This window comes from Triticum dicoccoides, chromosome 1A (genome assembly GCF_002162155.2).
Source record: "Triticum dicoccoides isolate Atlit2015 ecotype Zavitan chromosome 1A, WEW_v2.0, whole genome shotgun sequence".
Classification (NCBI taxonomy): Eukaryota; Viridiplantae; Streptophyta; class Magnoliopsida; order Poales; family Poaceae; genus Triticum; species Triticum dicoccoides.
In genome coordinates, this window is record NC_041380.1 from 25,597,624 (window position 1) to 25,651,839 (window position 54,216).

The window sequence follows — 54,216 nt, forward strand, 5'->3', positions numbered from 1 at the left end:
CGCCCCGCCGCTCGCCCGCCGCCGCTGCTCGTGCCTTCCCACGCCCCGCCGCTGCGCCTCCACCATCGCCCCGTCACCGGCCACCTCCTCCGTCGCCGGCCGCCGCTCGTCGTCGTCTCCGGCGAGATCCGGCCGGATCGGGACCAGATCCACCAAGCCGTCCAACCAAACGCCGGCCCCATCCGCGGATCCTTCCGTCCCGGAATCTCCTCGCCCCGTTGACTTTCGCGAGGTGAAAATTCGTCTAAGTCCACATATTTGCTACATTATGTGTGCCCCTTCATCATGCCATAACTTCGTGCTCGTAGCTCTGTTTTGTGTGTATGATATGTCAAAATGTTCATCATGTGATGCTCTACGTGCTAGTGTCATTTTCATGCATGTTACTGTCCATATTGATGCCCTAATCTTCATTGCAAAAGTGCTAAATGATGTTATCTGCTGGAGACTATCATAACTTGTTGTTTTGTCTTTTTCATAGCATTTTGTGTGTTCATCTTTTGAGCATCATGTCTACATGTTTTAGGAGCATCTTCATGCCATCTTTACTGTGGTGAAATCCTTGTATTTTTATGTGCCCTGTGGTGACTAGAACAAGTAGAAGGATCGATATGGTTGACTAGAGGGGGGGTGAATAGGCAACTAACAATTTTTAGCTTTTCTTTAACAATTTAATATGCAACTAGGTGAGCAACCTATATGATGCAACAAGGATAGGAACACAAGCAAGAAAGAGATATAACACAAATAAGCTTGCACAAATAAAGGCACGAGATAACCAAGAGTGGAGCCGGTGGAGACGAGGATGTGTTACCGAAGTTCCTTCCCTTTGAGGGGAAGTACGTCTCCGTTGGAGCGGTGTGGAGGCACAATGCTCCCCAAGAAGCCACTAGGGCCACCGTATTCTCCTCACGCCCTCACACAATGCGAGATGCCGTGATTCCACTATTGGTGCCCTTGGAGGCGGCGACCGAACCTTTACAAACAAGGTTAGGGCAATCTCCACAACTCAATTGGAGGCTCCCAATGACACCACGAAGCTTCACCACAATGGACTATGGCTCCGCGGTGACCTCAACCGTCTAGGATGCTCAAACACCCAAGAGTAACAAGATCCGCAAGTGATTAGTGGGGGGAATCAAATTTCTCTTGGTGGAAGTGTGGATCGAGGTCTTCTCAACCACTCCCGAGCAAATCAACAAGTTTGATTGGCTAGGGAGTGAGATCGGACGAAAATGGAGCTTAGGGTTGGAAGAGATAAGTCAACGGGGAAGAAGGGGACCCCTTTTATAGTGAGGGACAAAGATCCAACCGTTATCCACCTACCAGCCCACGGCCAGCGGTACTACCACACCAGGCCAGCGGTACTACCGTGGGCCCACGTGGTACTTCCGCTTGCTGCCAAGCGGTACTACCGCAAGGTCACGCGGTACAACCATGTAGGCCCGCGGTACTACCGCTGCACCAGCAACAGCTAGGGCAGACCTGTAGCACAAGTGCTAAGGGCGGTACTACCGCTCCCCCTTGCGGTACTACTGCAAGGCAGGAACCCCCTAGCCTGGGAAGAGTGTGGATAAGGAAACATCCGTGCCTACTTCCGCTCAAAGATGGAAGAAGCAAAAACCCGATACAGTACTACCGCAGAGGGGTGGTACTACCGCCTGACAGCTACGCACGGTACTACGATGGAAGGAAAGCGGTGCTACCGTGGTAGGCGCGGATGTAAAAAATTACATCCGCCCCTACTACCGCGGGGGAGCGGTACTAGCCTGGTGTGCCACGGTAGTGCAGCTTCAGGGGAGCGGTACTACCGTGGGAACCTGCGGTACTACTACGCTGCAGCACGGTACTACCGCGCCGCAGCACGGTACTACCACTGGTGCCTACGGTACTACCGCTCACCTGGGAGCAGTACTACCGCGAGCCAACACAGCAGCCAGAAACAAGGTGACGAGATAACAACGGAGGAAGCTCCAAGGTGCAAGGGAAAGGAGGGGACTAGGAAGAAACGCGTATGTGGTGATTCCACCCAACCTTTCCGACACGGACCCCCTCTTAATAGTACGGCTTTCCTATGACCCAAATCCACCAAAAAGAAACGTAGAAAAGATGCCGTCTTCAACAGTCTTCGAGGGGCACCCAACCTTATGCCTAGCGATGAAACGTCTGGGATACTCAAGGCACACGATTAGTCCGCAAACGCATTGTCATCAATCAACAAAACACCTTAGGGATAAATATGCCCTTACAATCTCCCCCTTTTTGGTGGATTGATGACAATACGGGATTTGCACAAGGAAAATAATATTAAGCAAACGCAAACCCCTCCTCTCTAGAATATAGACGGGCCCCCCTAGATGTGTGCCAACTAGATGGGTGCTTTGGACTGCACGTCACACATACTAGGACCAAATCTCCCCCTATATTATAGAGAAAAGGCACATCTTGCAATAGAAAGGCTAACACTAGACAAGATAGCACAAACATAAGTTAACTAAGATATACTAGAGTGCATATGTCTTACACCATATGTAGGATAAGTCTCGAAGGCACAAACCAAACAAAGGCAAACGAGGTTCAAACGACAAAGCAAACACACCAAGCACGACACAACGCAAATCCCTACACTCTCTCCCCCTTTGGCATCGAGACGCCAAAAAGGCAGAGAGGACACCTACACACACGGGGTGGCTCAGGCAGAGAAGTCATCCCACTGCTCCTCGTGCTCCTCGTCAGACTCAGCGGCAGGGATGGACTCCTCGATGTCCTCCTCAGAACTAGTCCACTTGTACCCCTGCTTCGCCATCCATGCAGCCTCTGGTGTGATGACATCCTCAAAACCGCCAGAGACATCCTCTCCAAAGAGCCTCATGACCCTCTTGTCGCGGCGGCGACTCTCCTTGTCTGCCACATGAGTCCTGTACTGTCCCTTTGCCTGCATGCAGAAGAGAGTCTTCATCTTGTCCTTTAACTTCTTCGCCCACGACGGCTCAGAGGAAGGTGTGGTAGACCTAGTAGCACGGTCCTCAGCAACATTCTCCGCACCAGCCTCCTCCTCACCAACAGCCCTCCTAGCAGTAGAAGCCTCAGCACGGGGAGTAGTGTTGGCCCAGTTGGGCTTAACGCAGAGACTGATGGACTCATGCCGAATCCAGTCTGGAGCAAGGAACTCATCACCAGGGTACATCTTCTCCCAAGTTGTGGACAGCAGCAGAAGTAGGTACGGTCCATAGATAGGTACCTTGCGGGTGAACACCGCAAACCGAAGCTCACACCACATAATGTGTGAGACATCAAGTGGCTGAGTCTGAGACGAACGTGCCTCCGCACACAGGAGCAACATGTCCACTAGATAGGAATGAACCTTGTCCTTGTCGTCAATGCGTGGGAACAGAGTGTTGCGGAAGATGCGATGCATGATATCCAGAAAGGAATTCAGTACCCAAGTCGACTTGCCATTGGGGAGCACCTTCTCAACAAGGAATGGCCGAAGCATGTTCTTGTTAGCAGACTCAGAGTTGGCGTGGGGGCGAACACCAACGGGTGTGTGAAGCCCGTCATCAGGAATGTGAAGCAGATCCATGAACTCCTTCCATGTAGCAGACAGCTGACGACCGTTGGTCATCCAGGTCATCCTCCGCTCATCCCCGGGGTGAAAGTAAACGGAGGCAAAGAACTGACAAATAAGCTCAGGGTCATAGTCAAGGTGAAAGGAGATCACAGGCTCAATAGCAAACTGATCCACCAAGTCCAGAGCTTCTCCAAAATAGTCACAAAACTTGTCCTTCCTCATGTGATTCATGTCTATCCACTTGACATCCACGAAGGTATTCTGCTTGTTCTTGATCACATCCAAATAAATGAGAGCCTGCTGCTTGGTCCAAAACAACTCAGTGCCTCTGAGGACAGCACGGGGATTCACATAGGGGTTGATCTTCCGGCGTTCGACATACTCATTGAGGGAAATCTCGTCCATGCCCTTAGCAGGTTCTTTTTGCTTGCTGGCAGTGGTCTTGACATTGCGCTTGGGGGCATTGGAGCCCTCTGGTGCTTCATCTTGGGGATCGTGCAGACGCTTGGAGCCAGTGTCACGACTGGGATTGGAACGGCAAGAGCCACCACCTGAGACACAAAGCGCAAAACACACACGACAAGCAAGAAGGATCAATGCAAAGACCACAACAAAGCAAAAGAAACATGTAGAAAGCACACAAGAGAATTGCCATGAGAGAGATTTGACCCCTACGGTAGAACTGCCAAGTGCTGCGGTACTAAGATTGTAGTACCGCTCCTAGTCGCCATAGTACCGTGTAAGGTCATGATAGTACCGGGTCTGGGAGCGGTAGTAGGATCTTAGTGCCACAGCTGGCGCGGTAGTACCGCACCTGATGGGCGGTAGTACCGCACGTGAGACACGGTAGTACCGCACCGCGTCATCTCCGAACAAGTTCAAATCTGAGAAAGCCCGCGAAACCACGGCGGTACTACGGTTGGACAAATCTATCACAGGACAACATATCAAGTATGATTCCTCCGCAACACGACTCTCCTACAACCTACTCTTGCATAGATTTGCCCTAAAATCTCAAGAACAACATGCATCTCCCAAAAAACCTAGAAGCTAGAGAACAATCAAGAAAGAGAGGGATTTGGGGAAAAACCTTGTTCCATGGCAATAGGAAGTGGTGGGGAACGATCCCACCGGTCGGAATCCGAGGAGAGTGGCCAGAGAAGGAGATCCAGCAAGGACCTCCGGCACCGTTCTTAAGCGAGAGAGAGAGAGAGAGAGAGAGAGAGAGACGTGGGGAGAGAGACAAGTGAATGGGTATGGGGAGTTGGAACTCCCCTGCCCGAGTCATAACCCCCACGCCCACTCGACGGCACGGTAGTACCGTGCATCATCGCGGTAGTACCGCTCGGCGGAAGTACCGCACCTGAGTGGTAGTACCGCTCTCCGGCGCGGTAGTACCGCACCCTCTCAACGCGGTAGTACCGCGGCAAGCCACGGTAGTACCATGGGCTCAAAAAGTTGCGAGTTTCAAGCACACGAAAAAATGGTCTTTGCATGAGAACTTCGAGGCAACACGACACCACAAGACCACGCGACACACGAAGGCAGAAAGGCAAACGACCACACGAAACAACCACGAGACACCACCTCTCCAAAGAGAGGGCAGTGGCCGGAGCCACCTATGTTTGAGTCAATTGGTCTGGCACCGCGAAGAATTATCCTTGGGCCCATGACCAAAACTCGTCTTTGAAGCACAAGTACCATCAAACATGGCTAATGTGAAAGACTTGATCAATTTATGCATAATGGGGGGAAGGAGAGTTCATTGAGAGAACAACACTCCCCCTATGTCCATGCCTACATCTAAACAAGACAACAATTTGAGTATGGTGGAGTGTGCAAGGGTTCAAGTGTAACGCCCCGAGACCGATGTGCCAGGTGTCCTCCAGTTATTCAATGTTGTTGCATTGTCATTGCTTGCATGTCATGCTTTTCATATCATGTCATCATGTGCATTTCATTTGCATACATGTTCGTCTCATGCATCCGAGCATTTTTCCTGTTGTCCGTTTTGCATTCCGGCGCTCCTATGTCACCCGGTGTCCCTTTCTACCTCTTTTTGTGTGTGGGTGTTAAACGTTTTCGGATTGGACCGAGACTTGCCATGCGGCCTTGGTTTACTACCGGTAGACCGCCTGTCAAGTTTCGTGCCATTTGGACTTCGTTCGATACTCCAACGGTTAACCGAGGGACCGAAAAGGCCTCGTGTGTGTTGCAGCCCAACACCCCTCCAAAGTGGCCCAAAACCCACCTAAACCTCCTCCATCATCTAGAGCGTTCAATCACGATCGTGTGGCCAAAAACCGCACCTCATTTGGAGCTTCCTAGCTCCCTCTACCTCTATAAATAGACCCATTCATTTTCGTTTTTGGATCTTTTTCCCCGAAACCCTAACTTCGTCCTCCTCGCGCCGCCAGACGAAATCCCCACCGCGCCCGGACATGTCCAGTCGCTGCCGCCGGCGATGAATCCGGCTGCGCCACGTCATCTCGCCGCCCTCTCTCTCCTCCCGCACCGCACCCGGCCCGCCGGGGCCCGTGGCCGGCCCTCCCCGTCGCAGATCTGGGCCGCGCCCCGCGCGCCCGGCTCCCTCGTCTTCCTCCGCCTCAGCGTCGCCCCACTCTCCTCGCTGCCTCGCCGGGGCAGCTCGCCACCGACCAGCGCGCCTCGCCGCCCGAAGCACTCCGGCAGCCCGCGCCGATGCCGCTCCAGCTTCCGCATCAACACCGCCGCCTCCTCGTCGCCCCCTCGTCGCCGCGCGCCGCCCTCCTCCATCTCCGGCCGCCGGAGCAAGTCCGGCGACCTCGGCCCCCATCCCCGACAGGAACTCCGGTGACTCCGGCGAGCATCCTCGGGAGGCGCGCCAGCTACAGTGCCTGGATCCATATCTGAGATCCGGTTGACCTTTTGACCTAATACCCGTAATTTTTAGCATTTTCCGCATGTCATAACTTTGCACCCATTGCTCCGATTCTTGCGTGTAGCATATCAAAATGTTCGTCTCGATGAGTACATCATTTCGTATCATTGCATCATTTTCATTTGGGCTCATCTTGATGTCCGAAATGCTGTTGGAAGAGGGCTATGTGATGAATATGTCAGATCTGTTTCAGCAAATGCCCTTTTGTCATTTTTGCCATGTTTAATTGTGCATGATATGATCCTGAGCTCTACATGTGTTTTGTAGAATGTCATGCCATCTTTACAGGGGTGTATGCCATGTATTTTTGTGATCTTTATGGTGACTAGCACAAGCATGCAAAGTATCTTACTCAATGATGCTGATTTCAGGGACTTAGAATTTCACTAAGTCCTTGTCCTGTTATTGTTTTTATGCCATATGTTCATGTTGTTTCCTAGTGATCCGTGCCTCTTTTGAGGATGATCAGTAAGGATGTTTTGTTAATATTGTGGTGCTCTATCCATCCATGTCTTTTTTTGCATTTATGGAGCACCCTAGCTTGAGTCAATCGAGCTCTACTTTTGCTATAAAATGTTCCTAGCAGATTGTTAACATGTTTAGCAATTTTGCCGAGCTTGTTGTTGTTGATCCGTGCATGCTATGCTGTTGTTCTTGCCATGTCTAACTTATATGCCATGTCTATTTGATGGGTGTATGCTTTTTTTGTCATGCAATGCCTCGTAGTGAGTGCATCGAGGTCGTAAACATGCCTACTCGTTATCTATTTTGCCATGCTCCAGTTTTTCACTAAGTCTGAATCTATTTATGTTTTTGCTATGTTCACATGCTTGCAATTGTATTTTATGATCCCTTTTGGCTCATGGAAGTAAGGGACTTTTATTATATGCTTAGAGTACCTTCATGACATGCCTTGCTTTGCCATGATATGATCCTGTAGCATGTAGTTTTCATGCTCTAAAGATTGCTTCCTGATAATAAATTCCTGACTTGTGGTTAATTTCACTAAGTCTGAAACCTGTTATCTTTTGCACTTTTGCCATGCTTGTTTGAACCTATTATTGAGTGAATTAGCCGTAGCTCAGTGTTCATCTTTTGTCAAGCATCATGAGTGGATCCCTGCCATGTATTTTGTTGTTATGTTTGAGTGCTGTAGCATATTTATCTTGATGCATTTAGTTGGTCACTTGCTGATTAACGCAGACCGGTGCCATATTTGTTTTGCTTGTCATTTCCAAACCGTGCATCCAATTCCGGTGATCTTTATATCGATTTCAACCGAAATCAACTCACCTTTCCAGTGGCACTCTTGGTTTTCCAAGTTCAGGCCAGGTTCGATTATTCCTTTCCAAATCATGCATATGCACCGCATAACGCATCCTGCATGTCATGCCATGTTCATGTGTTGGTTGTTTACTATGTTGTGTGCTTCTTTCCGGTGTTGCTTCTTCGGGTTGGTTCCGTTAACGTCGCGTTTGTGAGGACCCGTTCGACTACGTCCGTTTGTCTTCTTCATGGACTCGTTCTTCTTCCTTGCGGGATTTCAGGCAAGATGATCATACCCTCAAAATCACTTCTATCTTTGCTTGCTAGCTGCTCGCACTTTTGCTATGCCTATGCTGCGATACCTACCACTTGCTTATCATGCCTCTCATATTGTTAAGCCAAGCATCTAACCCACCTTGTCCTAGCAAACCGTTGTTTGGCTATGTTACCGCTTTGCTTAGCCCCTCTTATAGCGTTGTTAGTTGCAGGTGAAGATTGGAGTTTGTTCCTTGTTGGAACATGGATATTTGTTGGCATATCACAATATCTCTTATTTAATTAATGCATCTATATACTTGGTAAAGGGTGGAAGGCTCGGCCTTATGCCTGGTGTTTTGTTCCACTCTTGCCGCCCTAGTTTCCGTCATATCGGTGTTATGTTCCCAGATTTTGTGTTCCCTACACCGTTGGGTTATAATGGGAACCCCTTGACAATTCACTTTGAATAAAACTCCTCCAACAAAGCCCAACCTTGGTTTTACCATTCGCCACCTAGCCTTTTCTTTTCCCTTGGGAGTCGCGCTCCCGAGGGTCATCATTATTTTAACCCCCCCGGCCCAGTGCTCCTCTGAGTGTTGGTCCAACCTGTCAGCCGCCGGTGGCCACCGGGGGCAACTCTGGGCTGGCCTACCAGAAGTTTGGACAATCCGGTGTGCCCTGAGAACGAGATATGTGCAGTTCCTATCGAAATTTGTCGGCACATTCGGGTGGCTTTGCTGGACTTGTTTTACCATTGTCGAGGATGTCTTGTAACCGGGATGCCGAGTCTAATCGAATTGTCTTGGGAGAAGGAATATCCTTCGTTGATCGTGAGAGCTTGTGATGGGCTAAGTTGGGACACCCCTGCAGGGATTGAACTTTCGAAAGTCGTGCCCGCGATTATGGGCAAATGGGAATTTGTTAACGTCCGGTTGTAGAAAACCTGAAGTTGATCTTTATGAAAATGCACCAACCGCGTGTGTAACCGTGATGGTCTCTTCTCGGCGGAGTCCGGGAAGTGAACACGGTGTTGGAGTAATGCTTGACATAGGTTGTTCTAGGATCACTTCTTGATCATAGATTCTCAACCGTGCTTTGCCTTCTCTTCTCGCTCTCATTTGCGTAAGGTAGCCACCATATATGCTAGTCGCTTGCTGCAGCTCCACCTCATACCTTTTACCCTACCTTTAAGCTTAAATAGTCTTGATCGCGAGGGTGTGAGATTGCTGAGTCCCCGCGACTCACAGATACTTCCAAAACCAGTTTGCAGGTGCCGATGATACCGTGCAGATGACGCAACCAAGCTCAAGGAGGAGCTCTGTGAAGATCTTGTCCTTTGTGTTGTTTCGTTCTAGTTGATAAGTAGTGGAGCCCAATTGGGGTCGATCGGGGATATGTGTAGCATTTGGGGTAGTCTTCTTTTATTTTGGTTCCGTAGTCGGACCTTGATTGTGTCTGGATGATGTAATGCTTTATTCATGTATTGTGTGAAGTGGCGATTGTAAGCCAACTATGTATCTCTTTCCCTTATGTATTACATGGGTTGTGTGAAGATTACCTCTCTTGCAACATTGCTTACAATGTGGTTATGCCTCTAAGCCGTGCTTCGACACGTGGGAGATATAGCCGCATCGTGGGCGTTACAAGTTGTTATCAGAGCCTTCCCCGACTCAGGAGCCCCCTGCTTGATCAAATCGCTGGCGTTGTTGAGTCTAGAAAAATGTTTTGAGTCTTTTAGGATTATATATATCGGAGAGTAGAAATTCTTTTTACTCCTCAGTCCCTTCGTCGCTCTGGTGAGGCATCCTGACGTAGAGTTTTGACTCTTCTCTTCTTAAATTTCACTAAAAAAAATTTAGGATCACGCGGGTATCTTGGAATCGTTCCGATGGTTTTGTGACGAGAACATTGTTCTTGGTGCCTCCTGACATTTAGGGGTTGTGGCAGTGTCCCGGGGAGTTGAGCTCCGAGGTGTTGTCGTCACAATTTTATCGTTGCAGTTCTGGAATACCTGAGTTCGCCGACATTGAAAATCTCTTTTATGCAGTTGTTGGTGAGATAACCTCGACGCCACCCAGTACTGGGGTGGGAGTTCGGGAGTATTGCCATAACTCGTATAACGAATGCTTTTCGAAGGTTGAGGTAAACGATTTCCGAAGGTTTCTTGGTTATGTGCTGAAGGATGGATACAGCTGGATGTAGGATTTGCTAGTTTTGGGTGAGATATTATGCTTCCCATATATCCCCAACACCTGATTGCATAACTGGAAAATTTTGGGAGTTTATAAGTGGGAATTCAAGTAGCTCTTAGGATATCTTTCCGACAAATGTATGATATGAAATTGGGGTTCGACGTCTAGTGGTCTGCCTATCCACGGTTGGTTTTATAGTGGTCTCGTTGTGTCTTAAAGAGTCCTTGGCTATGCCGACTCAGGGACACTTCGTATGTCATGTGCACTGCCTTGTACATGATGGTGCTGTACGATCGAGCCCGTGTAGGCCCCACCACGAAAACTTCGAACAAAATCTCTATCATATGTTTGTTCCGACTTGTTCTGCAAGCCAATCCTTTGTTTTGTTTTGAGTTGTGGTATTCGAGTTGCTTCAAAGTCAAGTGTTGATTCCATACCTTTCCGAACCAGTGTTCTCATACTCCGATGTGAATACCAATCCTTCTTGATCATCGAGACTGTCATGTCAATCCTTTTCAACCGGTGTGTCTCTCTTCAAGTGGATCCGATCACTTCAACATTCGCAAGATCAATTATCAGTTCTTCTCAACGGTGTTTGTTTCATCCATATCCAAGTTGCCTTTGTTTTTCCTGCCCACCCACCCCTTTTTCTTCAAGGACTCGGATTTCCTTATCAAGTATCCATCTTATGGATGTGAAGTTTCTTTGTTCTTTCCGTCAATGTTCTTATCCGGTGATTCTCAGGAAGATTCTAATGGAGCTTCAAGTTCGTCATTCTTCATTCTTTTCTTCTCCGGTGGATTCAAATCAAGCTTTGTCGATCATATATTTTCCTCATTTCAAATGTTTTCTCATGCCAGTGCACCTCTTAAGCATCCACTTCTTGCTATTCAATTGTTCCGTAGTGCTGAAGATATTTCAAAGGTTCGTGTTTTCCACTCTTAATCTGTTCAAGCTATTTTGAGGATGGTATATCATTCAAGCCATTTAATTCAACCGGTGCAATATCTTTCAAGTAATCATTTCAACGGTGTTTCTCTTGAGTGGGCCCTAACCCACAGGTCTTTCCCAGGGTCTTACCTGACTCTTCTTATTTTACCGGAGCTATCTCAAATTCTTTCAAAGTTTGACGTAAGAATGAGTTATCATCAGTCAATTGCCCTCTCCAAGATCTTTCAAATTCTTTTCATCACTGGTTCAACCTTTATAATTTTCATCCCGGAGTATCTCAACAATTTGGTGGTGTTCCTCATCGTCATTCTCAGATTTTGAAGACCGAAGAAGAGTTTTACCTCCATATCTTATCCGTCCTCTCAGAGATTTGTGGTTCTAGTTCGAGGCCATCCTCTCATAATTGTTTTCGATTTTCAGAATTCTTTTCACCCATCTGAAGCAATTCAAAAGTCTTCTCAGTTTGTTATCCGGAGTTCATCAATTCAGGGCTATTCATTATCAGCTGTCAGTTATCATTCTCCAATCTTACCGGTGCATCGCTCAAGTATTCTCTAATCAGTTCATGATCTCTTCGTTCTCATGTATCTAAATTCCCTCAAGCATCTTCATTCGTTTTCTAATTCTTCCCGGTGTTTCTCTATATTTTCTTCGTTCATTTTGAATTCTACCGGTGGCTCTTCTAAGATTCTTCTTCCTTCGTTATAATATCAATTGACTCTTTTTTTCCAATCCTACCGGTGGTTCGTTGAAGACCTTCTCAAGTTTGCGCTACATCTATCTTAATCCTTTCTACGAGAATAAGTAGTATGCCAAATCCGTTGCTTGTCATCAATTTAAATTGATGAAGGATAAGCATAACATAATTCTTATTCTTGTTTCATCGAGTAAACTCAATTCCCTATTCCGGAGGCTCATCAAACTCCTGATTTCAATTGTTTCATCTTCTCTTTTCCCGGAGTTCCAACCTCTTTCAATTATTTCATCACGAAGATCCATTTATATCATCGCAAGCCTTCACCTTGCGTTTTCAATTTCTCCTTCCTTTCGTTTGATCATCCTTTTGTTACCGGAGTTCTCACGAAGTTTCTACATGATGGTTCATCAAGGATTCAATTCCTTCTCGAAGTGTTCATCTACATTCTTTCCTAAGGTGCTTAAGTTTCTTCATCCTGCAATCCGGAGTGCAATTCTTTCTTTCGTATCATTGGAGGTGGTATTATGTCATTCTTGAGAATTTGAGTTCATGTTTCATGATTCACAGGTTGTTAAGAATGAGATATTTTAAATCCATCAACCTCTTCGTTGGATTTATCCTGGGTTATATTTCACCTAAAGCCTTCCCTAAGGACTGTTGCTAATTATGGTGCTTATAAATGACCCAAGCTCTTCATTTATCCTCCCGGTGATATAGTTCTCATCTCCTTGTTGATATCAATCCAATCCATTGTTTTCCGTTAGTGGCAGAATTTTCACCTCATAGTTTTGAGATGCCATCAGCCCACTACAAGCTTACTCTTTTCGTTGTTGGTTTTCCAACAACTCCGTTCGACCCTTCTCCTAAAGATACCTTTTCAAGCTCTTTTGTAGAAGAAGTTGGCTTTTTCTTCTACATTCTTTGATCTCAATTATCTATATTCTATTCTTTCTCCAGGAGGTCTAGTGATGTTGCTCTTTTCACTCCTCATCTTGGTTTTTCAAGACCAGATCTTTTCCTTTGCTAATACTTTTTTTCCAACCAGAGTGTCGTGTTTTCATTCAAGTATCTTCTCATCTTGTCAAGTATTGCATCCCTTCTCAACCGGAGTGCTGCCCAAAGTTGTTCTTCCTTGTTCCTCTTTGCTAACGGAGTGCTTTCAACTACATTTATCTCTGTTGTATTCTTTTCTCGTAATGGCTTAACCTTTTCAAGGTTCCTTGGTTTCACTCGTTTGTCAAAGAAGCAACTTAGTTTTACCTCTTCTCTTTCTCTTCCTTTTCCCTCTGGTGCCATTCTAGATCTCGGGACGAGATCCTCTCGTAGTGGTGGAGTGTTGTAACGCCCCAAGACCGATGTGCCAGGTGTCCTCCAGTTATTTTCTGTTGTTGCCTTGTCATTGCTTGCGTGTCATGCTTTTCATATCATGTCATCATGTGCATTTCATTTGCATACATGTTTGTCTCATGCATCCGAGCATTTTTTCCCGTTGTCCGTTTTGCATTCCGGCGCTCCTATGTCACCCGGTGTCCCTTTCTACCTCTTTTCGTGTGCGGGTGTTAAACATTTTCGGACTGGACCGAGACTTGCCATGCGGACTTGGTTTACTACCGGTAGACCGCCTGTCAAGTTTCGTGCCATTTGGACTTCGTTCGATACTCCAACGGTTAACCGAGGGACCGAAAATGTCTCGTGTGTGTTCCAGCCCAACACCCCTCCAAAGTGGCCCAAAACCCACCTAAACCTCCTCCATCATCTAGAGCATTCAATCACGATCGCGTGGCCGAAAACCGCACTTCATTTGGAGCTTCCTAGCTCCCTCTACCTCCATAAATAGACCCCTTCATTTTCGTTTTCAGATCTTTTTCCCTGAAACCCTAACTTCGTCCTCCTCGCGCCGCCGGACGAAACCCCACAGTGCCCGGACATGTCCAGCCACCGCCGCCGTTGAATCCGGCTGCGCCACGTCATCCCACCGCCCTCTCTCTCCTCCCGCACCGTGTCCGACCCACCGAGGCCCGTGGTCGGCCCTCCCCGTCGCAGATCTGGGCCGCGCCCTGCGCGCCCAGCTCCCTCGTCTTCCTCCGCCTCAGTGCCGCCCCGCTCTCCCCGCTGCCTCGCCGGGGCAGCTCGCCGCCGACCAGCGTGCCTCGCCGCCCGAAGCACTCCGGCAGCCCGCACCGATGCCGCTCCGGCTTCCGCATCAATGCCGCCACCTCCTCGTCGCCCCCTCGTCGCCGCGCGCCGCCCTCCTCCATCTCCGGCCGCTGGAGCAAGTCCGGCGACCTCGGCCCCCATCCCCGACAGTAACTCCGGCGAGCATCCTCGGGAGGCGCGCCAGCTACAGTGCCTGGATCCAGATCTGAGATCCGGTTGACCTTTTGACCTAACACCCGTAATTTTAGCATTTTTCCGCATGCCATAAATTTGCACCCGTTGCTCCGATTCTTGCGTGTAGCATATCAAAATGTTCGTCTCGACGAGTACATCATTTCGTCTCATTGCATCATTTTCATTTGAGCTCATCTTAATGCCCGAAATGTTGTTGGAAGAGGGCTATGTGATGAATATGTCAGATATGTTTCAGCAAATGCCCTTTAGTCATTTTTGCCATGTTTAATGTGTGGATGATATGATCCTGAGCTCTACATGTGTTTTGTAGAATGTCATGCCATCTTTACAGGGGTGTATGCCATGTATTTTTGTGATTTTTGTGGTGAGTAGCACAAGCATGCAAAGTAGCTTACTCAATGATGCTGATTTCAGGGACTTAGAATTTCACCAAGTCCTTGTCCTGTTATTGTTTTTATGCCATATATTCATGTTGTTTCCTAGTGATCCATGTCTCTTTTGAGGATGGTCAGTAAGCATGTTTTGTTAATATTGTGGTGCTCTATCCATCCATGCCTTTGTTTGCATTTATGGAGCACCCTAGCTTGAGTCAATTGAGCTCTACTTTTGCTATAAAATGTTCCTGGCAGATTGTTAACATGTTTAGCAATTTTGCCGAGCTTGTTGTTGTTGATCCGTGCATGCTATGTTGTTGTTCTTGCCATGTCTAGCTTATATGCCATGTCTATTTGATGGGTGTATGCTTTGTTTGTCATGCAATGCCTCGTAGTGAGTGCATCGAGATCGTAAACATGCCTACTCGTTATCTGTTTTGCCATGCTCCCGTTTTTCACTAAGTCTGAATCTATTTCTGTTTTTGCTATGTTCACATGCTTGCAATTGTATTTTCTGATCCATTTTGGCTTATGGCCACTAAGGGACTTTTGTTATATGCTTAGAGTACCTTCATGACATGCCTTGCTTTGCCATGATATGATCCTGTAGCATGTAGTTTTCATGCTCTAAGGATTGCTTCCTGATGATAAATTCCTGACTTGTGGTTAATTTCACTAAGTCTGAAACCTGTTATCTTTTGCACTTTTGCCATGCTTGTTTGAACCTGTTATTGAGTGAATTAGCCATACCTCAGTGTTCATCTTTTGTCAAGCATCATGAGTGGATCCCTACCATGTATTTTGTTGTTATGTTTGAGTGCTGTAGCATATTTATCTTGATGCATTTAGTTAGTCACTTGCTGATTAACACAGACCGGTGTCATATTTGTTTTGCTTGTCATTTCCAAACCGTGCATCCGATTCCGGTGATCTTTATATCGATTTCAACCGAAATCAACTCACCTTTCCAGTGGCACTCTGGGTTTTCCAAGTTGAGGCCAATTTCAATCATTCCTTTCCAAATCATGCATATGCACCACATACCGCATCCCGCATGTCATGCCATGTTCATGTGTTGGTTGTTTACTATGGTGTGTGCTTATTTCCGGTGTTGCTTCTTCGGGTTGGTTCGGTTAATGTCGCATTTGTGAGGACTTGTTCGACTATGTCCGTTTGTCTTCTTCATGGACTCGTTCTTCTTCCTTGCGGGATTTCAGGCAAGATGATCATACCCTCGAAATCACTTCTATCTTTGCTTGCTAGTTGCTCGCTCTTTTGCTATGCCTATGCTGTGATACTTACCACTTGCTTATCATGCCTCCCATATTGTTAAGCCAAGCCTCTAACCCACCTTGTCCTAGTAAACCGTTGTTTGGCTATGTTACCGCTTTCCTCAGCCCCTCTTATAGTGTTGTTAGTTGTAGGTGAAGATTGGAGTTTGTTCCTTGTTGGAACATTGATATTTGTTGGGATATCACAATATCTCTTATTTAATTAATGCATCTATATACTTGGTAAAGGGTGGAAGGCTCGGCCTTATGCCTGGTGTTTTGTTCCACTCTTACCGCCCTAGTTTCCATCATATCGGTGTTATGTTCCCGGATTTTGCGTTCCCTACACGGTTGGGTTATAATGGGACCCCCTTGACAGTTCGCTTTGAATAAAACTCCTCCAGCAAGGCCCAACCTTGGTTTTACCATTCGCCACCTAGCCTTGTCTTTTCCCTTGGGAGTCGCGCTCCCGAGGGTCATCATTATTTTAAGCCCCCCGGGCCAGTGCTCCTCTGAGTGTTGGTCCAACTTGTCAGCCGCCGGTGGCCACCAGGGGCAACTCTGGGCTGGCCTACCGGACGTTTGGACAATCCGGTGTGCCCTGAGAATGAGATATGTGCAGTTCCTATTGGGATTTGTTGGCACATTCGGGTGGCTTTGCTGGACTTGTTTTACCATTGTCGAGGATGTCTTGTAACCGGGATGTCGAGTCTTGGGAGAAGGAATATCCTTCGTTGACCGTGAGAGCTTGTGATGGGCTAAGTTGGGACACCCCTGCAGGGATTGAACTTTCAAAAGTCGTGTCCGCGGTTATGGGAAAATGGGAATTTGTTAATGTCCGGTTGTAGAAAACCTGAAGTTGATCTTAATTAAAATGCACCAACCGCGTGTGTAACCGTGATGGTCTCTTCTCGGGGGAGTCCGGGAAGTGAACATGGTGTTGGAGTAATGCTTGACGTAGGTTGTTCTAGGATCACTTCTTGATCATAGATTCTCGACCGTGCTTTGCCTTCTCTCTTCTCGCTCTCATTTGCGTAAGGTGGCCACCATATATTCTAGTCGCTTGCTGCAGCTCCACCTCATAACTTTTACCCTACCTTTAAGCTTAAATAGTCTTGATCGCGAGGGTGTGAGATTGCTGAGTCCCCGTGATTCACAGGTACTTCCAAAACCAGTTTGCAGGTGCCGATGATACCATGCAGATGACGCAACCAAGCTCAAGGAGGAGCTCTATGAAGATCTTGTCCTTTGTGTTGTTTCGTTCTAGTTGATCAGTAGTGGAGCCCAGTTGGGGTCGATCGGGGATCTGTGTAGCATTTGGGGTAGTCTTCTTTTATTTTGGTTCCGTAGTCGGACCTTGATTGTATCTGGATGATGTAATGCTTTATTCATGTATTGTATGAAGTGGCGATTGTAAGCCAACTATGTATCTCTTTCTCTTATGTATTACATGGGTTGTGTGAAGATTACCTCTCTTGCGACATTGCTTACAATGCGGTTATGCCTCTAAGTCATGCTCCGACACGTGGGAGATATAGCCGCATCATGGGTGTTACATCTAGCAACATTGCTCGAATCAATGATATTTAGCTCATGCCTTAACTCGCGAAATCTTGCTTCATCCAAGGGCTTCGTGAAAATATCTGCAAGGTTATCATGAGTGTTGACATAGTTGAGCTCGATCTCTCCTCGCCTAATGTGATCCCGGATGAAGTGATACCGAATCTCAATATGTTTCGTCTTGAAGTGTTGCACCGGGTTGAGAGAGATCTTGATGGCACTTTCATTGTCACACCAAAGAGGCACTTTGTCACAAATGACACCGTAATCCTTTAAAGTTTGCCTCTTCCATAAGAGTTGTGCACAACAACTACCAGCTGCCACATACTCCGCTTCGGTGCACGAGAGAGACACACAACTTTGCTTTTTGGAAGACCAACTTACCAAAGAGCAACCAAGGAATTGGCACCCTCCGGAAGTGGACTTCCTATCCACCTTGTCTCCCACCCAATCGGAATCCGAATACCCTACAAGCTTGAAGTTTGCTCCTCTTGGGTACCATAAGCCAAAGTTTGGGGTATGAGCCAAATATTGAAAGATTCGTTTGACCGCCACATAGTGACTTTTCTTAGGTGCGGCTTGAAACCGTGCACAAATTCCCACACTCAACATGATATCCGGTCTATATGCACAAAGGTAAAGCAAGGAGCCTATCATGGAACGATATACCTTTTGATCCACCACTTTACCATTGGGATCTATATCAAGTTGGCACTTGGTGGGCATTGGAGTGGAAGCCGGCTTGACATCACTTAGCTTGAATCTCTTGAGCATGTCTTGAGTGTATTTGGCTTGGTTGATGAAGGTTCCTTCTCTTCTTTGCTTCACTTCGAACCCTAGAAAGAATTTCAACTCTCCCATGGAAGACAGCTCGAGCTTTGAGGTCATGAGAGCGGCAAATTCCTCATTGAAAGCTTTGTTAGGGGAACCAAAGATAATATCATCAACATATAATTGGCACACAAACAACTCCCCTTTGACCTTCTTAGTAAAAAGAGTGGGGTCGATTAGCCCAACTTCAAAACCACGGTCTTGCAACAACTCGGTAAGATGGTCATACCACGCACGTGGGGCTTGTTCAAGGCCATAGAGTGCCTTATCGAGTTGATACACATGATCAGGAAAGTAGGGATCCTCGAACCCGGGGGGTTTCTTGACATAAACCAATTCATTAATAGGACCATTAAGAAAAGCACTCTTCACATCCATTTGTTGTAACTTAAAGTTATGATGTGAAGCATATGCAATCAACATGCGAATGGATTCAAGACGAGCAACGGGAGCAAATGTTTCTCCGTAGTCGATACCCTCGACTTGGGAGTAGCCTTGTGCTACCAAACGAGCCTTGTTGCGAATGATAATCCCATAGGCATCTTGCTTGTTCTTAAATATCCACTTGGTTCCAATGACATTGTGGTTCCCCATTGGTCTTGGCACCAATCTCCACACTTTGTTGCGCTCGAAGTTGTTGAGTTCTTCATGCATGGCATTAAGCCAATCCGGATCTTCGAGCGCCTCATAGACCTTGTGGAGTTCGACACAAGAGACAAACACGTGATGCTCACAATAGTTTGCTAATTGTCTACGAGTGCTTACCCCCTTTCTTAAGCTTCCATGCACATTCATCATGAGATGATCCTTGGTGGATAGCTTGGAAGCAACCTTGGTGGCACGACGCTCCAATTCCTCATCGGGGGTGAGATGAGGAGTGGGCACTTGATCATCTTGAGCGTCGTCTTGAGCTTGTTCTTGTTCTTGAACTTGCTCGGAGGAGAGAACTTGACCTTGGGCATCACTTGGTGTGTCAACACCATCTTGAGCATGATCTTGCCCTTGGTCTTGTTCTTGAGGATGAGGGCCTTCATGTTGTTCTTCGGAAGCGTGTGGGCCTTGGGTTGGTGATGGCTCCACTTGAGTGGAGCATTGCCCTTCTCCTTCGGACACAAGGGGTTCCTCAATGGGTAGGATAAAGCTAACACCCATTCTTCTTATGGCTTGAGGAGGAATTTCATCACCTACATCACAAGTGCCACTTTGCTCCACTTGGGAGCCATTATTCTCATCAAACTCCACGTTACACGTCTCCTCAATAAGTCCCGTGGATTTATTAAGGACACAGTAAGCATGAGAGTTTGTAGCATAACCAACAAATATGCCCTCATAAGCTCTAGTTTCAAATTTAGACAACCGAACACCTTTCTTGGGAATGAAACACTTACACCCGAACACCCGAAAGTACTTGAGGTTGGGCTTGTTACCAGTGAGCATCTCATATGGAGTCTTGTTCAAGCCCTTGCGGAGGTAGAGCCGATTGGATGCATGACACGCGGTGTTGACGGCTTCGGCCCAAAAGTTGTATGGAGACTTGAACTCTGCCATCATGGTCCTTGCCACATCCATCAACGTCCGGTTATTCCTCTCCACGACACCGTTTTGTTGAGGGGTGTAAGGTGCGGAATATTGATGCTTAATCCCCTCATCACTAAGAAACTCATCCAAGGTGTAGTTCTTGAACTCGGTGCCGTTGTCACTTCTTATAGTCAAGATCTTTGCATTGTGTTGATGTTATGCTTCATTTGCAAAGTCAATGACGGTTTGTTGGGTCTCGCTCTTCCTCTTGAAGAAATACACCCAAGTGTATCTTGAGTAGTCATCCACAATCACCAAGCAATACTTCCTACCCCCAAGACTATCGAAGGATGGAGGCCCAAAGAGATCCAAGTGAAGGAGCTCCAAAGGCCTCTTTGAGTAAATGATAGTCGTGGGAGGGTGAGCCTTCTCATGTAGCTTTCCTTCGATACAAGCACTACAAGCACGTTTTTTGGCAAAACTAACATTCGTTAGTCCACGGACATGGTCCCCCTTGAGAATACTTTGCAAAGATCTCATATTGACATGGGCTAGACGGCGATGCCAAAGCCACCCCACATCAACTTTAGCCATTAGGCATGTCGCGGTCTTAGTGGGTCGCTCCGAAAAGTTAATCACATATAGACCGTTCTCGACATGCCCAACAAAGACTACTTTAAGAGTCTTGCTCCACAAGAGGTCCACGGTATCGATATCAAAGAAAGTGGCAAAGCTCATGATTGCAAGTTGACGAACGGAAAGTAAATTGTATGCAAGGGACTCAACAAGCATGACCTTCTCGATCGTGAGATCATGAGAGATGACTACCTTGCCAAGTCCCAATACCTTAGAAGATGAGGCGTCACCCCACTCGACATTGGTGGGCATAGATGGAATCTTGTGCACGTCCACCACCAAGTCCTTGCTTCCGGTCATATGATTTGTAGCTCCGCTATCGAGCAACCATGATCCCCCACCGGAAGCAAACACCTACAAGAGATCAATGCTTGGTTTTAGGTACCCATTTTGTAATGGGTCCTTTGATGTTAGTAACAAGGGTCTTTGGAACCCAAATAGACCATTCAATGTACTCATGAGGATAACCAACGAATTTGGCATAGACATGCCCATCACTAGCACAACATAACATATAAGATGGATTAAAGTCATCGGCTTTGATGGGAGAAGTGGCATTGCCCTTTTTGACACCGCCACCCTTCGCATTGTTCTTCTTCTCCTTGGAAGCACTCTCTCCCTCCTTCACAAAGGTTTGTATGAGAGGAGGAGGTCGTTTGGTCTTATCATTCTTCTTCTTGTTCTTGGACTCGGGTACGTACCCAACCCCTTCCTTGGCCACAACTCCCTTTTGATTGATCAAGAGGTCATTGAGGTTCTTCTTTCCTTGTATGCAAGTCGCAAGACCTCTCTCAAGTTGCACCTTTAGATTAGCGTTCTCCTCAACAAGATGCACATGCTCACAACACGGGTTAGTAGCATTTGCATTATCAATTAACATCATACGAGGAAAAGTGGCTTTTTCCTTGGTTAGCTTCACTTGAAGTTGATCATGAGACTCTTTGAGGCTAGCATGAGCACCCTTCAAGACCTTGTGAGCCTTGTCAAGTAGATCAAACTCCTCTTTGAGTCTAGCAAGATCAACCTCAAGTTCGGCCTTCTCGGAGTTTAGCACATGAGAAACAATGAGAGCATGATCATAATCTTTCTTTAACTTAGCATGATCAACGTTGTGTGACTCCTCAAGAGCCAAACGAAGACCACGCTCTTCCTCAAGAGCATTGGAAAGATCCGAAATCTCATCAGCATAGTCACGACTATGCCCTTCCATCTTAGTGATGGTATCTTCGTGAGCCTCGACCATGTCATTGGCTTCACCAAGTTGTTCCAAGAGAGCAACAAAGTGCTTCTTGGATTTACCCTTAAGTTTGCCCATAAAGGCCTCAAAGTCATTCGCCTCCACATTAGCTCCCTCATGTTCATCAATGCTATCCGTCGAAGAAGGATGATTAATGATGGTAGTTTTGATGTTGGGGGTTACCTTGTTGGTGGCTTTAGCCATGAGGCACTTGGCGGTGATGCTCTCATTGGGTGAGTCGAAGAGAGACACCCGTGGAGTTGTTGCAATGGCAACTGAGGCCATGGCAGCCGACTCACCATCTTCATCATCGTCATCATCCTCATTGTACTCTTCTTGTACCACCAATGCCTTGGGAGGAGTCTTCTTGGTGAAGTTTCTCTTGTTGGGGAACAACTTGGCCTTGTCCTTTCGGATGAGCTTGTCACCATTGTCTTCCCTCTTCTCATACGGGCACTTCGCAACAAAATGACTCACATTGCCACAAGTGTAGCAAGTCCTTACACGTTGCTTGCTCTTCGTGCCACTTGAGTTGTTTTTGTTAAAGTTTGGCCTTGAGTTTTTCTTGCTCCAAAATTGCCTTGAAGCGAGTGCCATGTGTTCATGATATGCATACTTTGTATCTTCGGGGTTGCTCCCATCTTCTTCCTCTTCTTCCTCTTCTTCTTCTTCAACACAGAGCTTGGCCTTCAATGCAAGGTTGGGCTTCTTTGCCCTTTGAGAACGAAGCACCGCATTATCGGCGGTCTTGTCCAAAATGTTCATGGCCACAAACTCATCCAACACTTCGCTTGAGGTCAAAGTGTGGAAGTCCGGCCTTTGACGAATGATGGAGGACATGGCCTTGTGGTAGGGCATCACTGCCTTGAGGAATTTGCGCTTGATCCAATTGTCATCCGTGTCCTTGCTCCCGTGATCTCGGAGTGAGATCGCGAGTTTGGTTACTCTCCGATAAAGTTCACGAGGTTCTTCATCTTCTTTCATTGCAAACTCATCGGCCTCATCTTGCACCACTTTATAGTTGGAGCATTGAATGCTTGCGCTTCCCATTAGAGAGAGACAACACAAAGCCATGCGTCTTTGGCCAAGGCGAAGTGCCGAAGATGAGGTAGATCTTCGGGTGGAATTGCATCTTGAATGATGAAGAGAGCATTTTCATTGAATTGATTATCCGCGGCTTCTCGAGGAGTGAAGTTGCTTGGATCATGCGGATAGAAACCTTCTTCAATGATTCTCCAAAGATTAGTGTTCACATGATTTAAATGACATTTAAAGCGGTAAACCCAAGAATCAAAGTCCTCATTTTTCACAATCTTAGGGGGAGGACCGGCATGATTCAAATGAGTGGAAGGAACCGGTCCACCATAAACAAGTGGTGGTTCCACATGAGCAAAGATGCCGGTGCCATTCTTACCACTAGAAGAAGGAGACTTTTCACTACTAGCTTCCCCCTTATCGGAGGTAGCATCCGTCACCTTGCCGGTGGGATTACCCACTTTCAATGGTGCGGTGGATAGTTTAAACCCTTCAAGGAATTTAGTAAACATGCTTTCAACCTCGGTCGTCATGGAGGTTTTCAATGTCTCCAAGGCCACATTGAACTCCTCACGTGAGACCGAGGTTCCCCCATCACCCGTAGACGAGATCGGATTCACTCCGTCTACGGTATCAACCATACTCTTCGGACGATAAAGTCCTTAATAAAGAGACGAGGCTCTGATACCAATTAAAAGGATCGATATGGTTGACTAGAGGGGGTGAATAGGCAACCAACATTTTTTAGCTTTTCTTTAACAATTTAAACTTTGCATCAAAGTAGGTTGTCTAGATATGCAACTAGGTGAGCAACCTATATGATGCAACAAGGATAGGAACACAAGCAAGCAAGAGATATAACACAAATAAGCTTGCACAAGTAAAGGCACGAGATAACCAAGAGTGGAGCCGGTGGAGACGATGATGTCTTACCAAAGTTCCTTCCCTTTGAGGGGAAGTACGTCTCCGTTGGAGCGGTGTGGAGGCACAATGCTCCCCAAGAAGCCACTAGGGCCACCGTATTCTCCTCACGCCCTCACACAATGTGAGATGCCGTGATTCCACTATTGGTGCCCTTGGAGGCGGCGACCGAACCTTTACAAACAAGGTTGGGGCAATCTCCACAACTCAATTGGAGGCTCCCAACGACACCACGAAGCTTCACCACAATGGACTATGGCTCCGCGGTGACCTCAACCGTCTAGGATGCTCAAACACCCAAGAGTAACAAGATCCGCAAGGGATTAGTGGGGGGAATCAAATTTCTCTTGGTGGAAGTGTGCATCGAGGCCTTCTCAACCACTCCCGAGCAAATCAACAAGTTTGATTGGCTAGGGAGTGAGATCGGGCGAAAATGGAGCTTAGAGTAACAATGGAGCTTAGGGTTGGAAGAGATAAGTCAACGGGGAAGAAGGGGACCCCTTTTATAGTGAGGGACAAAGATCCAACCGTTATCCACCTACCAGACCGCGGCCAGCGGTACTACTGCACCAGGCCAGCGGTACTACCATGGGCCCACGCGGTACTTCCGCTTGCTGCCAAGCGGTACTACCGCAAGGTCACGCGGTACAACCGTGCAGGCTCACGGTACTACCGTTGCACCAGCAACAACTAGGGCAGACCTATAGCACAAGTGCTGAGGGTGGTACTTCCGTGGGCGCGGCACTACCGCTCCCCCTTGTGGTACTACCGCATGGCAAGAACCCCCTAGCCTGGGAAGAGTGTGGATAAGGAAACATCCATGCCTACTTCCGCTGAAAGACGGAAGAAGCGAAAACCCGACACAGTACTACCGCAGAGGGGCGGTACTACCGCCTGACAGCTACACACGGTACTACCGCGGAAGGAAAGCGGTACTACCGTGGTAGGCGCGGATGTAAAAAATTACATCCGCCCCTACTACCGCGGGGGAGCGGTACTAGCCTGGTGTGCCATTGTAGTGCATCTCCAGGGGAGCGGTACTACCGCACCGCAGCACGGTACTACCGCTGGTGCACCTGGGAGCAGTACTACCGCGAGCCAACACAGCAGCCAGAAACAAGGTGACGAGATAACAACGGAGGAAGCTCCAAGGTGCAAGGGAAAAGGAGGGGACTAGGAAGAAACGTGTACGTGATGATTCCACCCAACCTTTCCAACGCGGACCCCCTCTTAATAGTACGGCTTTCCTACGACTCAAATCCACCAAAAAGAAACATAGAAAAGACGCCGTCTTCAACAGTCTTCGAGGGGCACCCAACCATCTTGTGCCTAGCGATGAAACGTCTGGGATACTCAAGGCACACGATTAGTCCGCAAATGCATTGTCATCAATCACCAAAACACCTTAGGGATAAATATGCCCTTACAACAAGCATGCCAAGTAGGGCACTTGATGTTGCTGATTTCAGCTACTTAGTTTTTCTGCTAAGTCTTTTCCTGTTACATTGGGTTGCCATGTTGACTTGTTGCCTCTAGTGAATCCATGCATATTTTGATGAAGTTCATTAAGGATGTTTTGAAGATATGGTTATGCTCTATCTATTCGTGCCTTTGTTTGTAACTATGGGGTACTGTAGTTTGTCATTACCTTGCTCTTATTTTGCTAAATATTATTGTTATTAGTCTGTTAACACGAAGTGCATTTTTGCCATGTGTTTTGCTAGTGATCCATGCACCCTATGACTATGCTCTTGCCAGTTTTAGCTTCATAAATGTGTCTTCTCACTGTTGGTTGCCTTGTGATGCCATGAAATGCTTTGTGGTGAGTGGCACAAGCTTGCAAAGTTGCTATCATGAATGTGTTTCTGCCATGCATGATTTTCCTCTAAGTCTGAAACCTGTTCATATCACTTGCCATATTTGCATTGATGCTACCATCTTTTCTGTGCATCTTTGGCTTAAGTTTAGTAAGGGAGTTTTGTTCATTGACTTTAGTAATAGCATGAAATGCTCAAGTTTTCCATGATAGGTTCCTGTAGCATGTAGTTTACTAGCTCTAAACATTGCTACCTGATGTTGTTTATGCCATGTTCAGTATTTTCACTAAGTCTGTGAAACTGTTGTCATTTGCATTTTTGCCATGTTGTTTTAGACTTGTTCTAGTAAGTTCTAGCAGTATCTCAGTGTTCATGATTTGTAGAGTTTCACCTGTACTTCACTGGCATGTGTTTTGTTTTTATGTTGGAGTGTTGTAGCATATTTTCGTGATGCATTTTAAGTGCTATGTTGTTGTTAAGCGCAGTTTTGCATCGTTCTTGTTTTGCTCGTCATTTGCAAACCATGCATCCGTTTCCGGTGATCTTTATATCGATTTCAACCGAAATGTCCCAACTTATCTAGTGGCATGCTTGGTTGGCCAAGCTGATGCCATGATCATCTTTTCCCTTCCGGAGTACCCATGTGCATTGCACATCATTGATACATCTCCGTCGTATCTACTTTTCCAAACACTTTTGCCCTTGTTTTGGACTCTAACTTGTATGATTTGAATGGAACTAACCCGGACTGACGCTGTTTTCAGCAGAATTGTCATGATGTTGTTTTATGTGCAGAAAACAAATATTCTCGGAATGACCCGAAACTCCACGGAACATCTTAGAAAAAATAATAAAAAATCCTCGCCAAAGATGAAGACCAGGGGGCCCACACCCTGTTCACGAGGGTGGGGGGCACGCCCCCTACCTCGTGGGCCCCCTGGATGCCCTCCGACGCCAACTCCAACTCTATATATTTGCTTTCGGAGAGAAAAAAATCGGGAAGAAGAAATCATCGCGTTTTACGATACGGAGCCGCCGCCAAGCCCTAAAACCTCTCGGGAGGGCTGATCTGGAGTCCGTTCAGGGCTCCGGAGAGGGGGATTCGTCGCCGTCGTCATCATCAACCATCCTCCATCACCAATTTCATGATGCTCACCGCCGTGCGTGAGTAATTCCATCATAGACTTGCTGGACGGTGATGAGTTGGATGAGATTTATCATGTAATCGAGTTAGTTTTGTTAGGGTTTGATCCCTAGTATCCACTATGTTCTGAGATTGATGTTGCTATGACTTTGTTATGCTTAATGCTTGTCACTAGGGCCCGAGTGCCATGATTTCAGATCTGAACCTATTATGTTTTCATGAATATATGTGAGTTCTTGATCCTATCTTGCAAGTCTATAGTCACCTACTATGTGTTATGATCCGGCAACCCCGAAGTGACAATAATCGGGACCACTCCCGGTGATGACCATAGTTTGAGGAGTTCATGTATTCACTATGTGCTAATGCTTTGTTCCGGTTCTCTATTAAAAGGATGCCTTAATATCCCTTAGTTTCCAATAGGACCCCGCTGCCACGGGAGGGTAGGACAAAAGATGTCATGCAAGTTCTTTTCCATAAGCACGTATGACTATATACGGAATACATGCCTACATTACATTGATGAATTGGAGCTAGTTCTGTGTCACCCTATGTTATGACTATTACATGATGAACCGCATCCCGACATAATTATCCATCACTGATCCGTTGCCTACGAGTTTCCATATACTGGTTTACGCTTATTTACTTTCCCGCTGCTACTGTTACAATTACTACAAAATACCAAAAACATTACTTTTGCTATCTTTACTTTTGTTGCCGCTACCACCACTATCATATTACTTTGCTACTAAACACTTTGATGCAGATACTAAGTTTCCAGGTGTGGTTGAATTGACAACTCAGCTGCTAATACTTGAGAATATTCTTTGGCTCCCCTTGTGTCGAATCAATAAATTTGGGTTGAATACTCTACCCTCGAAAGCTGTTGCGATCCCCTATACTTGTGGGTTATCAATCATATATTGCATCCCATGACATGTCTTGCATCATGTTGCTTATGCATTGCACCGTGATTGATTGTTGTTCCCTTGCTTGTGTTCTTGCTTTGGGTAGAGCCGGGAGACGAGTTCGTGAACGAGGATTCTGTCGAGTACGTTTATGAGGAGCAAGCTTCCGACAACCTAAGAACTTTGCAGGCAAGATGATCACTACCCCCGATATCACTTCTATCTTTTCTTGTTAGTTGTTCGCTCTATCGCTATGTCGCGCTACCTACCACTTGTTTATCAAGCCTCCCATATTTCCATGTCAAGCCTCTAACCCACCTTCCTTGCAAACCGTTGTTTGGCTATGTTACCGCTTTTGCTCAGCCCCTCTTATAGCGTTGCTAGTTGCAGGTGCAGTGCAGGTTGTTCCATGTTGGAACATGGATATGTTGGGATATCACTATATCTCTTATTTAATTAATGCATCTATATACTTGGCAAAGGGTGGAAGGCTTGACCTTTTGCTCGGTGTTTTGTTCCACTCTTGACGCCCTAGTTTCAGTCATACCGGTATTATGTTCCTTGATTTTACGTTCCTTACGCGGTTGGGGTTATGGGACCCCCTTGACAATTCGCTTTGAATAAAACTCCTCCAGCAAGGCCCAACCTTGGTTTTACCATTTGCCTAATAACAACTAAAATTTGCCTAGGGAGTAATTAACCCGAGGATTCTTAATCAACAACCCGGGCCAGTGTCCCTCTGAGTGCTGGTCCAACCTGGGCGATGTCCGGCGCCCCCTGGGCAACCAGGGTCTCAGCCAACCCGACGTCTGGCCCATCCGGTGTGCCCTGAGAACGAGATACGTGCGACTCCTATCGGGATTTGTCAGCACATCGGGCGATCTTGCTGGTCTTGTTTTACCATTGTCGAAATGTCTTGTAACCGGGATTCCGAGTCTGATCGGGTTGTTCCGGGAGAAGGAATATCCTTCGTTGATCGTGAGAGCTTGTGATGGGCTAAGTTGGGACACCCCTGCAGGGTTTAAACTTTTGAGAGCCGTGCCCGTGGTTATGTGGCAGATGGGAATTTGTTAATATCCAGTTGTAGAGAACTTGACATTTGACTTAATTAAAATGTGCCAACTGTGTGTGTAACCGCGATGGTCTCTTTTCGACTGAGTTCGGGAAGTGAACACGATTGAGTTATGTATGAACGTAAGTAGTCCAAGATCACTTCTTGATCACTTCTAGCTCTGCGTCCGTTGCGTAGTTTCTCATCTTACTCTTGTACTCGTATGTTAGCCACCATGTTTGCTTAGTGCTTGCTGCAACTCCACCTTACAACCACATCCCACCTTTAAGCTTAAATAGTCTTGATCTCGCGGGTTTTGAGATTGCTGAGTCCTTGCGACTCACAGATACTACAAAAACAGTTGCAGGTGCCAATGATACCAATGCAGGTGATGCCATCGAGCTCAAGTGGGAGTTCGACGAAGACTCTGGCCGTTACTATGTTTCCTTTCCGGGTGATCAGTAGTGGTGCCCAGTAGGGACAATCGGGACTTAGCATTTGGGGTTGTCTTCTTTTCATTTGGATCCGTCCGTAGTCGGACCTTGTGTGTACTCTGATTGATGTATGAACAATTTGATCATTGTGTGACGTGGCGATTATAAGCCAACTATTTACTTCCTTGTTCATTTACATGGGATTGTGTGAAGATGACCCTTCTTGTGATCATACCAAAATGCAGTTATGCCTCTAAGTCGTGCCTCGACACGTGGGAGATATAGCCGCATCTTGGGCGTTACACTTTTCATCTGATCCTCACTAGCATTTTACGTGTGTATATGGAGAACCTCGCGGAGTTTGCTGGAGAAGGGCGTTAGAGATAGGAGAGGGTTGCCTGTGCCGGGGAGGAAGAATCGCAGAAGAGAGGAGAGATTGAGAGGATAAGGTGTGACCGCATGGGAGGGGATAAGGATGAGGGCAGAAGCGGTGACGCACGCATGGGGCCATACGACACGTGTGACGTGAATGACGCATTGGCTGACACGAGAGAGATTAGTCGGTCGAAACGAAGGCTTTTCCATTATCTAGTGTACATAGAGCTAAAGCTATATATATAGACAACTTTAGACACAAAGTAACTAATCACTTTTTTATACATGCCCCTGATCCATAGTGCCGAAATTAACCATCATAGTACTAAGCTAACCCCTTTACTACTCGTGGGGTCAAAAGGAAAAAAACCACCTTTCCCCTCGCATGCCGGCAGCACAGCCGACGTTGACGATGGTGGTCGCTCCCTCGATTGCCGAAACTTCTGGAAGGCCGGCGCCAGTGAGGGCCCCTCCGCCCCCATCCGCGAGTTCCACGGTTCGTCTTCTCGATCCCCATCCTCTTTGGTTTGAGAAAGAATGTGAGGATGCACTTGAGGACGACATGGCAGTTTTGGAAGCAACTAGCCCTGGCACTACTGGTAACCTGACGGGGCTGAGTGTGGCGCCATGTCAGCATCAATGATAGGCCTAAGCTAGAACCGCTGAGGAATCAGGGGTGCCTCGACAGTTCATGATCTCATCGCCCTCGCCCAAAGTCATTGTTCGCAGTTTGTGTATTTGTGTGAAACAAGGCAAGAGTCTAAAAAGGTCCGTCGTTTGTGTTCTCGCGTAGGCCTTCGAGGCTTTTGTGGAGTCGATAGCAACGGTAAAAGTGGTGGTTTTGCTTTGTTTTGGAATGATCAGTTGTCAATTGAGATCAAAGATATGAATGAAATAATTATTGATACGTACATCCGTGCCATTTCGTCTGATCGTCACTAACATCTTACATGTATGTATGAAGAACGTCACAGATCTTTCTGGAGGAGGGTGTTAGATATAGGAGAGGGTCGACCACGCCGAAAGAGGATGGAGAGATTGGGAGGATAAGGTGCGACCTCATGGGAGGGGATAAGGATGAGTGCGGAAGCGATGACGCACGCATGGGTTCACATGGCACGCCTGACGCGAGAGAGATGGGTCCACATGGCACGCCTGACGAGAACGGCACGCCTGACGCGAGAGAGATGAGTCGGCCGAAAAGGAAGAAAGCTTTTTCATTATCTAGTATACATTCTACATAGAGCTAAAGCTATATATATATATATATGGACAACTTTAGACACAAAGGACTAATCACTATTTTGCACATGCCCCTATCCATAGCTTCGAAATTAACCAGCAGAGTACTAAGGTGGTGTTTGTTTCTCTAGTCCTAGGACTTTTTCTAGTCCCTGGGACTTTTTGAAAAAGACTCTCAAGGATGTGCTTCTAAGGACTTTTAGCAAAAAGTCCCAAAAAAGTCCCACCCTGTTTAATTTGCTAGGGACTTTTTCTAGTCCCTACACCAAAAAGTCCCCGGAAACAAACACCCACTAACCTAACCCCTTCACTATTCGCGAGGTCACAAGAAAAGAAAAAAACCACCTCACCCCTCGGATGCCGGCGGTGATGGCCGGCGTTGACGGCGGCGGTCGATCCCTGGATTGCCGCAGCTTCTGGAAGGCCGGCGCCAGCGAGGGCCCCTCCGTCCCCATCCGCGAGTTCCACGGTTCGTCTCCTCGATCCCCATCCTCCCCTGGTCTCCGCGAAATCCCGACGCCAGTTTCCTCTACCTGGTCTCAGATGCGCTGGAGACAGGGGACTTCGACCGCGCCCGCGTGCACCCCAAGTTCCTCCACACCAACGCCACCTCCCACAAGTGGGCGTTCGGAGGTTCGCCCCCTTCCCCTTCACCCTTGCCCCCATCCATTCTCTGATTTGGTCTGCTGTGGAGGTGAAATTGCTTAATGCACTTCAGTTTGTTCTAACCAAGGATACCGGGTGACTAGAAGATGAACTGCTTGCTGCTTTTGTTACCATATATCTGGCCTGAGGGGAGATGAGATGAATTGCCTGCTGGTTTATCTGAGGTTCTTGGTTGCACTGATAATACTGAAGAACACATGCTATCCGTTCTCACTTCTTTGGTGTTTCCTTTTGGGGAAGAGTATAGTTTGACCACTGAGTAGAACTCAAATGCTTGCTGTTAAAATGTTTGCTGGATTAGATCGTAGAAAAACTAGACGGTGTGGTACTTCTCTTTATGTTTGGTGTTCAAGATACTTCTGCCACCATGTAAAGTATTTGTCTAACAATTTCTCTCTTGTTGTGCAGCTATATCTGAACTTCTTGACAATGCGGTAGATGAGGTTTGTAATATGAGCTAGATTTATTTAGCTTCAACATTGTTTATGCCCTAAAATAGTCTGATCTTGCTGATACAATGTTGCGAATAGATCTGATCAGATATATGGTTTTCTTGTCCCAGATCTGCAATGGTGCCACATTCATAAAAGTGGATAAAAGCACCAACACGAAAGACAACAGTCCAATGCTAGTTTTTCAAGGTATCCAGATTCAGTACAACACAAGAAAATGAACACAACGTGGAATTGGTTGGGGGTCGAGGGTCGATCCTTAACGTTTCCTATGTAAATTCCTGCTCATCGGTGCTATTCTAACAGACGATGGAGGAGGAATGGATCCTGAAGGGGTGCGCCAGTGCATGAGCCTAGGATTCTCAACCAAAAAGTCAAAGACAACCATTGGCCAGTGTATGTATCATTTCCTTTTGTATTGAAAGATTTAAATAGTTTTTACTAATTTCTCCTGGCTTTCAAATAGATGCATACTTCCGAAGCCTCCACATTTTGATTTTGAAAATTCCACATTTTACTCTGTGGAGAGAGGATGTTACTTCCTCCAGCTTCCAGAAAGGCCAAGTTTTGGACACAGATGCTGTCAAAACTTTAAATTTTTTGACTACCAACTTAGTTAATTTACACTGTATACTTGGAAAGCATATGCATTAATTTGTCTCAAGAAGTACTTTCATCATACATAATTTTTCTGGGTTGTTTCTATGCATAGATATTGCAATACTGAATAGAAACTAGTCTTCAAAGTTCCATTTTAAGGCCATGTCAATATGCAAAACATCATGCTAACTGGAGGCAGTAATGAGGAAATGGAAAGTTTAAATACATGGGATGATAATGATCTGTTATACTTTTGCATACAATTGGTGTAACTCAATGGGTAAACTGAATGGGAGGTAGAAGTGATAAAATGATCTTTTAATACTTTTGGCATGCTATCTTACTTTAATTATTTCATTCCACATAAGCCTGTGTTGCTTATGATTTTGTGTTATACTGTTGTACATAATGGCGTCCTGTCTGATGGTACCATGTGCGATGCTTGAATCAATTACTCACTAAACCATTTTAAATGCACCTTTTGGTGTTAGCTTATATTGATGGACTGTGGTTGTGGTGTAAGGAACGCAAAAACATTGTTTATTCAAATTTAAGTGGCACTCAAAACATCTTGATGTCTATTTATCCCTATCGAAAGATGGATTAATTCTTCAATGCCTCTTGGTAACTAGTAGATTTTGGAAACCTTAGAATATTAAAATACTAAGCCGAGCTACAGTTCTTAGGCTCTATTCTTTACAATAATAAGTGGCCTTACCTTGTATCACCAATTTGTAGTCGGTATTACACAACTTAAGCCCTTCATTTCAGGTTTGAAATGTCCATGCAATTTCAAATCTGAAATATTTTCTGAGAAGTTCTAGTTCATATATTATAACAAAAAAAGTCATGCAATATACAACTGATTTATGTTTTTTGAAAAAAGTAACACTTGCTGTGCCTATTGTTGGCTAAACTCCAACCTTTTGCTACTCTGCAGATGGAAATGGCTTTAAGACAAGCACAATGAGACTCGGTGCTGACGCAATTGTTTTTACTCGTGCAATACGTGAAAGGTAAGTATTATCATTCCAGTTATTATTGATCTTTTTGGACGAGCTCGTGATTTTTTGTTCAGTCTTTTGTATTTGTTAATGATTGTCACACAATTGTTTTGTCCTGCAGTAAAGTTACCTTGAGTATTGGTTTGCTCTCTTACACTTTCCTGAGGAGAACAATGAAGGATGACATTGTTGTCCCCATGGTATGTCAAGTTGGTCCAGCAGTATTTCTTTGATGCAGCCTTGCCTGTCTATAGCTGACATCTCCCTTCACTGTTCAGCTTGATTTTGAGGTCCAAGATGGCCAAATAGCACCTTTGGTTTATGGTTCACAGGGTGATTGGGATAGTAGCCTAAAGATAATACTTGACTGGTCCCCTTTTTCTTCGAAGGAAGAACTGCTACAGCAGGTGACGTTCATGCCAAACATTATTTAGTCATTCTCCAGTCATAATTTGAAACTAAGTAGTGAATGTTTGCAATGAGTGTATTACACTAGGGTAGTAGCTCTTCTTTTTTAGAAGGATGGAAGAGCCAAAAAATAGTTGATGTTTCGTGGATGAGTGAGCCAACCATTAGCCGTGAAAGGCTCGGGATAAGTCTAACTTGGTTCCTCTACTTCCGCTAACATGTAAAATTGGTCCAATACTCCAATACTTTTCAATTAGCCATGCCAGTGCACATAAAGATTTAGCCTACATATTTTAGGCCTCTATTTTCAGTATCTTTGCCTCTGTATGTTAATGAAGCATGCTTCAGACCTTGGTACGTTATTGCTGTTTAAAGAGAGCACTAAAATTATGTTGGAAAAATAGCATTCTAAATTAATTTAGATATCAAGCAGTTAAGTACATATTGTATTTTGGAAGCTCCAAAGAAAAAAGAAAAAAGAAAAAAGAATCCAGGATCCATTTGAGTCGACTAAGGTTTGTGTTGTATGTTGCTGTATCTTAGCTATGGTTCGTTACCTCTCTGTCTCATCTAGAGCATTATATTTCTAGCTTGGCATACCGGAGCTAAACCCAACACTTCTGTGCCAATCAATGGACCAGCACATTTGGAGTTGTTCCTGTAGCAACATATGCTGTTTATTATTGATTGAATACTTAGAATGAAGCTTATTGGACAGATTTTACCCCTCGCATTATACGTATGCCAGGTATGACTCTCCATTGCCAGGTGTTCAACTTCAATGGAGATATTTTCCTTCTTTCTTCCGGAATGGAGGAACATGATATCTCTATCAGGTCTTGGTTAGATCAGTTTGTGGAGCCTTCTGCTCCTAGTACCTAGGCTGCTTTCTTTTGGTGCCATTTAGCATCCCCCCTCCTTTTGTAAATTTCCCTTTCTGCTGTATATATTTTCCTCTCAATTAATAAAATTCACTGTCGGGGTCTTTCCTGAAGTTTTCAGTTAAATATAATATAGTTTGGTGTTATTTTTCTTATAAGTTCTTTCTTGTCTTATTGTTTTCCAAAGCGGTGTATCTAGAATTATTTTTCTATAGCATGTATCCAGTTGTGAGTGCTTCACTTAGTCATGGTTCTTTTTATCTTTTATGTCAAGTTGATTTATTGTTACAGTTTTCTTAAGCTATCACATAACCATCTGTAAAATGATTAGCTTCTTCCTGAGAAGTGACCGATTTTCTGCATAGTGTATACATATGTATTAATAATTTTTCTTATGTGGATTCAGTTCGAGGATATGGATAGTCATGGAACCAAGGTGGTGATATACAATTTATGGATGAATGACGATGGCCTTTTAGAACTTGACTTCGATGATGATGATGAGGTTAGTTCCTCATGAAATTCTCTTTGGATGCATTTTTTCCTCGAAAATTCAGGAGCGTTGCGTTCCGTTTTCATCAAGAGGGAATAGAGAAAAGGAGTCGCCCCCACCCACCCACCCAGTCATTTGCGACCCCCACCCAACCACCCACCCATTTGCGACTGTAGGATTACCGAAACATTTGGACTGGTGTCATAAGCATCACAGACCAGAGTTCCAACACCTCCAGACCCCAGCCTATCGTACCCTGATATGGAAATCCAAGTGCACCCTGAAGATTAAGAGCTTTGTTTGCCTCCTTAAGGACAGGCTCAATACCAAAGACATGCTAGAATGACACTGCACTCCTTCTGGGGGGTTTTAACTGTGTGCTCTGCAATCCTGATGCTCATGAGGACAGGGAGCACCTCTTGGGGTCATGTAATTTCAGTCTTGGCTACTGGGCCAAGATTGGCATTCATTTCCACCCTCCTATGGAGCTTATGGAAAGCCTTGTAGACCAGGTCAAGAATACAATCAGGAAGCCTTTCGCTTTTGAAGTCTTCTCAGTCTCTGCCTGGGGTATTTACTACTTAGAAGCAAAAGAACACCAGGATCTTTGAAAATATTTTCCCTTGCAGGGCATCTTGGTTTTTCAATTTAAGAATGGACCTCTTCCTTTCTTATGGAATGAAGGATGACCATGCTTCTTCTCTTAGGATATGGCTGGACCAGCTAGATGATCCTTAGGCTCCCTCTCTTGTTCTGTCCCCTCTTGTACATTCTCTCCCCACGTGCACATATTTTTCTCTAATTAAAATATATTTACTGTCAGCCCCCACCGCCCTACAGTTTGAGTTCAAAAGGGAAAAAACTGAACGTGAATAAATAGTTTTATTTTTTATTTGCAAAACATGGTTATTTTCCCCACATTGGCAATTTGTTTTACGATGCTTTTTCTTGTTGCCTAACTTTCAGGACATATTGCTTCGGGATCAAGGTCAAAACAGTGGGGCGTCAACGAAGATTCAAAAAGAAATTATTCAGCAACATATATCTCACAGACTGAGATTCTCATTACGTGTAAGTTTTATTTCTTTATATTGTTCACTTTTCTCATAAGCCTTACCATATTGTACTAGAAATTCTTGGTTCTCAATATGCAGGCATATAGCTCCATCCTTTACCTCAAGAAGTTTGAGAACTTCCAAATTATACTAAGAGGAAAGCCTGTTGAACAGATAAACATTGCCAATGAGCTGAAGTTTAAGAAAGTAGTTACTTACAAACCTCAAGTTGCCCATGATTCTCAAGTGGTAAGTGCATTTGTGCATCTGCTATTCCTTTTCAGGATATTCTTGTCGTGAACTATCGAGGTACCATCTAGCAGAAGATGAGTTTTTTGCTAGTCTTGATGGCAACCAATTAGATAACTACCCCGCGGAAGATGGCCAGAAGGCATTGCTTGAAGAGCATTAGTGTATAGAAACGGTGGTAGATAGATTGGGATGAGAGAACTAGATGGGTTGAGAAGTAGCAAGTACTGATGAAAGCAACTTATGTGTTGCTTGTTCCAAAAAATCAGAATACATATCTTATATTGTAGTACTAAACTTGACCCCAATATATGGGGCAAAAATGACAAATCTGTCCTCTCTCCGAAAGTTGAGGCAAAACGATGTGTAAAAAACTAAAATTACAACCAAAACCATACTGGCTGTTTTTGATTGTTTGCTGACTGTCGGAGCTTGAAAGTTGAACTGAACTGGCAGTATGGGAAAGGAAAACTGCAAATGCCCTCGCCATACTAGGCTTTGAAGACCACAATAGCCACTCGCTGCTAGAAACAAGATTTAGTAATGCTGAACATCGGTTGGGGCATTACCCCCTGCAACGCAGGCTTACAATCCTTCACCACTAGTCCAGAGGATTGGAGAAACTGAGCCATGCTGCAAAACACATCAAGATAAGAGATCGAGATCACCGCACCAAGAGACAGCCAACTGCTTCCATTGATTGACACACCAACTGCAGAGATCCGAAGAGAGCCAACAGATCTTGCAACACCTACCCTCACAGGCCCTTCGCCGGCGCCTGATCGGACTTCGTCAATGTAGGGAGAGGCCCGAGAGACCTTTTCGAACGCGTCATCACCGTCAGCACCTTGTCAATGCCGCTAGGGAAACAAGGACATATACTCCCTCCGTTCCTGAATATAGTCTTTTTAGAGATTCTAATGTGAACTATATACGGAGCAAAATGAGTGAATCTACGCTCTAAAATATGTCTATATACATCCGTATGTAATCCTTATTGAAATCTCTAAAAAGACCTATATTTAGGAACGGAGGGAGTAAGAACCAAGAGAAATGAAAGGAACGGGTACCCACTCCTCTGGCCACCGACGAGTTCGCCGGACGGGAGGGAGGAGGGGGACCAAGACGGTGGCATGGAGGAGAGCTTGGGTAATGGTTAGGGTTGGGAGCAATTTGGGGGAGGGGTCTCATTTCATTAGTTAATAGAGAGTTATCTCTGTCTCAATGCCTTGGTTGGCTGTTCTCAAACATGTTTTAATATCTTATTGCGAAATGGTTCCTTTAATTTTTGTGTGCAAAAAGTATTTTTAATTGCATTTCAATTGGAACCACAGGTGTCAGTGAAGGTAGATATTGGCTTTGCAAAAGAGGCTCCTGTTTTGGGCATTTTTGGGATTAATGTCTACCATAAAAATCGACTAATCATGGTAAGCACTTTTCAGTTCTGACTTATTCGTTCATTTTCCTTTGTTATTGGTATTGTTTTATTATGTGTCATGTTCGTTAGATCACATCTCAGCATTTACAAAGTATGTTGCAGTGTTGCCCCATATGCAATATAGTGATATGTCAATGCAGAAATTTTTATATGTCGAGTATATATATGGATATAGACATTGAAGATGCATCATATATATAACTGTAAAAGATGAGAAGATGGAGTGCTTGTAGCTGCTATTTTTGAAATCTATATGGAAATCACCAAATGGAAGATATGTAGTTTTCTTAATTTTTCATGGCCATCAGGTCATGACAGTAATAGTCTGCGGTACATATTGTCAGGGTGACTCTGGTAACCATGGTCTAGACAACTGTAGTCGTTGTAATCCGCAACTGGTTTTGTAGCCCATCTTAAGGACTAATTGAACGCATCCTAGTGTTAGACCGTACCACCAGTCTTTCTTCAACCTTTCTCTTGAAATGTTGATGATCTCCATTATTATATTTAGACCTGTTATGTAAGGAATATCGAGCTGCCAGTAGAAGTTATCAATATTTTGAATGTTCTCCGCTAAAAAAAAAACTTTCAGAATGTTATAGTTTCATGATTTATGTTCATCTATGAATATGAGGAGAGGCTTAAATGCACGTTATCATGTTCAGAGTCGGGTTTGGCCATCTAAAAATACAGTTCTAGTGATAAAATTATTGCAATACAATTTGGGCTGGAATTGAGTTCTTGAAAAAAAAGAAAACCCTTTGCAGCCATTCTGGAAGGTCCTTCAAGAAGCATCTAGTAGAGGGAGAAGTGTTATAGGTGAGTTTCATATCTTAGAACTGTCACTTTGCTTAATTTGTTTCTGTTAGGATGACACTTGTCTTGATTTAGGTGTACTTGAGGCAAATTTTATTGAGCCGGCACATGACAAGCAAGACTTTGAGAGGACTCCACTGTTCATTAGGCTGGAAACAAAACTGAAACAAATTATCGTTGATTATTGGTAAGCGCATTCAGACACCATTTTTTGTTTTGTTTTTGCACATCAACTGCTCAATGTAAAGGAAAATAGCATTGTGCTTATGAAGTATATACTACACTATGCATACTTGCACTAGCTTCATATTGTTGAAGAATTTTTGATTGATTTATTCATATGTATCTAACACTTCTGTTTTAAACATTTAAGTTTTTGTAAACAATAACACTGTTTTATCTAAAACTTTGTTCTGTAATGCTCATCAAAGTCAGAGAAGTTTGACACCATGCTTTATAGGATGTCATTTATATACGAATGGCGGCAGTGCTATAGTAAATTGTCTTCACCGATTAATGTTGTGTCGTCAAGTTTAACAAACATTGAACATACAGGTGCAGGTCACTGTAGCTCTTTGTGGCCTCACTTTTTCCCAAGTGGTAAAAAAGAGCCAAGTTTTTCTTGAGGAAAAAAAGGGCCAAGTAAAAGCCCAGCTTCCATAACCCTTGTAAAAAGATCACTTCTCTCCGTAATAGTCGGTAATAGTACAAGGTAGTTGGGCTGGTCATTGCATAGTGATAACTCTTAATGATCCTATTGATAGAGGTTGAGGTTATGTCTTACATGTTTGTTGTTGCTTCTGAACCTGTGTATTGTTGAAGTTTTTCCTTCTATTAATAGATCACATGCAGTCCTCCTGCATGGTTTGAAAAATGATCGGTATATTACAAGGTAGTCGGGCTGAGCCTGGTAAAATCTGGCAGAGACCTGTTATCTTAGACGTTTTGCAACATTATGATGCCTATCTGGCCAATTTTAAGAACATTGTTTGACTTGGGATACCCATCATGCACCCAATTGTTCTCATTACTTTTCCCATATTGTAAGACAAATGGTTTATTTGCAGGAAAGAAAAGTGTCATCTAATAGGTTACCAGCCAATCGATCCGAAATTGAGATCCCAGTATAAGGCTGCTCTTAAAGATTCGGGCGGCCCTAGTGTGAAGATTCGGCATGAAGCTTCCACTGCTCAGAAGACTGGAGGGCACCTCTCAAATTTGCTCCCACAGACATATGATGATGAAGCAGCTTTTAGACTGACAGCTAACAGGGCAGGTAATAGTAATAGTTGTATGTAGAAATAACTATAATACTGTCAAAGCTATTTCATTTTTTGGTTGGAAAATTGTAAGGGAGACCCCAACATTATTATATTTAGACCCCAACATAAGAGAAGAGGAGGGAGGGGCAACTAGCCCCACAAACTTGATACTAAGTACTAGCCACCTAAATTTTCTTTCCTCACTCAGCTCTTTGCTACAGTCCCTCCTCTCAAGCGCTCCGGAAGCTCTCTCTCAGAGCGAGTATAATAGTTCAGGCTTCAGGGTTATGTTTGGTTTTTCATCTCTGATGTTTCAGTTCAGTGTAGATATGTTATCCTGAGATCCTGCCGGTGGAGTTATATTTTAATGTTTTCTTGTTCCTACACCATTGCAATATTTTTCACTAATAGATCGCTGGTTTAGTTAATGGTCTTAAGACTCTGATTATCAAGAAAACAGTCCTCTAGTCCAGAGGGTCATAAACTATATCTTGCTATCTGGAATTAAGTTTTCTCTTATTTATCAGAACATTATCTCAATGTTATTTGTATAGTTTATTCATAAACAAGTAAATGATGTGTGAAATATTGCGTGCTATTTATAAATAAGTTTTTCCAAACAGAGCATGGTAACTTTTCTGTTTTCTTTCCCTGTTGTATGAGAGTCCAATTAGGTTATTGATTTTTACTTCTATATATAATCCATTCATGTTTTTATTATTTTCATTTGACCAGGTTCTGCTTTGCATTCGTCTGGCCAAGGTAGTATGGACTCAGCAGGCTTGGAAGAGGTTTGCACCCTTAGGCTTTGAACTGAGGCACGTTGTTCTTGTAGGTGTTTTTTCTTTGGACATTCGTTTCATCGCCCGTCACATCTCTTGTGGAAGAGAAAGATTGGTTTCTGATTCCACAATCTTCAGTGATGTTGTTGGTCTTTTGGAATAGCCATTGTCAACATGTTCCGTAAATTCCCATTGGTCCGCCCTTCTCTTGGTTTTCACTAGTGTAGTGTCAAAGCCTAATTAAGCACAGTCATTTGGATACTTTTTCGCACTAGGCAAGTATATATACTGCTGCATGATGGAAATATACTTTTAGCTAATAAGTTGTGCTATAACACTTTGTAATCAATAATAACACCCCTCCAAGTGGATGTGAAATGTACTCATATGATCTTTTTTTATCTTGTGTGACATTCAGGATCTGGTAGATATTGGCTCTCTTGGTGTTCTTGATCCCAGTTGCAATGAGAAGTTGAGTGAAGAAAATTTGGTTCTGTTCACAAGGTAAATTTGAATGATTATGGTACACATATGGGGTTAATTGCAGCAGAATGTGTCGTATGTATACAAGCGTGAACAAGCCGAGCGGCGTAGATAGGCTCCACTTCATCTTGATGCAAACTCAAGCCGTGTTCGAGAACCTCAACTCTGTCAAAGCTTGCACTCGGCCTGCGGCCTGTTAAAACTCGGTAACAGGGCACCATACATATGAAGTGTTGAGATATTAGGATTCACGTTGACCTCATTTCACATCCCTTCATTTTTACCGTTCCCACTTCGAATCAATGAGAGAGACTGAGAAGCACATCACCAGCTTCAGCAGCTGTCGCTGAACTGATCAACCAACCTTCCATGAATATGCAATGAAGGAACTCAATCTATCATCATGCTCTTGGACAGACCAAAGAAATGAGAATCCAAGAACACCCCAGGATTTGAAGAAACTGTGCTGCACTCTATTATTGCCATGTCTATTCTGCCCAACCTAGGTCATTGGGTGTTGGCCTAGAACCCTAGACCCCACTGGCCCACAGCTGCCACTGGAGGTGTCTTTGACATTCTGTACTGCTGCCGTTGCACCTTATAGGCCTCATCGGTTGGGGAAGAAAGTGGAATCAATTTGGAGGGTGATAGAAATAATATGACCCAGAGATGGTTAGGGCGAGGGATGGCGGTCGGCCATACACAGGCACAGTATGAGAGGTGGCTTGGGTTTCATCTTTATGGTTTGGGCATGGGGAGTGTGGAATGACTGAAGGGAAGTTCAGGATTGGGTGGGATGTGTTGTGATGGGAGTGAGGTTAGATCCTCAGGCTTGGGTTGGGGCATCTGAATATGGGTTGCAGGATGATCAAAAGGGCAGTGCTGCAATATAAAAGGTGGAAACTTACAAGCCTTTGCAAGCTAATCGAGGCCGGCTTGCTAATTCAGACAACGAGCCAAGCTCAAGTAGCTTGTCGACTCTGAGCATTTTATGGCCTGCATGATAGATTCAGAATTTGATATGCTGCATGCTCTTTCTCTCTCTCTACTATTGTCCATCTTGCTGCATAGGTCATCACTATTTCAATTTGTATTCCCAGTCTAATTGTGGTATGAGATAAATCATTAGACTGCCTGAGCTCAGGTTTGTGTGACTTAATCAGCCTGTTATATGTGCTCACTTCCAACACTTACCTTGTTATTACAACGTGGCTTAACATTTAATTCAATTAGTAGGACTTGTTAGTGGTGTGTGAAATCCACATTACCAATTTTTTCTTTGCAAGCTGAACTTAAAACATCCTTTACAGGCGTGAAGATCTTCGGCAACGAGATACACAGTTGAAGCAGACGGTATGCCATAACATTTGAAGCGATTAGTTAGGGAAGGAGATCATATCGTGCCACCTGATGAGATCTAATGATTCTTTGTAGATTGGCGAGCTGGAGCATGAACTAGAGGAAACAAGAAGGAAGTGCTCTCAGCTCGCAGCTGAGCTGCAGTTGCGGAGGAGCCAGCAACAACATTACATGTGAAGGTTATTTTTACTACTTCTGACAGGTATTATAGGAGTATTTTATTGACGCACTGGAAAATTCAAAATATACCTGTGTAGTTATTTAACCACACAGTTATCTGCATACTAAATGGCAACGTTACATGTGAAATCTTAAACTGCTATTACTTGAATAGCCTCCCTTGATCTCATCTTGGTTAAGTGAAGCCCTTAATTCTAGTTGTCAACCCTCATGGCTGGTATCCTGATAAACTGGAATGTACATCTAAAAATGACCAGTAATGCCTGAGGACAGGTTAACTGCTTCATGATTATTTGTGATATATTTGGACAGATCTGAACTCTTTCATTCATTGTTTGAATTTTTCTGTTGCAGACAGATGTTGTATACAACTATGCTAAAGTATTTATCCTATTAGGACTCCTTGTCTTGGGTGTCAAAATATGTTAAGAGTTTGTATGTTAAGGATCTGGGTCCAGCTGTCATCCATACTTCCATGTTGTGGCCGGCCACTGTTTCACTCGATGGCTTGACCTAGCATCACCTTCTCCACCAAAAAGAGAAAAACAGATACATTGTATTCGTTATCCGTCTTCGTTCCCACCCCTTGTTGCCCGGTGACTTTCAATGGTGCTAACGACTTTGACTTCGTTGCCCACATGCATGGTCTTCTACCATCTATTTGGATAGTTATTTTTCATAGAGAGACCCTGACATCGGTTTCCATTAACAGGGCCTAAACTATGGGAACCAAACTCCTGGAAATATGTGGTTTCATCAAAGCACAAATACTGAACAGCGATACGGATGGTATGTACGTTTCCGGAACCAATTTTTGCATCTTGAATTCTGTTGGTTTGTTAGGGTAAAAGATTGAAATTTTCGTATGTTCCATCTTTCTTGAGCTGAATGTGTGGATTCTTTGCAGGGTTGCTCATACGCATACAAATGATCAGGGCGATCGGTATAGTTGCCCTCTTCAAGGGAAATCTTCAGTGTGAAGTTCCTCTGTTTTCTTTTCTTTTCTGTTCTGGTGTGGTACTGGCCGCCACTGTTAGCTATGGTGTGGTGTGGTGGCAGCATGCACAGTTCACTGTAATATATACTGGGTGTTACTATTTCACATCTTTTTACATATCCTGTAGAGTAGAACACTATTGTGTGATAACTACTAGTGGAACAGTGTGTGTGTGTGTGTGGTTAATTCAGACTGCTGGTTGTGTTTGTTTTGTCCATTCTCAAGATTAATTTTCTCAATTTGGTTGTCGAAAATGTAAGTAGAACGAGATGAGATGCGGTATGGGCTGAAATCTAAATTCAAAGCTATATCATGTGTAAGTGACAAGTGGAGTGACAAGTAGCACAACACCAGAGGAGGTTGGATGTGGCCTTTGCAAAGAGTAACCCTTAACTAGTGATTTTGAACAATCATGAGCATGTGTACCACCTGCTGGCTGGTGCACCGTAAACGGAAGACATCCCGGTGAACGACTCCAGGCAAGGACTCAGTGGATACCTCCTCCAGCTGCCGGCCGGTGGATGAAAGTCAAGTCAAGAAATACTATGTCTTCTTGATCCATTCCTGTCTGTTATAGGGTTGACGCGAATAGATGAGTGATAGTATAATTTCCTTATGTACTTTTTCGTCATGTGTTCTTGATCTGTCTAATTAGGCAACCAGGGGGCACATCCCATCTGTATTCCAGTGATGTGTTCTTGAGCTATATTTTACTCCCTCTGTTCCTAAATATAAGTCTTTTTAGAGACTCCACACGAGTCTCTAAAAAGACTTATATTTAGGAATGGAGGAAGTAATAATTAGATAAGTAGTAAGGCCTACGCAGCACACATGATCTGTATACTTGCATACCTAATCAAACCAAAGATGGCAATTAGTGCCCTAGGGTTGTATAATTAGTGGTCTAATAAAGTACTGGCTCTGGGTTTGTGTAGCCAGTGCCCTGGGGTTGTATAATTAGTGCCCTGGCGCGCTCTAAATTTGTTTCATTCATTCCGAAAAAGAAAAAAGGAGAAGCTCTTTGGCCCAAAGCGTCCACCTGATCTTTCCGGCCTCCTCATCGTTCGCCGTGTCACCCCCGCCGCCATGTGGATAGGCGGCGCCACTGCTGCCTCTGCCTCCAATGTGCTGCGGCACTACGGGCGGTGCTACTGGGAGCTCTCCAAAGCCCGCCTCAGGTGCACTGCCGCCTCCACCTCCGACATGCTGCGGCACTATGGGCGATGCTACTGGGAGCTCTCCAAAGCCCGCCTCAGGTGCGCAATTTGCTCCCGTTTCCCTTCACATTTGAAGTTTTTCATAATGAAGTAGATATACGCTCTTCAGTTCTTGTGGCTAGATTCAGAAGAAATGAATATCCCTTAACAGCTGAGCACGAACTCATTAATACCCCTTAACGGTGTAGGGTCTAGTATGGTGGATTGCGAACCTTGGGCTTCGTAGTACTGGCTCTGTGAGATTAACCTCTGATGCTGTTCGGTGAACATACGATGCTATGTGACAAACTAGCTGATGTAGCCCTTCTGTTTATGATGTAGAAATGGAATTGTAAGTGTACTGGAGACTGGGTTCGTTTGACACATGACCTCTCCTCTTCTTGTTCTTGTTTTTTGCTTCACCATCCAGTTTGTTGTGCTTTTGGACCCATGTCATGCAATGTTAGGGCTTGGCCAAAACTTTTGTGCGCAGTGGAGATCCTAGATAGCAGATAGTGGCCGCTGCCAAATCATTACTGCCTTGGTCGGTCCACCTTGACAATGTATGCATAGCGGTCGATTAGTGGTTTAGTGTGCCCTGAAAAGCTAAGATGGTAAAAATGAACTAGCTTTTAATGTTTTTATCATACGGTGTTCAGTATCATTAGTTTTTTCCATTCATCAGATTTCATAAATTGTAATGACACTCGACTTCTTGCAATATGTCCGCATATGGTGATATATATGAGTTTGCCATGGTCTGTGTCTTGCATTTTGGAACTCCTTGTAACTGACGAATTATTTGTTCTCTTGTTGCATTTATTTTATTTTATTATACGTTCCCTTTTTATGGTATCTAGTGCACTTGTTGTGGCAACATCGGGGGCTGGATATGTGCTCGGGAGTGGCAGCATCGTAGACATTGCTGGACTTTGCTACACATGCACTGGTACCATGATGGTTGCAGCATCTGCCAACACTCTCAACCAGGTATGTGCTTGTTTTTTGGGGTAGCCTTTTCCATTAATTCTTTGTGTTCACATTCTTGAATTCCTTTTGTGTTCATTGTCACGCAACCTCATACTTTAATATCAGTTTTTGACAAGTTATTCTGATTTTCCTACATATTCACATTGTATTGGGACTTATAGATATCATTATACACCTGATTATCACGCTTAGAGACAATGAACTTGGTGCATCGACGTCCTTTTCAGGTGTTCGAGATAAAGAATGATGCTAAAATGAATAGGACAATGCGACGGCCCCTACCATCAGGGCGTATTAGTCCTGTGCATGCTGCCATGTGGGCTACAAGTGTTGGAGCTGCAGGAACAGCATTATTGGCTTGCAAGGTTCGGCTCTTTGCTGTTTGCCTGTACTTGCTCTACACTTTGTTTGAATTGTGTACGGTCGCTGTAGTTGGTATAGTGCTGTTATTGGAACTGAACATTGCGAAACTTTGGCAATGTCTTGCAGGCTAATTACTTAGCTGCTGGGCTTGCAGCATCCAATCTCATTCTGTATGCATTTGTGTACACTCCACTGAAGCAAATACACCATGTTAATACATGGGTGGGAGCAGTTGTTGGGGCCATTCCGCCACTTCTAGGGTATGTTACTGCTGAAGACACACATATGGACTTTCTAGGTTGAAGGGCGTATTTTATATGTTGAATAATGGAGCGTGTGTATGCTCTTCATCCCCTGGTTTAAGTTCTTATTGTGCTCCCTGATTTAGTCATTTAATGGCCTGGCCACTGGAACAACCTGGTTTAGTACTGCCATGAAGATCACTGCATGGCACGGCGTATGGGATTGGGTAATAGAACATGGCTTAGGGAGGACGAACAAGGGAGACGACAGATTGATAAACTATTCTCTTATCGAGTGATTAAATGTGATACATGCTAGTCCTTTAAGTAGGACGGCTAACTTGATCTGCAAGTCGTATTTCAGTTTAAACCGAAGTTTTAAAAGACGGTAGGCGCTAATTGCGAGTTTTGCCACCGCCTTGCGTTTTTCTGACCAAAGCACATGCTTAAGCATAATTATGCGCACATTAAGCACTAGGCGTTTTGCTATTGCCTAGAGCCTAGGCATGCCTTTTGTTTACTATGGTTTAAACTCAAGACCAAACCATAGCTACCTTCCTAGTTCACCTGGGCTCTTCTTAGTTTAACTACACTCTTTGCAATGGACTCAACTGTATCCAACAAGGATAATTACTACTCCCTCCGTCTCACAATTTAAGAGCGTTTTGCAAGCTAAGAATTTTACATAAACACGGATATGCATGTCTATGTGTGTGTGCGCGCACACACACATAGTGACGACTCTCGCGACTACTCATGCACATCATCGATGTCTCGTTCTCCCTGCACCCTCACAAACTTAGTACTGCCTCATTTTGTTCCTAGGGAGGGAGTACTTGAATTACTCCTTTTCTTACCTTTCCTATCTCTAGCATAATCTATCCAATGCCTTCACGGATGAGCCTATATCCTGCTGCCTTGTGCACCCACGGCCATAACAGATCTGTTAGAATAAAAGCAACATATATATCGTAGAGACATCTGGACCTACCAGCTTAAACAAACAAATTGAAGTTATGAACTACTCTCAAATCCATGGCTGCTAACTTAAAGCACCAAATTGATACCGCTGCCTTGGAGGCTGTTTCAGGTGATATAAATGACATGTTAAGCAAGCAAATAAAAAAGGGGGTTGCTTATAGGCATCATGGGCATATATTCTGTACAGTATTGCACTCCTGTTTATTTATTGAATGAATATGAATGGAGCTGTGCAATATGTTTACATGGCATTTGGCCGGCCTTATTTATCTTGATACAGGTGGGCAGCAGCAGCATCTGAAGTGTCACTCAACTCTATGATTCTGCCTGCTGCTTTGTACTTTTGGCAGTTACCACATTTCATGGCCCTTGCGTACTTATGCCGTGACGACTACGTTGCTGGAGGGTAACTCAATTATTAATTCCAACTGGTTATTACTAGATCTATCTAGTGTAGAAGTTACATCAAAATTGTTACAGGCCTTTACATTGATTGACTTGTTGATTCAGGTACCGAATGCTCTCTTTTGCTGATCCTAGTGGTACAAGAACTGCATGGGTATCACTCAGGAATTGTCTCTACATGCTGCCATTGGGGTTACTTGCATACAACTGTAAGTAGTAATAATGCATATTGGTTCTCTAATTTCCATTACTTGTAATAAAATTGGTCAAACTTGGGATATGTAATCATGCATATTGGGTATAACTGTAAGTACCAATGATCATATAGGTTCTCTAATAATTTCCATTTGCTTCTACTTGTAACAAATAAACTTGGTCAAACTTGAGATGCTACTCATGGAACTAACAAATGGTTAATCTGTAGGGGGTCTAACATCTGGATGGTTCAGTTTTGAAGCATCACTTCTAACGACGGGCCTTACCATTGGAGCCTTATCATTTGTACTGGATCCTACTCACAAGAGTGCAAGAAGAATGTTCCATGGCAGCCTTTTGTATCTTCCTGCTTTAATGGCAGGACTTATATTGCATCGGCTGCCTAACCAATGAGACTAGCGAGATCGCTGGAGTTCTTTGTGTTGCTGAGCTGCGGGACGACGAAGAAAGAGCTAGACAGAAAAGGGAACATCATCGTGCTCAGTCACGCCCTGCAGTTGACTATGTTTCTGTAGCCCCATTCCCCTTCTTACCTGTACCTGTGTACATATCTGGCCAAGCTCATGAGTAATCAATGCCTTCCTAGCATTCCTTCCTTTTTTTTTCTGTTGTAAGGAAATTCTTTTTCGCTCTTCCACAAGAATTTTTCCTGCTCATGGGAGATCCACTTTGTATTGCTAAAAAAAAATCTGAGAATGATGAGCGTAATTTTTATTTGGAAAAAATATAAAGTTGAGCTGTCAGGGGGATTTCGCGGCAATGCTCATGATTTGGGAATTTCGTGAATGCAATGAGCATGTGGATAATCTAGGCATGAGTTGCGCATGTAGGAGCTTTTACCCATGTTCATGCCACCTGTTCTAGTCGTAGCATCGTACTTCTGCAGGATGTTTTCTCTTGTATGGACAATGTGGTTACAGCGTGCATCTTGCGAGCTTGTAAGTTTTGTCTAGAGGCTATCTTGGCTTCGGCTTATGTAGGAGTGACAAGTCAAGGGAATACGGCAGCCGCATGGCCATGTAGTAACAACGTCGTAGTAACGATGGACGTTACTGCTGACTTGATCGTGTGGTGATGTAACCAGACTTGAAGGCTGTTAGTAACCCCAGGCCAAGATGGCTATTGCAGCATTTTGAGTGCAATCCTCTTTGAAGACGAAGGCAATGATTTTTCCAACTTGTATTTCCGACCAAGGACGAGGGAGATTTTTTGTCTACCAATGAGAGAATGAAACCTATGGTGTGTGCACATACATGTGTTCCGAGATGATCTGGAGTCCAATCATACGTTGACCATAGACAAGCTCCCTCGTCTGTGTTCCCAAATGCTATGGATTGTTTACATTTAGAAGAATAGCATGCTGGAGTGAAGAAGAAGAATGTCGTGGAAACTCCAAGAAGCTAGCAAACGGTTTTTAGGACTCTAGTAGTTAATGCAGGAGAATGTGAAGAGCCATAAAAGGGGCTTGTAGAAGATCTGCCATTTCAAGTTACTCTTCCTTTCCCTATGCCTCCCATGTCTAGTGGCTTGAAATGTTTCCCCTTGTGGAGAAACAAAATCTCATTCTCAAGGCCCCCGATCCCTGATTCACTCCTTCAGGTTGCACTCCTCCAAGAGCAGACCCAAGATTGTTGAGCAGGGTGTGCAATGCCTTGTGGCCAACTCAATGGGAATGTTCTATCACCATCCATCCTTGTTTTCTTTCTCCCCTCCCACTTATATCGCGATTCAAGAAGGGGATTAGATGAGGCAAGTAGTAGATAGGCTTGAGTCACATGAGGGAAGTAGATATGGATCCGAAGGTGAGCGGGGATAAATTTAGTGGTAAAGGAGGAGAGTATATATCACAAGAAAATGTGGAAAGTATATATCACGAGAAGATGTCTCAAGTTGAACTACCATGTGAAGCAATTTGAAGAAGAAAGGAGAGAAGGATAGGTAGAATGCAATGCTTTAGAAGGTGTGAAGAACCTATAAATAGGCAGGAATAGATCATAAGGATTAAGGGGTCATGGGGAGTGGATGGAGTTAAAATGTTGAAGCAGCATATTTCACCTGAATCGCCCCCCGGGTCGCTCCCGCTCGAGCGACTCCGAAGGCCCCCCGCAACCCTAGTCAACCGCTCCCCATCTCGATTCCCCTGGCCGCTGCCGCCGGCGGCGCCGGCTGCGGTGGCGGTGCCCGTCCCGCCGAACGGCGGAGGGCAGAGGAGACGCACATCTGCTATGTCTCGGGGCGGAGGAACATGGCATAGGGTGTGCACGCGGGAAGATCAACGGGCGAGAAGACGAGGCGACGACGCTGGCCTTTGTCGGAGCGACTAGGTGGCTCTCCGGCGTGCTGATCCGTGGCGTGCGGGCGTCGGCAACGCGGACCCTTCCTAGGTTCGATCTGGGCCCGCGGGTCGCGGTCCGGATGTTGTTGTTTGCGTCAAGCGCGGGGCAGCGGCGCTGGGAGGCGGAGGCGCTGGGCCTGATCTGGTGCGACACTAGATTGTTCTATCTGTTCAGCGCCGGAAGACCAATGGCGGCCTTGTCTTCTCCCCGGCAGTAAGTTGGTGGTGTGGGGGCCGCTGGCTTGGGATTAAAGGTGGATTGGCCTTGCTCATCTTCTTGCACCAAGTAGCAAATCTGCTTGAAGTCAGCCTCCTCGATCTGCCTGTTGATGAGTTCCGGTGTTCCTATCGGAGATCTCCGACGATGTGCCTTACGCCACTCGATATCTAGATTGGAATTGATCTGGTCGTGTGCACCCTCGCCTTCAGCCAGTGAGGTTTCATGAGGGCGTGGAGCGAAGCTTCGCCTTTTGGTCGATGTCATGGGACATGTCTAAATATAGATTTCCAAGAAATTGATAGAGGTGGAGAAAGTCATGTGGTTATGACCGAAGGTTTATAATGGCGAAGATGTGTATTGGTTGCGATGAAGACTATGCGGCACAGGTTCTTCCTGTGTGTCGGGTGTTTGATGACTTGCAACACCAGCCTTGGCAAGAGGAGGTGGCAGCACAGGCAGACTGCATTTTTGGTGGTGCTCCTCGAGTACCAAGTCGCGGTTTCTAGGGTGAAAACCCAAAGTCTGGCCTTCGTTGCTTGTACTTGGCAATGACCTTCTTGAAGGGATTGTTTTGGAAACTTGGACTTTCGCCGGGGTGAAAACCCAGGTTCTTCGATCGGGCGAAGACAACGTTTGTGCATTGTTTCCTTCTTGGAGGCGTTGCTTTTGGAGAATCACTTTTGTAGTCCAGGTGTTGTCTTCGATGGTGGTTAGAGTGCTGTTGTTGCGAGTTTTTCATCACCGTGATGGGGGTCTTTGTTTTCTTTTTCTCTCTTTTTTATTTTCTTCTTGGTTGTGTGCATCCTTTATGTCTTTTTGACATTTTGTTGGTGCAGAGGCCGGGTGTAATTGGTATCTTCGCGATATTAATATATTCCCTTTATCGAAAAGTATATTTCACATGACCATGCATGTAAGCCCAGTTCTCGCACATGGGCATTACTCTTTTATCTAGTTTGCTATTATATTTCATAAACCCTCAACCAACATCAATAAAACTGATGCATGCAATTACATAATTTATTTTGTTGTGTTCAGTTGCGCCATTACTTCACCATAGATTTCTCCATTAGTTGTGCTCCCTTACTTTTGTTCATTGTTCATCAACCATCACACTATTTGGTATCCATATGGATCAATGGTAGCTATATGACTAGCCACGGGTGTGTCTTTATTCAGTAGAGCTAGTGTCACATCTCGCTCTGGGTGAGCCATAGTGGCAGAGCCAGGATTTCCGACATGGGAATGTGGAGTCAAATTGTTTTTTTGTTGTACAACGATTTAAGACATAAAAAAGTTCATAATAATAACAACGAAACTGTAAAGTATTATTTGTGGCAATTGTGTCTCCAATAATTTAGTTACATTACAAGAACAAGATGAATTATGTTAGATAGTGTGGTAGCATGGTGGACAGTCTTAGAAATTTAAATGGTCATAATGCTATTACCAAATAACGGTCATAATCCAGAAATTTAGATGCATAAAATACATCTTGTTTTTCTTCCACTTCTTCACAACTTTTATAACGAGCCAATGAAAATTACGGTCATATTTGACTGGATAATACAATAGATTAATAAAATCAAAAGTAAACAATGAATATAATCCTCTATTCTCGACTAACAATTTGGAGAAATGAAGATTAAGAAAAATAAATAGAACATTCACAAAGAACAATCAGAGGATGGTTGATTTACGCACGCCGCCGTTGCCACTTGACTGCTAGATGCAAATGTGTCGTGTGTGCTGTGTTGTGTCACTGCTAAGTGCGTACGCGGAGGAAGTGAGCAGGCGACACACAATCAATCATGGTTTTCTTTTGTTTGTTGTGAGAGATTACTCAAATATATTGTTTTGACTATTTGTTACATCAACCATCAATATTAAAGTTTTGTGTAATTTACTCATAGTGTAATTGAACACGATGACATAAAGTGACATCTTTATTCAAGAGAGAGAGGAGGTTAGAGATGAAAGTGACTTCCATTTGTTTCTTGCTTGCTATCCAATCCTTTGCTAGTCCTCGCAAGAAAACCATGAATCGTGTACTTTGATACTTTAAACTACGACCGAATCATGCTGATAGGCTGCCAGACATCATGATCTAGTATCACTTTGTTTATAGCTGTAGCATTGCCAAAATTCTATGTGGTACTGTGGTGCCGTAATACAAGTCCAGCTTTCAAAGCTGTGCTGCTCAGCTTTCTGTGTCTCGACCTAGACATCGAACTGAGTCAACAAGCCTTTCTCATTCCTCTCAGTCCAATGAGCAGGACTCTATACATGAATTATATTATCCTAGATTGTTTTCTCTCTTGTATTTCTACTAGCTAGCTATTGTATTATATGGATGGGTATGAGAAGTGACAAGAAGAAAGCAATGCTACAGCCTCTTATATCATGAGCGATCGAGTAAGTGTTGCAATAACATGCAAAGGAAAATGTACTATGACGTTAATTCAATGCAAGATTCCTGCTCTATCTACTACCATTGTTCATTGAAGATATATCATAAGCTCATTTGTTGGAAGAACTTATGAGTCCTGTACCAAACCGTATGAACGGGACTGAAAATGGATGAAGCTCTGATGTTACTCTCATTGGTGTCGTGTATATGTAGTTAGAGGTAATATCATACAATTCGACCAAAGGCACTTCTCACCTTTTTGGACAATATAAGTATAGAAGTAATAAATGTGTGTACACTGTTGGGAGACGGTAGCACGGGATACCTACAGCCGGTTTGGATGGTGGTTCAACAATAGGATAGGTGTATAGTCATGTGATGTAGCTTGGACACACTTTGAAAGAGAGTGACATGGCCTAGCTTCAACATGTCAGAGAGTAAAGGAAATTGCATCAGGCTGTATCATGCGTCTTAAGATGCCAGCCAACATTATGTTGAACCTTACATGTGGGTCTGACACATTATTTTCGTTCAAACGGTAAGGACTTTGTTTGTGTTTGTTGTGAGAGATTACCCCAATATATTATTGACTATTCGATACATCAACCAGTTTTGTGTAATTTACTAACAATGTAATTAAACATGATGACATCGTTATTGGACAGAAAGGAGGATAGAGTTGAAAATGGCTTTTATTTATTTAGTGCTTGTTATCCTAAATGGCCGCCTCTACATATACAAAGCATGGCTTGGCTTGAAAGACAAGTATTGGATTCATAACATTACATCTCCTTTGATAATCGTCATAACAAAAACATGAATCATGTACTCGTATTTAAACTATGAACGAACATACCTATTGGCAGACAAAAATCGTGATCTGGTACCACTTTGTTTATTGTTGTAGCATCTCCAGAAAGATACGTGGTATTGTTGTGCCCTAATACAAGTCCAACTTCTTGAGACGTGCTTCTCTGAGTTCTGTCTCTCAGCCTATACATCCAACATAGACAACATGTGTTTCTGATTCCTCTCATTCCAATTTACATGACTATAAACTTGAATTTATCTTCAGCTTGCTTTCTCTCTTGTATTTCTTCTTGCTAGCTATTGTATTATATGGATGGGCATTAGATGAGTTGGGGAGAACACGCAATGCAACAACCTCT

General features: G+C 44.5%; 2 protein-coding genes across 5 annotated transcripts; both read left to right on the top strand.

Moving 5' to 3' along the window:
- The first annotated feature begins 29,782 nt into the window (after positions 1–29,782).
- LOC119360379 (protein MICRORCHIDIA 2-like) lies at positions 29,783–43,928 on the top strand. 4 transcript variants are annotated; one of them, XM_037626045.1, is made up of 22 exons: positions 30,614–30,676; positions 30,863–31,033; positions 31,108–31,197; positions 31,639–31,673; positions 31,793–31,871; positions 31,989–32,078; positions 33,223–33,298; positions 33,408–33,486; positions 33,565–33,693; positions 34,982–35,080; positions 36,035–36,139; positions 36,223–36,372; positions 37,707–37,799; positions 38,578–38,629; positions 38,702–38,813; positions 39,694–39,902; positions 40,624–40,679; positions 41,089–41,174; positions 42,464–42,506; positions 42,588–42,714; positions 43,405–43,485; positions 43,600–43,928. In XM_037626045.1, exons 2-20 carry the CDS (start codon positions 30,922–30,924, stop codon positions 42,687–42,689), a joined length of 1,797 nt encoding a protein of 598 aa, XP_037481942.1. In that variant the 5' UTR covers positions 30,614–30,676; positions 30,863–30,921; the 3' UTR covers positions 42,690–42,714; positions 43,405–43,485; positions 43,600–43,928. The 4 variants fall into 4 exon arrangements, with proteins under 4 accessions (XP_037481953.1, XP_037481942.1, XP_037481939.1 ...); XM_037626042.1 differs by having other exon boundaries at positions 43,405–43,481; XM_037626050.1 differs by having other exon boundaries at positions 42,588–42,691; positions 43,405–43,481.
- LOC119350325 (protoheme IX farnesyltransferase, mitochondrial-like) lies at positions 43,415–48,580 on the top strand. The gene is made up of 9 exons (XM_037618214.1): positions 43,415–43,481; positions 43,600–43,766; positions 44,701–44,945; positions 45,746–45,875; positions 46,103–46,240; positions 46,365–46,498; positions 47,742–47,867; positions 47,972–48,075; positions 48,291–48,580. The coding sequence occupies exons 1-9, from the start codon at positions 43,415–43,417 to the stop codon at positions 48,473–48,475; spliced, it is 1,296 nt and encodes a 431-aa protein (XP_037474111.1). The 3' UTR covers positions 48,476–48,580.
- Positions 48,581–54,216: the final 5,636 nt, after the last annotated feature.

Bases quoted from the DNA above. Each gene is read 5' to 3' on its own strand.
- LOC119350325 (XM_037618214.1), top strand. From the start codon at position 43,415: ATGGGAACCAAACTCCTGGAAATATGTGGTTTCATCAAAGCACAAATA. The intron at 43,482-43,599 runs GTATGTACGTTT...GATTCTTTGCAG, and splicing joins ACTGAACAGCGATACGGATG to GGTTGCTCATACGCATACAA. The intron at 47,868-47,971 runs GTAACTCAATTA...TTGTTGATTCAG, and splicing joins GACGACTACGTTGCTGGAGG to GTACCGAATGCTCTCTTTTG.
- LOC119360379 (XM_037626045.1), top strand. From the start codon at position 30,922: ATGCCGGCGGTGATGGCCGGCGTTGACGGCGGCGGTCGATCCCTGGAT. The intron at 35,081-36,034 runs GTTAGTTCCTCA...CCTAACTTTCAG, and splicing joins ACTTCGATGATGATGATGAG to GACATATTGCTTCGGGATCA. The intron at 41,175-42,463 runs GTAAATTTGAAT...CATCCTTTACAG, and splicing joins AATTTGGTTCTGTTCACAAG to GCGTGAAGATCTTCGGCAAC.